The sequence below is a fragment of the Globicephala melas genome, chromosome 20 (genome assembly GCF_963455315.2).
Source record: "Globicephala melas chromosome 20, mGloMel1.2, whole genome shotgun sequence".
In the NCBI taxonomy this organism is placed as follows: Eukaryota; Metazoa; Chordata; class Mammalia; order Artiodactyla; family Delphinidae; genus Globicephala; species Globicephala melas.
Genome location: NC_083333.1, coordinates 42530115 through 42597473, shown reverse-complemented (window position 1 = coordinate 42597473; position 67359 = coordinate 42530115). Strand labels below are relative to the sequence as shown.

The following is a 67359-nucleotide window of genomic DNA, read 5'->3' as shown; positions in this document are numbered from 1 at the left end:
TCCTCTCCCTCCCTTAGAACATACTGTTTCCTCTGACCGTACACTTTTCCCCCACCTCCCTTCCCCTGTGCCTGGCCCACGTCTGCTTCTATTCGGAGCTCCACTGATTCATTCCTTCCTGGGATAAAGCCGTTCCCCACCCCTCCAGACTGACCAGGTCAGCTTCCACCATCATCCCCCATCAAGATCTGTGTATCTTTCCTTCAAAGCACTCTCATCCGCTTGTCACTGTCCATTTGTTAGTGCAGTTAACTGATTATTCACCTCTCCCCCTGAAACATACCACACTCTGTGTTTCAAGGGCCACATCAGATTTTGCCTTAGCTCTGTGACTAGCACATAACTGGCACTCAAATACATTTTTTAAACTCTTTTTTATTATGCATATTTCAACCTAAAGAGAAGTAGGGAATAGTATAAAATGAACTCCCATATACCCATTACCTAGATAAGTAATTATGTTAGTAATTAGTTTAAAGTTTTTTTAGTTGAAGTATAGTTAATTTACAATGTTGTGTTAGTTTCAAGTGTACAGCAAAGAGATTCAGATATATATATACACATGTATTCTTTTTTCAGATTCTTTTCCATTACCGGTTATTACAAGATACTGAGTATAGTTCCCTGTATTATGCAGTGGGTCCTTGTGGTTTACCTATTTTATATATGGTATTGTATATATGTTAACCCCAAACTCCTAATTTATCTCTCCCCCCTCCTCCCACTATCTCCTTTTGAAACAATAAGTTTGTTTTCTATGTCTGTGAGTCTATTTCTGTTTTGTAAATAAGTTCATTTCTATCATTTTTTTAGATTCCACATATAAGTGATATCATATGGTATTTGTCTTTCTCTGTCTGACTTACTTCACTTAGGATGATAATCTCTAGGTCCATCTATGCTGCTGCAAGTGGCATCATTTCATTCTTTTTTATGGCTGAGTAATATTCCATTGTGTGTGTGTGTGTGTGTGTGTGTGTGTATACACACACACACACATCTTCTTTATCCATTCATCTGTCGATGGACACTGACGTTGTTTCCATGTCTTGTCTATTGTAAATAGGGCTGCTGTGAACATCGGGGTACATGTATCTTTTTGAATTTGTTTTTTCCAGATATATGCCCAGGAGTAGGATTGCAGAATCATATGGTAACTCTATTTTTAGTTTTTTAGGGAAACTCCATAGTGGTCTCCATAGTGGCTGCTGTAATTATTAACATTTTACTATATTTATCATTTTTGCTGAAATATTTTAAAGTGGTTTCAAGTTTGCATGACAGTTTAATCCTTAAATACTTCAGGAAGTTTTCTTAGTACCATATTATAATCACCCCTTACAAAATTATAATAATTCCATATATCATCTAATACCCAGCCCATATTCAATTTTCCTTAATTGTCCCCCCAAAATGCTTTTTGGTTTGTTCCAACCAGAATCTAAATAAGGTCCACACGTTGCATTTGGTTATGTCTCTTCCGTCTCATTTAAATCTAGAATAATCTTTTTTCCCCTTATGCCATTGAGTTGTTGAATTGCTAAAGCATTTTAGGTAAATTATAGACATCATGTCCCACCTTCTAGATTTCTCTGATTGCTTCCTCGTGGTGGTGTTTACCCTGTATTTCCTGTAAACTGGAAATTAGATGTACAGGCTCCATTGGATTCAGGTTGACTACACTGGCAAAAACACTTCCTGGGCCATGATGCTTCCTCCCTCGGCCACTACATCAGGGTGTCCCCAGTGCCTGAGCTCCTCTCTTGCTGATGGAATGCTGCTGATTGGTAGATCCCACTGGGGACAGCCGATCCCTTTATGGAGAAGTTGCATTTTCTTCCTTTAGAGCCAGAAAGTAATCTATGGGACAATATTTTGGAATGATTGCGTTTTTAATCAATGAAATAGGTCAGTGTGGCTGAACAGTGGTGAATACAGGAACCAGAATGCAAAGGGCCAAAGGCCTTGATAAGAAATTTGGACTCTATCCTGTAGGACAGGCAATTATGGACCACTTTCAAGAAAAGGAAATCACATGATCAGACTTGGCAACAGGGAGGGGTGAGGAGGCATAAAGGGAATAGGGAACTAGCACTTCCTGAATGCTCAGCTTGAACTGACACTATGCTAGGTGCTTGGCATACTTGACACAAGTGAAACCTTCCCTGTTTTTAAAAGAAAAAGGTTATTTTACAGATGAGGAAAATGGAGGCTCTGACTCATTCAGTCACTCACCCAAGTTCGCAGCAAAGAACTAGTAAAGACCTAAAGGAAGGCAGTGACCATGAGCGTGGACAGGGCTTGAAGGAGAATCATCGGTACTTATAACTAGCTGGGTGTGGGGAGGAGAGGAACTGGGAGCCCTGGCTGAAGCTGAGACTTCCTGCAGGTTGTGGGTGGGATGCCAGAGGGTATGGAGCAGGTTGGAGGGGAAGTTAAGGAGCTCAGACTCCCAGCTGCCCAGAGGTCTCCAAGCCGCTCTCTTGAGAAATGGTGTTTATAACAGGACAATGTCTATATTTGGCTTCCAGCATGACTCGATAATTAGCTTAAGATAGCCCTCATTGGCGTTTCATTCAAAGTAAGGACGCTCTTCCATTCCTTCTGACACGGTCTGTTTTCCGTGAGTGTTACAGGGTGAGTGTGAACGCGGAGCTCTTCTCTCTCTCTCTCTCTCTCTGTCTCTGTCTCTCAGTCCAAATGGGCCAGAGACTGATGTCAGGGTGTGTGGGGGCTGTCTGCTCTCTCAGCTACAGTTTATCTGTCTCTGGTGCTGGGGAGTGTGGGCTCCCCCCTGGATAGGGAGCTGCTTTAGGGTGGGGTCCTGGGACCTGCACATTCAATGCCCAGCAGGAGTGTGGTCCAGAGGTTGGTTCCAGGAACCATGTGGAGGGTGCAGTGACAAGGAAGATGGTTCTCAGAGGTCAGTTGGGAGGAGGCTGCCAAGGTTGGCTACAAGGATGCTCAGGGCAGAAAAATGGCTGTGTTTAGGGGAAACAGGGAAACTCTTCCATTTAAGAGGTGTAGACAAGGTAGATTTTATGGGACTTAGTGGCTGACTCAGAGAAGGAGGAAGAGAAAGAACTGAGAAGGACCCTCGGGGTTTTGTCTCAGGAGAGAAGGTGGAGGCTTTTGACTAAGGGGGGACCTACAAGAGGAGGGGCGGGTCCAGGGATGGTGAGACGTCGACTGAACCAGGAACCAAATCAAAGTGGGTGTGGTCTGAGGAGACCTGAGAAAGGCCGGCTGGGACTGGAGAGCCGTCACAGACCCACGGGGCCAAAGGAGAAACTACAGGCATGAATAAGCATTTCCAGGGAAAGTCATGTGGAACCAGAAGAGGACCCCCTGCCCCTGTCCCTGCCTCGGGAAAGGACCCCAACAAAAGCGGCTGAGAAACATGAGAGAGCGAGACATGCAGGGCGGTCATGGGGACCACATGCCACGGAGAGGTTTCACAGGACAGTGATGGAGGAGCTAACGGCCTTTGTGATTCTCAGATGAACCAGTCAAGGGTCTGGGAAACCGACTTCGGCTTCTTAGCAAAAACGAAGTGGGAGGGATCACCTAGAGATGGAGCCCGAGAAGCAAAAAGCAGATCTGGCTCTCAGCAGGAACGGACACAGGACATGTCACCTACTGGGCACCAGGAGCAAAGCCACCAAGAGGGGACCACCCACTGCCCGCGCCAGCAGCCTCTGTTCTGGTCACTTGCTGCTCAGAGCAGAGCGTGAAGGCCTTAGACTGGCGAGGCTGTATCACATGCCCACATCTCAGTTCCCAGGGCACCAAGACGGAGGCTCAGAATTCCTTCCTTCAGTTCCTCCAGTAAATATTTACTGAGTGCCTGGTATGTGCCAGGCCCAGCTCTAGGCCCCTGAATACAGCAACAAAATCCACAAAGATCTTTGTCTTCACAGCACTGACATTAGAGGGGAAAGACTGACAACAACAACAGACATAAATATGTGAATAATGTAGAAGGTTAAGGACAAAGAAAAAGTATAAGGAAGATTGGGAGTGGTGGGGGAGGGTGCGGATCGCAGTGTACATAAGGTGGCCACGGAAAGCCTAACTGAGGAGGCAGGACATGCCTGGCGTGCACAGGAACCAGCAAGGAAGCGATGCGGCCTCAGCACGTGAGCCAGAGGAAGAGTGGAGATGAGGCCAGAGGCATGGGGGCAACAGACCGGTTAGGACCTTGTCGGCCCCTGTAAGGACTTCGGCTTCCCTCTGAGCACAGTGGGAACTCCTGGAGGACTTGAAGCCCAGGAGTGACCTGGTACAGTTTAAGGGGATCACTCTGGCCACTGTGTAGGGAACAGATGGCAGGGGCGAGGATGGAGGCAGGGAGACTGCTTAGGAAGCTATCACGAGAATCCCGGGGAGAGAATCATGGTGGCGTGGTGGGAAGTCATGGCATTCTGCATGTACTGTGAAGGTAGAGCATCAGGACCTGCTGACAGAGTGGATGTGGGAGAGGAACCAGAACCGATCCCAGGCTTTGGGCCTGAACAACTAGAAAGATCGAGTTGCCATCAATCGAGATGGAGAAGGCTGTGGGTGAAGCAGCTGGCATGGGTGGGATCGCTGGAGAGGTCTAGGGTGGATCACCCAGTGGGGCGTTCCCCTGAAATAGACAGGGGGACACTGGGCAGCCACAGCCTCCAGGAAACATCCGCGACAGGTGGTTGCTGGTGACCTTTGGCAGAGCAACGTCAGCAGGGGCGAGGGGAAGCCAGAGCGTAAATGTGAGATGTGTACGTGGAGACCGAGCTTTCGGTCCAGCCTCCTGATTTACAAAGCAGAGCACGGATGGGAGACAGAGGGATGGAGAGACAAGGCCAAGGGAGTGGCCTTTCGGATGGAGGTGGCCTGGGCCCATTTGGAGGCTGAGGGGAAAGAGGCAGCTGAAGGAGAGCTTGTAGATCAGGATAAAGAATCTCCACAAGGGACTTCCCTGGTGGTGCAGTGGATAAGACTTAGCTCTCCCAATGCAGGGGGCCTGGGTTCGATCCCTGGTCAGGAAACTAGATCTCACATGCATGCCACAACTAAGAGTTCGCATGCCACAACTAAGGAGCTGGTGAGCCCCAACCAAAGAGCCCGCCTGCCGCAACTAAGACCCGGTGCAACCAAAAAAAAAAAAAAAAAAGAATCTCTACAAGAAGGAGAGCAGAGGTTCAAGCTCAAGGGGCTAAGGGTCTGGACCAGGGTCAGGAAACAGGGAAGATTCCAGAGACGTCAAAAGAAGAGGTGGCGGGCCAACAGCAGATGAGAGAGAAGGCGGCGACAGGCATGACTCCAGGATTTTGAATCCCAACTCCCGCCATCCTAAAGGCCTTCCGTGTCTATCTCTGAGTCCAGGCTTCCTCATCTTCACACCACTACAGCCCCCAGACCTCACACTGCCCCTGCTATGACCAAGGTCTGCTGCATCCCCAAATCCTCAGCGCCCTGAGCATAGCCTCATATCTGAACACAAACACACGCGGCTGCTTTCCCCAATTCTGCCACATTTGGGGGACACTGCCCACTTGCTGGCCCCCTCCCCGCCTAGCCCTTCCATCCCCCAGCCCCAAGGGGCTCCTCTCCTGCTTTCCACCTGAGCCCCCATCTCAGCAATGGCTTTGCTTCCTGTTTCAGAAAGCAAATACAGTGGTGATCGAGAGAAGCTGAACACAGAAGAGAACACAGTCTAAGGTTCCACTTTTATGAAGTTCTAGAATCCGCAAAATGAATCTATCAAGATCTATTAGTGATAGAAATCGGATCAGTGTCGCCTGGGGCTGGGGGAATGACTGCCATGGGATATGAAGGCACTTTCTAGGGACATGGAAATGTTCTATATTTTTATTGGGGTGGTGGTTACACGGCTCTATACATTTGTCAAAGGTCATCACTTGCACACTTAAGATGTGTGCATTTGACTACATGTAAATTATACCATAAAAAGCTGATTAAAAAAACAGAAAACTAAAAAAAATTTTTTAAGGAAAAAAATACATGCTATCAAGCAGAAAAATCCTACACACACACACTCATCTGTCCCCATCCTTCACTTCCTCCCTTCTCTGGGGGAAGCAGTGTGCCCCCTCTCGTCCACCTGAGCGCTTGTGCTGGAGACTGTCCAGTAAGTGGCAGGCCACCCCTCCCTGACCTTGCATCCTCCTCCCCTGCTGTCCTGTCTCTCTCTCACTCCCAGCCCAGCCCCTAGGAAGGATGTCTACGCTCACACTCTCTCTCTCCCTCCTCACCCAATCTGCTGACACCTCCTCCACCATGCTGGACCCGTTGCCCCTCTCTGAGATACATGCCCTGTGGGCCACTCCCTCCCTCCTTCCTCTCTCCTCCCTGGTTCCTATGACACCACTTTTTCTGGAGGTCCTCCTCCATCTCTGGACATTCCTTCTCATGCTCCTTCCCTGATTCCCCCCATCTACCCCCTCCTAAATACAGGCGTTCCCTGAACCTCTGGCCTTGGCTTTCTGCTCTCTGTACCTGCGCAGATTCCCAGCGTGATCTCACCCATGCCAGGGCTTCAGTTACCATCTATTGCTGACAACGCTCAAAGATATCTCTGAATATTTTTTCAGAGTATCAAGGATATGGCAGAAGAGGTAGGCAGAATATTACATATGCTTCAACAGCATTTTACAATTTTTAAAGTGATAAACGTATCCAACCCTCTTCTGGGATGGTCCACTAGACCTCAAATTCAGCAAGCTCAACCTGAACTTATCAACTCTCTCCCAATTCTGCTCCTCCTCCCTTCTTCAGGAGTCCAGTTGTTTGAGACAGAAACCTGGGAGTCACCCTCCCACTCCATGATCACCAACTGTCAATTACCCGCTTCTCTCAATTTTACTCCCTACACATTCCCTCTCGCCATCCCCACCAACACTCCAGCCCAGGACCTCTTCCTCACTCTCAGACACGTTCAAGCACTCATCCATTCACTCATTTGTTCATTCAACAAGTATTAACTGAGCACCTACTATGTGCCAGACACCGATCCAGGTGCTTGAGTTACATCAGTAAACGTAACAGGTAAAAATCACTGCCCTATAGAAGACCTAAGTAGACATTTCTCCAAAAAAGATGTACAGATGTGCCAACAGGCACATGAAAAAATGCTAATTATTAGAGAAACGCAAATCAAAATCACAATGAGGTATCACCTCACACAGGTCAGAATGGCTATCATCAAAAAGTCTACAAATAATTTATAGAGGGAGAGGGTGTGGAGAAAAGGGAACCCTCCTACACTGTTAGTGGGAATGTAAATTGGTGTAGCCACTATGGAGAACAGTATGATGGTTCCTTAAAAATCTAAAAATAGAGCTACTATATGATCCAGCTATCCCACTCCTGGGCATATATCCAGAAAAGACGAAAACTCTAATTCAAAAAGATACATGCACCCCAAAGTTCACAGCAGCACTATTTACAATAGCTAAGACATGGAAACAACCCAAGTGCCCATCAACAGATGACTGGTTTAAGGAGATGTGGCATAGATAGATAGATATAGATATAGATATTACTCAGCCATAAAAAAAGAAATATTGCCATTTGCAGCGACATGGATGGACCTAGAGAATACCACACTTAATGAAGTAAGTCAGAGAAAGACAAATATTATATGATATCACTTACATGTGGAATATAAAATAGGACACAAATGAACTTATTTACGAAACAGAAACAGACTCACAGACATAGAAAACAAACTTATGGTTACCAAGTGGGAAAGGACCCGGGAGGGATAAATTAGGAGCATGATACAAACAGATATAAACTACTATGCATAAAATAGATAAGCAACAGGGATTTACTGTATAACACAGGGAACTATATTCATTATCATGTAACAAACTATAGTGGAAAATAATCTGAAAAAATATATATCACTTTGCTGTACACCTGAAACTAACACAATACTGGAAATCAGCTCACTTTAATAGAAGAAAATCACTGCCCCATGGAACTGATATTCTAGAGCTCGCAATAATTTCAGAAGTCACTCTGTTTTCCACCTTTACCCCTCTGACCACCAATTCTGTTGTGGCTACCGAACTTTGCAATATGTACATCTGCTCAGCATCTTCCATAGGACCTCATGTTCCTGAGGTCAAGTCTGGGCCACAGGTAACGTGTCTTGATCCCTTCCCTCCCACTCCCTTTCCTGCTCCTCCTTCATGGAACACTTGTACCCCTTGAACACAGCAGGGCTCTCACGCTAGCAGGTATATTCGCTCGTCCTTGGCCTGTGATACTCTCCCTCGCCTGGCTATCCAGCAAACTCCTGGTCACCTTCAAGTCACAGCTCAGACCCTGCCTCCTCCAAGGAGCCTTGCCTGATTTCCCCAGGCAGACGCTGGGGCTTCTTCTCCACGGCTCCCTCTGTAAATGGTCCACCCTCCATCATAACACATATCACACTGCATGGTGCAGTTTGCCTGCCCCCACCAGCCAGCTTTTCCTCTCCACCCTGGACGCCTTGCAGGGCTGCAACCCGCTTTGATCCCTTCTGCATCATCAGTGCCTGGCCCACTATCTGGCGCATAGTAGGGGTCAACAAATGGTGGTGGATTAAATAAATGACAGTGAATTCGTAGTAGTGTGACTACTACTAGGGAGATAGGGAGAGGCTTGGTGAGAAGGGGAGAGTGAGTTCTGAGCTAGCCCCAGAGCAGCCCCCTTACTGATCATCTGGACCGCGACCCCGTGGTTAAAAGCAGGGTTCAGATCCCACTTCTGCACCTTCTGCTTGTGGTGCTCTTTGTGCTCTGAGCTTATTTCCTTCCCTGTAAAATGAGAACAGGAGTCAGTCAAATCTATCTCAGGGTTGTTGCAAGGAGGATGGCAGATGCTTAGCACAGTACCTGGCACATCAGCTCTCATCAGAAGTGAGCTGCTGCTGTTATCATTGCAATCGTCATCATCATCACCACCATCACCATAGGTGTCCATCCTTGCCTCCTGACCCACCCATCCCCCTAGTGCTGTTCTCTACTATTTCCTGCCTTCTCACCCCCCAGTCCATGTTTGACCCACTGTGGTCACCTTCCACTCCCACTACTGCCTGGAACTTTCCAGGCGGAAAGTCACCAAGGAGGGACCTCCTCCTCATAGAACACTTTCCTCCCTTGACCTCTCAGTGGCATCACTTCTTCCTTCTTAAATGTCCCTCTCTGACTTCCATGACATGAACTCCCTGCTTTTCAGGACACCCTTCTGGCCTGCTCACTCTGGTTCTCTCCAGCCCAGACTGCTGATCCAGACCCAATCAACTGCCTGCCGAGCATCACCACCCCATGTGTCACAGACACCCGATGTCGATGGCGATGGCACGTCCAAAGCGGCTCCTTGCCAGCTTCACCACCCCACCCCCACTCCTGAGTTCTACTGTGAGTGCAGAGATGAGCTCCAACCAGCAAATCCTCCAGGCTGCACCTCTGGGAGGCATCCTCCCGGTCTTGCCTTACAAAACAGTCCCTGTCGTGGTCTTAACATCCCACTTCTTTACATCCTCATACCCTGCCCTTCTCTCATTCCCTCTGCTTCTGCCAGAATCAAACCCTCATCTCTCAGCTGGGCCCTAACAAGTCTCCTACCACTTGCTATTCAAGTGTGCTCTTTGGAGCAGCAACACAGCCTCACCTGGGAGTTTCTTAAAATGCTGGGTCTCAGACCGTCACCCCAGACCTACTGAATCACACCCTGCATTTTAACAAGACTCTCAGGGGATTCACATGCACTTTAAAGGTTGAGAATTGCTGTCCTACTAATCTAGAATCCCCCCACCCTAACCAATCCCAGACTTGACAACCAGTGTGCAAATAAGGCGATGCACCGCTTACTTAAAAGCCCTTACTGGCTCCCCACTGCCCTCAGGATTAAATTCAAACTTCTTAGCAAAATATCGTAGGTCCCCTTAATCTGGTTTTTGGTCATCCCTCTCACCCTCCCTCCTGTTCTCCTACTACACATACCATCATGGGGTGTCCACAGTGTACAACATCGATACACACTTTGCTGGTTCCTACCTCTGTGCCTTTGAACAAGCTGTCCCCCCTGCCTGGAAAGCTCTACTGCCCCTTATCTGCCTGCAAACCCTCCTTCACTCATCTGGTCCCAGCTCAGGCTATCCCTGATCCCGTAAACATGGTTACTTCCTTCCTGCCAGTGTCAGCACTCTTCTTAGCACTGTCACAGCCCTTACGATCTTGAAGTCATTTCTCTATAGATCTGTCATTCCCACCATCCCAGGGACTATCTGTGTATCTCCTATGGCCTACCCATGATGATTCAATGAAGTGTTTGCTGAAAGATGGAATAATACAGCTTTTTGCAATTCTGTCCTGATGGCAACTATAACAGGAGGGATGATTAGACTTCAGGAGGAACTAGTGGAAAAGAAGAACACAGCAGGGCGAATGTGCTATTCATCTGTCATCCCTCAGCCTGGAAATTTCCCCAAGAGCAAAACCATCAACCACAGAATGTTAACTCCAAGGGGATTTTCAAGATCCAGTCACCCAACCAAATGCCAGAGAGGGCAACTGCTTTGCCCAAGGTCACACAGCTGGTTAGGGGCAGGGCTGGGACTTGATTCCAAGTAGCTCTGGAAAAAGTTTGGGCAGATGGCTACCTCACCCCATGGACCTCTTCCCTTCCTACCCATTTTAACTCCCTAAAGGAAGTCCCTTATGTCCTAACATGGTCAAAGGGACCATGTGGGCTCAGTCACAGCTCTTAAAACACCTGCTGGGAGCTTGGCTGGCTGGAGTTGCCAAATGGAGGAGGGGATCCAATTATCTCCATTCTCCAGATTGGCAAACAGAGGCAGTGAGACTCTGTGTTACACTGCTAGCTAATTTGACACTAAGCACTGTGCTCTTCCTGTAGAAGGACCTGAAAAGCCAAAAATCCCACCGGGGCAGAGTCACTATTTACAATAATCATGACGACGGGCCTCCTAATGCTTGGGGGAATCCCCTCACTCCCACCAGTTCCTCTTTAAATCGAGCCTCTATCCCTCTTGCACAGGATGTCTGACTTAGGAAAGAACCTGTTCACCCACCCTCGCACTCCAACCAAGCCTACTGTAGAGACCACTGCAGAGTCATAACCTTTGACGGGGAAACCACCCCTCCCGCTGTACCAGGTACCTGACAGTGTCACTGCTCACATCAACCCTGAAGGTGGTACCACGTCCACATTCTGAGATGGGGAAATTGAGGGTCCCTGATAAGGCATTACTAATCCATGGTCAAAGCCAGTAAATGAGTAGGCTGGGTATCAAACCTAGGTCTTTCTGACTCTACTGCCCGCGCTTTCCATTTGGCCATGCCAGACTCTCCCAGCCGGCAGGTAAACCACCTGAAGCCTCTTACTGGCTGGGCTACCTCGGGAAAGTAACTTAATCTCTCTGAACTCCCCCAAGGTCAGAATCTTTGCTTTCGGGGGAGAAAGTGATATGCAAACGAGACGCAAATAAAATGCAAACCCGCGGGCGCCGGCGTAGTCCTTTACCGGAGCCCGGGGCTTTCTAATGCGGAGGGCGCGCCCCCGGGGCCGGCGAAGCGCCCGGCCAGCTAGCAGAAGCGAAACCTCAACACTCTTCAGCCTCCCCCGCTCAGTTCCGGGAACCAGTGAGCAAGGTTTCGTGGAAATGCGATCGGCGGCAGCCGCCTCGGATCCCGGGACCACCCAGACCACAGCCCACAGTCCCGGGCCGGGAGGTGCGGGGGCCGGCGCGGTCGGGCCCGAGCAGCAGCGCGATGCGCGCTTCCGCCCCGCTCCGCTCCGGCGGCGGCCGCGGCGGCCCCACAATCCCCTTCTGGCTCCGGGGACGGGCGGGGCGGGGCGGGGCGGGCCGAGCGGGCGGAAATAATTTTCTGTTTGGTCCTCTCTGCCCCAGTCCCTTAGCCGCGGGACGCGCAAGGCGGGCGAGCGTGCCGGAGGCGGGAAGCGGGAGCGGGAAGGCGCTGCCCTGGCACGCTTAGAGGGGCGGAGAGGGGACGAGCAGGGGTTGAGCGCCTACTGTGTGCCCTAGTGCTTTACAAAAGGGTTTTCGTTAGATCTTCACTGCAGCCCTTGCTGGAGGGGGTTAACGCCCCATTTAAGAGGGACAAGCTGAGCCTCTGAGAGGTGAAGTCACCCGCCGAAAACTGCACAGCCAGGATCAGCCTGACACCCCAGATCAGTGCTCCGTTACACCAAGGAGAGCGCGATGAACTTGAACCACTTATTGGCCGAGTCCTGCTCTTGCTTGTTTTTCGTGGATCGGCACATAGTAGGTGCTCAGGAAGGTGTTGGAAGATGGAGAAGGAGCTTGACAGCTCAGCCCTGGGAGTACCCCTGCGAATCCAGCCCAGCCTGCGGGGCACCGGGTTTCCCCAGACCTCGGAAGGGAACACTTGCGATGGGCGGACATCCCAGTTCGACGCAGGCATTCAGCGAACACGTGGTGGCGGAGCCCCAGCCCTAGCGGAGGACAGACTGGGTTCAAATCCCCGCTCTGCCGGTTTCAGACAGTGTAGGTTTGGGCAAGTCACTTCACTTGCCCGGACCTGAGTTGCTCCATCAATAAAATGGAGGATATTAACATACACCCCAAAGGGTTGTGGGTGGCTTAAACGAAACAATGTTCCTAGTACACTTAACTAAACGCACAGGTATAGCTACCCGTCCATCCCAGAAGCTTTGGGCGGTACACCTGTACGCGGTGAGAACCCGAACAAAAGTTCCTCTGCCCTTGTCCGCAAGTCGCCCACTCCTGGACGGAGGGACGGACGGGTCTTCGAGTGACCCTCGTCCAGCGAAACCCGAAACTACGGTCGGTCACCTCGGCCAAGGTCGGTCGCGAAAGCAAATATTCCAAAACTGGCGCATGGCTAGGGCTGACATGTTTGCGTTTAATTTCCTTGATGTTTTACTCTTGTCAGTAAAGATTATTCGTTAGAAACTCCTAAGTGAGACTTCTCGTCTGTGTCTTGTTTAACTTTTCGTATGAGCGAAGTTCACAAAGCAGACCAAGTTGCCGGCGCGTGGCAGTCCTTACGGGGATCCTGGCCCTCGGACCGGCCCCCAGCAATACCCTGCTTCTCGGCCCCCTACCCCAGGCACGGAAGCGGCAGAGACAGGCCTCCCCCACCCCCGGCCCAGCCAGTTTATACAGAGCCTCTACGACCTGGCGGCCCTCCGGATTCTTGTGTCCCTACAGGAGCAAGGGGAGTTGGGGACTGCAGCCTAGAACTTAGCTTCCCCGACCTCCCCAAACTCCAGTCTCGTCGGGATTAAGGGAGTAAATCCCTGATGCCACAGACCAGGTCAAGGACAAGTTCTCCCCCGCCCTACTCCCCCCTCCTGGGTGGGAATTCACCCCCCTTCGCGGATGAAAGGTACTAAATAGACGCGAAGGGAGGGGTGGTGGCGGGCCCCGGCCCCTTGATGTTCCGGTTGAACAGGTGCTGGTGAAAAGGAGGCGGACCCGGCGGAAGAGTCGGCCAGGGGGGCCTGCGCCGAAGTGGGGGTAGCCTCTTCCACGCCTCAGTCCTCCGGCCGGTTTTCCCCCCTCCTCTCGGTCAGCCCCTCCCCCGCAGGAAGCGTTCCCGGCCCCGACGCCTTTGAAGTGTCGCTGAAGCCCCCAGGGCTGCTTCTCCCCTCCGCCACCCCGTCTTACTCTGCGGGAGTGTGACCTTTGGTCCCTGCGGGTGTCCACCCCCCTTTAGGAAGTAGGGGGGTCAGGTTTCGTCCCCCTTGCCCACACCGGCCTTGGGGATGAAGCCTTCGGGTTGACGACGCCCCCTCACTTCTTCCCCAGACCCAATTTCAGGGACTTTAATACTTTGGGGTGCTGTGTGTGAGTCTATGTTTTGTGTTTGTGTACATGTATCGAGCTCAAGTGTAAATGTGTTGTTCGTGAGCACTTCCGCAGTAGTGGCTCTCTAACTCGCGTGGGTCTCTAAGCGCGCCTGAATGGCTGGACCTGGGGTGTGCCCCTCTGGGAGGGTAGGGTAGTGTGGCTGGATGAAGCTAAGAGTGAGTCTGTGTGTCTGTGGGTGCCTCGGCGTGCTTCTGAGGAGTCTGAGTCCCTGTGCGTGCGTGCGTGCCTGTGAGCTGGACCGGAAGCTCCCCGAGGGCAGGAACACCCGTTTGTTCACTGCTCTATCTCAACGACTGCACATAGTAAGCATTCAATAAATATTTGTTGAATGAACAAATGTCTGCGTGTAACACTGTCTACCCTCCAGACAGGCCTCCGAGGGACGAGCCCTCGAGCGGCCACCCAAAAAGACCCCCGCACACCGAGGGGTGAGCAGCCCACGTCGCTCCGTTGCTTCTAGCTCCCCTTCCCCTGATCTCCACCTCCAAGTTTCCTTGGGGTTGAAGAACAGTCGCAGACGAAGACCTGGGCGGAAGGGGCTGGCGAATCGGAGACCCGGGGCCGAGACCGAAGGGCAAGCAGATGGAGGGCTCAGGAGCGCCAACCGAGAGCCATAGAAAGAAAAAGGAAGAGGGAGAATGAGCGCGGAGCGAGCGAGAGAAAAGCTCCCTACCAAGCCAGGCTTTGTTCCCTGAACCTAAGACTTTACCCGGCGGCGGGCGGCGGGCGGGCCGGGAGCGAGCGAGCGGAGGCGCGCGGCCATGGCTGCCGCGGCCGGGCAGGGGGGCCGGGGAGGCGGCGCGTGAGCGGGCGGCGCGGGGCGGGCGGGCGCCCGCGATGTGCCACTCGGCACCTCCCCCGCCGGGCCCGGGCTGCGCGGCGGCCGGGCGGCCCTGGTAGCTGGGCGTGCGGCGCGGAGGGGGCGAGCCCGGCGCGCGGGTCTCATTGTTGGGGGGGGGCCCGTCGGGGCATGAGGGCGAGAGCACGGCGGGGGGGGCGGCCAGACAGAGCGAGCGAGGAGGAGGAGGAGGAGGACGCCGAGGAGGAGGAAGGAGGAGGCAAAGAAAAGAAGCGGCGGCGGCGGAGGAGGAGGAGGAGGGAGCGAGGAGGCGCGCGGCCCCCCGCTCCCTCCCTCCCCCCCTGACCCCCGACCCCCGCCGGCCGGCCCCCCGCCCCAGCCCCGGAGGGAGCTCATGGGAGTATGAAGGAGATGGTAGGAGGCTGCTGCGTATGTTCGGACGAGAGGGGCTGGGCCGAGAATCCGCTGGTCTACTGTGATGGGCACGCGTGCAGCGTGGCTGTCCACCAAGGTATGGGGGTGGCCCGCGGGGGGGGCGGAGGGACCCAGGGGGCGGCGTGGGCAGGGAGCCCCCGGCCGCGCCCTCTGGAGACCTCCCGGGGCTCGGGCGCCCCTCCCCCACCCCACCTGAAGAGAAGGGAGGAGTCGGGGGGCTGCCCCCGCCCGGTCCTGGAGGACCGGGTCAGGCATTGTTTTCTTGCCTATTGTTCCAGTCCCGCGCCCCCCACCCCAAGTTGAGGGAGTTTGGGGACAGTCTAGGGGCCAATGAGTGCACTCAACGCGCCCCACACCGTCAGCGTCGGGGCTGCTTGGAGAATGTTTACCTGCGAGGTGTACCCTCCCGCCCGGTTATTTTGGTCCCGGCTCTCGGAGGGAGAGGTCAAGGGGGGGGGGTCATCCTCCCCTCCAGCTTCCGGATACTGGGAGGAGCGGAATTGGGAAGGGAGGAGAAGGGTCCCAGGGGAGAGGGGACTCCTAAAATCCTCCGGGAAAGAGTTGCGGATAGGAGAGAGGTTGCGCAGGGGGCCGGGAATAGAGAAGAGGGAGGTTTGGAGTTTCCCCCAGCAGCACATGGTTCGGGAGTTAACTCCTTGAGGAATCTTACCGAGGGCGCAGACTGGCATCTCCCGCCTGTCTGGCACAGCCAGCTGCCCCCCCCGCTTCCTGGGACAGCCCTTAATCCTGTCGCTGTCGGGTCTTCCCGCCACTCTCCTATTGGTTACCTGCACTGCACCTGCTCTCGGCCTTGACTTTTGAGCTGTACCTATTATAGTTAGTGGCAGAAGATGAGCTCCCTAGACCCCCGACTTCCCCGCCTCTAACATTACTGGCCCTTTAAGAAATGCCCCCCCCCAATAACAACAAAACGCGTTTGTCTATCGTAAATGTTGTTCCGCTGATTTTCTCTTCCTGATGATGAGGACTGGTCCTGGCAGGAGCTGGGAAACAGAAAGCTGGGTACAGAAAGGGCATGAGGGGAGGATCTTCTAGAAGTTTAAGGTCAAGGACTCAGACTTCCCACCTCTGCTTGGAGGACTTGGTTGTGTGGTTGAAAGCTGGCTGCGTGCTGTTGGGCATTCCTTGTGGTCCTGCTGTCTAGTGAGTGCCCCCCAGGCTGGGAACAGCCCCCTGGCCTAGTTCCTTAGAGTCACCCCCTTCCCCCAGTTATTCTGGGAACAGCCCCTGGTGACAGATTTGTTTGGTGATTCTCCTCCCTCATCCCCAGCTTGCTATGGCATCGTCCAGGTGCCAACAGGACCCTGGTTCTGCAGGAAATGTGAATCTCAGGAGCGAGCAGCCAGGGTGGTGAGTTTGAGACTCCTCTCTCCCCTCTGTACACCTGAGCATCCCCCCCCACTCCCCACCGAGCTAGGGGACTCTGAGGCTGAGGCTGGGGTGGGACTGTCACACAGGATTTCCTGTTTCCTGCACACCTATCACCAACCCCATCTGTCCCTCAGCTTATCCCTCACTCTGCGTCACCTCAGGCACCGGGCCTTTTATTTTTGTTTGCTTGTTTGTTTGAGCTTTTTATTATGGGAAGTTTCCAACCTGTACAAAAGTAGAGGGAATGCTCTAATGAACCTCACGTTGATGTGGATCACCCGTCTTCAACAATGATCACTCGTGGTCAATCCTGTTTTCTCTGTACCCCCACCAGTTCCTCCTTAGACATCTTATCATTGCATCCTGGGGCCCTCTGAATGTGTTCAGGGAGGGCCCAGCTCAGCAGATCCCCCACCCGCTTTGGGAAAGCCCACCTCCCAAACCCCTGTGCCCCCTTTTATTGGCAGAGGTGTGAGCTGTGCCCACACAAAGATGGGGCATTGAAGAGGACTGACAATGGAGGTGAGGGGGGTGCTGAGCCCCAGGGCTCATTTACTGAGGTCAGCAAGGCCCCTTGAGCAGGGTCTGGGAAGGCAGGAGTGGTCTGTGGGTGGGGGTGGAATGCAGAGGCTGGTTTCCTTTCCCTTCCCTGGCTGGCAGTGGAGTCTGATGGGAAGGCCATGGAGGAGGGGACCATCTGCAGTATGGGGTTGTGAGAGGTGGGGGTCTTGGGCTCGCCATCGCAGCTGAGGCCAGCCCCACACTGCCCCAGGCTGGGCCCACGTGGTGTGTGCCCTCTACATCCCTGAGGTGCAGTTTGCCAACGTGCTCACCATGGAGCCCATCGTGCTGCAGTACGTGCCTCATGATCGCTTCAACAAGGTCAGCGGCCCCTACCGTGCCCCATACCAGTCCCTTCCCTAGCCAACCATTCTTGGGTCCCTCCAGCCCTTCCTTCATCCAGTGTAATTTGATTCTGTCCAACCTACACTTTCGGGGAACTCAGGAGGAGGGTAGGCACCTTCCACTGATAGATTCACGCTCGTGCTCTGGAACTCAAGTGAAATAGTAGGCTCCCTTGCAGAAGTACTGCCTGAAGGTAGACCTTAGCGAGCAGTTCACTTATTCATTCACTGAGCACATTTTACTGAGTGCCTACTATGTGCCAAAACTGGGGCAAGATGCTAGACACACAGTGTTTAGATTGATCAAGACAGGTGTGCTCCCTGCCCCACGGAACTCACACTTCTGGGTGGGAAGACTATAGATATCAATAAACAGGCAAATAAAGTAAATGCAACTTGTGTTAAGTGCTGTAAAGAAAACAAACAAGGTACTGAAATAAAGGATACCTTGCGGGGGGGCGGGGGGGGCTTACTTTAGATAAAGTAGTCAAGGAAAGAGACATTTTGGTTGAGACCTGGGGGATGAGAAGGAGCCATCCTTGATGAGGGGGGAGAGTTCCAGGTACCGGGCAGAAGGAATAGCATGTGCAAAGGCCCAGAGGTGGGGATGAGCTCACCGGTGAGGAAGGCAGACACAGTCCCTGGCCTTATCGGGCTCACCGTCCAAGGACTGCACTGTCCAGTATAGTAGCCACTGGCCACATGTGGTTATGTAAATTAATTAAAATCAAATAGAATTTAAAATTCAGGTCCTCAGTCACACTAGCCACATTTCCAGTGCTCAGTAACCTTACGTGGTCTGTGACTGCTGCATCAGACAGTGCGGTAGAGAACAGTTCCATCACCACCAACAGTGCTGTTGGATAGCCCTGACTTAGGATCACGTGGAGAGGATGGAATTGAGGGGGGAGACCAAAGGATCCCTCAGGTGGGAGGGAGGAGGGCACGATTGTACTGTATCCTGCAGACATGTTACATCTGTGAGGAGCAGGGCCGGGAAAGCAAGGCAGCCTCAGGAGCTTGCATGACCTGTAACCGCCACGGATGTCGACAAGCTTTCCATGTCACCTGGTGAGAGCCCCGCCTGCCCTGCACCCACCCTGAAGGGTCCTCTAGCCAGCTGTACCAACCCCCTCCGAGCTTTGCCATGGGGGGCTGCTAAAGAGGTTCATGCTAGCTGCTGTGTCTTTGGAGATGAGGGCAGTGCTTTCCTTGGGTGGTCTTGGCTTCACCCCCGCAGGGATCTAGGAGGGTGCAGGGGAGGTGGCCGGTCTGGTTCGTGGCCACCCTTCTCAGGCTGACCTTTCTCGGTTAGTGCCCAAATGGCAGGCCTGCTGTGTGAGGAGGAAGTGCTGGAGGTCGACAATGTCAAGTACTGTGGTTATTGCAAATACCACTTCAGCAAAATGGTGAGTTTCATCTGGGCATGAATGGGTCAGTCAGCCATGGTTTAGAGGGTATGGGCTCCAGGCCAGGCCAGTGCCTGGGGCTGGGAGGACAGACGTGGAAGGAACTATGTCCCTGCCCTTGAGGAGCTCGCCACTGGATGAGGAATAATTGAAGCACAGTTGAGGGGTGTGAATCAGAGCCGAACCAGGCTCCATCCAGAGGACGGAGCTCAGGCCCTGCCTGTCAGAGTCTGGGAGGCTTCAAGGAAGAGGCAGCATTTAAGCTGAGCCAACATTTGTGGGGCTCGCTGTGTCCCAGCCTCTGTACTAATCTCTTTATGTGTGTTTTTTTGTGTGATCGTCCCCCAAACCCTAAGAACTAGGTGTACTGCATTTCCCCGTTTCTATGGATGAGTAAGCTCAGACCCACTAAGATTCTGTTATTTATCTCCCAGCTGGTGTGTGGGATTCAGAACAGACAGTCTGAAGCTCCTCAGCAGCCTGCTAAGCAGAGACAGAGAGAAAGGAATCCCAGGCAGAGGGACTGGCGTGGGTAAAGTCCCGAGATGAGAAAGCATTCATAAGCGGCAGAACAGGGTGTGGGGGAGGGACAAGGCAGGAGATGAGGCGAAAAAGCCCAAGGAGGGCCAGAGCTGGACTTGCTTCTGCCCCAGGTTCAGGGGCCCAAGGAGAGGTGGGAGAAGGGGTGCTAACCCATGTTTGTGGAGAGACGTGCATTTCCAGAAGCTGTGGGGTGTCCTGGAGAGGTATGCCGTGGCCTGACTGGGAAGGCAGCTTGGACCTCACCCCCAGGCTACAGGCTTATAAGGCTGCTTGAAAGCAAGAGGGTAACACGATCAGATTTGTGTTTTAGGAAGATTACCTGGCAGCCACTGTGAAGCCAGATTTGAAGGGCCAGGGCGCGGCTGGGAGACAGCTGTGAGAAAGGGGGGATGGAGGGATGAAGCTGGGTTCTAGAACCATTTCTAGATAGACTTGCCTACATGTCAGGGTAGCTGAGAAGGAGGAGTTGAGGGTGGCACATAGGATTCAGGCTCTCAATGCTGGGTGGATGAGGCTTGAGCACCTGAGGGCGCTGTGAACAGGTGGTGCGGTACGCTTCTGTAGGGCTAGCATATGTCCTGGTCTGCCCCAGAGAGTCCCAGTTTGTGCCTTTTGCCCTGGTGTAATTATTAATAGCTCCCCCTTTCATTTTCAGAAGTGTCCTACTTTGGATCATAAGTCATAGGGTCATCTAGGTGCAGGGTTTGATATCAACTTAAGACAACGTAGGGAGCTCGGTTTGGTTCATAGGAGGTGCCAAGTGGGGATGTTCAGATTTGGTGGCTGTGAGGCCCCCAGGCAGGGTGGTAGTGGCAGCCCCAGGTGTATAAGGCTGGGGCTGAATCCCCGGGTGCCCATCAGGTAGGGGGCTCAAGTGTGAAGAGAACCATGAGGTGGGGAGTTCAGAGCTCAGCAGAGTAGAAGCAGTGCCCACCGCTGGGGAGGGATGGGGTCAGACGAGGCCTGAAATTAGTGCTTGCATTTGACGGTTGGGAGGTAGTGGGTGGCCTTACAGGGAACAGCTATAAGTCTAGGACAGGTGAAGCCATCAGCCCAGGCAGTGGGGAGTCCAAGGCTCTGGCCGGGGGGAATGGCAGCACAAGTGTTGTCTGGGTTTTTCTTATGGATGTTTACTCCCCCCCCCCCCCCCCCCCCCCCGCCTCCGCTTCTTAAGGGCAGCAGGTCCTTTGGGACAAAAGGAACCACTGTGTTTGGTGGAGGGCCAGGAACAAAGGAGAAGGGGTGATGGCTGGAGCAAAGTGTCTGGAGGAGAGGATGGGGTATGGAGTACAGGGGAGCAGGGGCTCCCATGAGGGCTGTCCTGTATGTCCTCCACCCCACGGAAGGAGGTGGTAGTGGGCCGTGGCCCAGGGCCTGAGAGGGGCCGAGAGGGCACCGTGAGAAGAGGTGGGCGGAGAGTGAGAGGCTGCCTCCATCCGTGCGTTGCTGGGCCGAGACGCCCCACCTCTCTGGGCCTCAGTTGCTGCTGAATCTTGTGCACTGGACAAGCCAGCGGGGAAACCAGGATTCCAGTCTAGGGAATGCACTTCCATTGAGCAGAGTATCATTAAGGACACAGGGTCCTCTTAGTGACGGGCAGTGTGGGGGTGGGGGGTCCCTGATCTTCAGGAACCTTTTCCTAGGCTAGTGGGAGGAGGTTATGGCAGTTCCTCTCGGTTCTCTCCCCAGAAAACATCCCGGCACGCGAGCGGGGGAGGCAGCGGAGGAGGGGGAGGCACAGGGGCAGGCGGTAGCGGCTTTATCGCTGGCCGGAGGAGCAGGTCGGCCTCGCCGTCCACGCAGCAGGAGAAGCACCCTTCCCACCACGAGAGGGGCCAGAAGAAGGTAAAAGTCTTCTCCCTCCACCCCTCCTGCCCACTCACAAACACCTGTTTCTTTCAAGAAGCCACCCAGGTCTCCGGAAGGCCATAGGGCCTACCCCCTTCCTTCCTCTGAGGCCACTGAGGGCAGAGAGGGGACTGAGGAAGTGACATGTGAGGGTCACGGAGGGTGAGGTGAAGGCTTGGCTTCTCTGGGGCTCTTTGTATCTGTGTGGTTCCTCCGTGTCCTCCCCATGACATGACAGTGTCCCCAACATTTGCACACACGCCACAGTCTAGCCATGTGTCGGTCCAGTTTGTAAGTGCACACGCCTGCGTCCCCGCCACACGTCACGGTGTGCCCGGCCCCCGTCCCTCCGCACAGCTCGGTGTCCCGGGTGTGTGCTCACATGAGCGGTGCTCTGTGTCGCTGGCATGATAATGGGACGGGCTATTTTTAGCAGGCAGTGAGGAGGAGGGGGAAGGGCTGTCGGCTCTCAGAGGAACCTGCCTGGGCCACTCCTGTCCCGCCAAAGTCCCCCAGTCCCTCCATAGGGGGAGATGGTGCCCACAAAGCCTTGTCCTTGAAAGGACCCCACTCCCCACACGCATGTGCTGTGTTTATCCTGACCTAGACTGTTCCCCAACATCAGTTCCAGTCCCTTCTTCCTCCCCAGAGTCGAAAGGACAAAGAACGCCTTAAACAGAAGCACAAGAAGCGGCCTGAGTCACCCCCCAGCATCCTCACCCCACCTGTGGTCCCCACTGCTGACAAGGTACTGCTGCCTACACCCAGGAGGGATGGCCACCGCAGCGGGAGGGAGGCACGGGGCGAGGGGTCAGGGTGAGCACCCCTGGGAACCTCCTCAGCTTCATGTTAATATGCCTCTGCTCCCCACCCCGCCCCGCTCTACTCCTCTTCTAGCCCAGGAGGGGCCTCTGCTCCTCAGCCCAACCAGGAGAGGTAGGGGTGGGGTGGGGGGCACCACCCTGCCTGCTGGCTGCCAGATGTTCACATCTGCCTCTGTCCAGACAGAGGGCCTCGGCACTGGGCTCCTGTCTGCAGGTACGGTACTCACGGTGCTTCTCTGATTTTCTGGGGCCCATTTCCCCAAAGAGAGGCAGAGAGGACCCCTTCACTCTCATCCCTCCTCCGCATCAGGAGGCTGCCCAGAGCCTGTCGCCTAACCAAAAGCCCGCTCCATGCAGGCCGGAGGGACTGAAAGTGTGGCCCCTGATGGCTTGCGGGGCAGGCCTGTGGACCACACCCTGAAACCCTCACCAAGCCCACCTTCCCGGTAGGGGCATGGCATGTCAGGCCTGACTCCAGAAACTGGCAACATCTGGATAAGCAACCAGCAGGCCCTATCCGAGGCCAGGGAATGGCTAATCCAAGCCAGAGCAGCCCTCCCTGCCCCTCCTTCCAGCCCGTCCTCCCCATGGAAGGAGAACAGGGGCCTGGAGACGCTGCCTCCTCCTGTCACCATTACTGCCCCATTCACCTCCACTGGCCTCAGGAGGTTGGCAGAGCTCTGGGCATCTTAGCAGGAGGCTCAGGTATCAGGTTTCCAGGGTGATGTTGCTGTGGCAACTGTCCCAGTAACCCTCTCCCCTCCCTGCTGCCCAGGGCTCACCTGGAAAAGCTTGATGTCTGCGCCCTCTGGTCTTTCCCTGGGGTTTGCAGGCAGGGGGAAAGAGAGGGCCAGAGATCTAGGAGTTATCCCAGTGGCTGGGCATCCCTTTGGATGTGTTGGAGCATTCTGCCCATCCCCCTCCACCCACCCCAGCATTTCAGCCACCCCTCCCCCTGGGCCCTCTCCTCCCTTGCTCTCATAACCACATCTGGCTCCCTTCAGAACTCCAGCTGTTGAAAAGAACAAAGAAAAAGACAAGAGACCAGGGCTCCGCCCAGGAAGGGGCAGCACGGGGTGGCTCTCATTCTCCCATCCATCCTCCCTCTGGCATTTGTTCATTTACTGAATACCTGGTCTCCACCAGGAGGAAAAGCCATCCCTGGTAGTAATACAAAGCCCTAACTCACTCACCACATGCCAGGCTCCCTTCTGGAACAGGGGGATGGAGGGGATGCCTGGGGGATTTGCTCATTTAATCCTCAAAATAATCCAATGAAGTAGGTATTTTATTAACCCCATTTAATAAATGAAGAAACTGAGGCACAGAGAAGTTAAGTCATTTGCCTAAAAGCACACAGCTAGGGAGTGGTGGAGTCAAGATTTGAACCCGGGCAGTCGGGCTTGAAGGCCTGTTCTCTTAACCACCACAGGACACTGTCTCTGCAGTGTATCACTAGCAGCCATGCCATCAGAATCATCCTCATTATTGACCCCATACTATGTGTCTGGCATTGTGGTCCTCATAATTCTCCAAATAGGCATAATTAGCCCCATAAGGACACTGAAGCTCGGTGAGGTTGAGAGACCACACAACATAACACGGTGGTAACCGGCAGAACCCACCAGGCTAACAGACCCCAGAGACCCTGCTCTTCCAGCCACTGCTGCCACCCTCAGACGTGGGGGACCGTATCTTTCAGTACAGTGTGGCACCTGATGGCTGACGTGGGTGGGTACACGATACCCGGAAATAAGAGGACAGAAAGATTTGTTCCACCCCAGGTAGCTATAGGGTGACTTCACGGAAGAGGGGGCTCTCGAGCTGGATTTGGAAGGAGAAGATGTTTCCCGGGAAGAGGAAGGCTAGGCTCTCCGGGCAGAGGGCTGGGCATGGAAGCTCAGGTTGTCTAGGAAGGGCATGGAGTGGCCGGGGAGCAGGCTGTCGGCCAGGTGGCTGCTTCTGGGGGTGAGCATGGAGGGAGTGGTGGGGACTGGAGGGCCCAGGAATGAGGCCATTCTCCTTGAAGTTCCTCTTCCCTGCGTACACCAGTTCCCAACACAAGTCCAGCCCTTTAGGCCTAAGTATTTCTTTTTTTTTTTTCTTTTTTTGCGGTACGCGGGCCTCTCACTGTTGTGGCCTCTCCCGTTGCGGAGCACAGGCTCCGGACGCGTAGGCTCAGCGGCCATGGCTCACGGGCCCAGCCGCTCCACGGCATGTGGGATCCTCCCGGACCGGGGCACGAACCCGTGTCCCCTGCATCGGCAGGTGGACTCTCAACCACTGCGCCACCAGGGAAGCCCCTAAGTATTTCTTAAATGAGTGACTAAGAAGATACGTGCATCAGTACAGACTCTGAGACTGTTTTCATCTCTCGCCTGCCCGAGGTGAAGGACAGACAGTTTCTTGGGTTCAGAGCTCCCAACTCTTCACACCCAGAAGTTACAGAGCTGCCCCCCATCTCCCCGGTCTAGGAGCTCCTGCCACTATCCCCTTGCCCGAAAATCCTTCCTGAAGCTAACTCTGGGCTCCCCCAGTAGAGCCCTAGGTCCTGTGTCCTGCTCCGCTCCCAAGTCAGGGTGAGCCCAGACCCTGGGGGCCGGCCTCGAGCCTTCCTCTCCTCCTTCCCTCAGGTCTCCTCCTCAGCTTCCTCCTCCTCCCACCACGAGGCCAGCACTCAGGAGACTTCTGAAAGCAGCAGGGACTCAAAGGGGAAAAAGTCTTCCAGCCATGGCCTGAGTCACAAGGGGAAGAAGCTGAGCAGTGGGAAAGGTGTGAGCAGCTTTACCTCCGCCTCCTCCTCTTCTTCCTCCTCCTCTTCCTCCTCCTCTGGGGGGCCCTTCCAGCCTGCAGGTGAGTGTGGGCGTCCCGGAGGAGGCTGGGAGCGGGACAGTCTTTGGCCCTGAGCTTTTCTACCAAGGGCCTTTTTATGTTGGTTTGCGTCTCATTTGCTTCCTAAAGTGGTTGGGGTCGGGGGGATCCCCACCAAGTGACTCCCATCCACACCCTCCCCTCAGCCCTCTCCTCTCGAGGTGGAACTCCCCTCCGGTCTCCCTCAGGGCCCACCTCTCCAACCCCCATAACCATATTCATTATCCCCTGCACTTACGCTGTCAGGTACCACGTTTAAAGCACCAACTCTAATCTCCTGTAATCTCTGTAGTCATCGAGTGAGCTCACTAGGGTGGGAGTTATTCTCCTCCTACTTTATCACAGGTGGGAAAGCTGGAGGGCGGGGACACTCGTCCCAGGACACAGACACAGTGGCCGAGCTGGGACAGGAAACTCAGCTTCCCCATCCCCTGACCAGAGTTCTCTCTGCTAGTGCACACTGAGTGGGAGGGAGGCAGGGGATCTGGGGTCCAGCTGTAATTCCGTTTCCCCCTCTGCAGTTTCGTCCCTGCAGAGCTCCCCTGACTTCTCTGCATTCCCCAAGTTGGAGCAGCCAGAGGAGGACAAGTACTCCAAGCCCGCAGCGCGCCCCCCTTCAGCTCCTCCCTCTCCCTCAGCCCCCGAGCCCCCCAAGGCTGACCTCTTTGAGCAGAAGGTGGTCTTCTCTGGCTTTGGGCCCATCATGCGCTTCTCCACCACCACCTCCAGCTCGGGCCGGGCCCGGGCCCCGTCCCCTGGGGACTATAAGTCACCCCACGTCTCGGGGTCCGGGACCTCAGCAGGCACCCACAAGCGGATGCCCACACTGAGCGCCGCCCCTGTGCCTGTTGAGGAGGCCCCTGAGACAGGCCTGAAGGAGAAGAAGCACAAAGCCAGCAAGAGGAGCCGACACGGGCCAGGCCGTCCCAAGGGCAGCCGCAACAAGGAGGGCACCGGGGGCCCGGCCCTTCCCTCCCTGCCCGGTGCCCAGCTGGCTGGCTTTACCGCCACTGCTGCCTCACCCTTCTCCGGAGGTTCCCTTGTCAGCTCTGGCCTGGGTGGTCTGGCCTCCCGTACCTTTGGGCCTTCCGGGAGCCTGCCCAGCCTGAGCCTGGAGTCCCCACTGCTGGGGGCAGGTTAGTGACCCTTGGGGATGGAGGGTATCTCAGGGCCCAGCCAGTCTAGTGAGGGGACAGAGGCACAAACATGCAGTTAGAAGGAAATGCGATAGAAACTGCTCCAGAAGACAAAGGATGCAGGTGACAGTCACCTCTGAGACACTCCCCCATACCCATTTTCTGCATGGTTGTAGCGGGAGAGATTGCCAACAGGACTTAACCAAGTTTGGGTTGGGGGATTAGAAAAACTGGGAATTCTCCAGGTTTAGCAGGGCAGTGGAATAAGCAGGCATGGCAAGCAGATGTCACCCAAGCAAGAAGTGACATCTTTGCAGCAAGAGGGTGAGACTGGTGTGTGGCCAGATCCAGGGGAGTGTTCTCCTTGGGGAGAGGCTGCTCTAGCCACCTGACTAAGGTGGGGCGTGGGGGAGGGGTGACTCTAAGCTTCCCTCTGTGTCTGTCTTGTGCCTGTAGGCATCTACACCAGTAATAAGGACCCCATCTCCCACGGTGGTGGAATGCTGCGGGCTGTCTGCAGCACCCCCCTCTCCTCCAGCCTTCTGGGGCCCCCAGGGACCTCGGCCTTGCCCCGCCTCAGCCGCTCCCCATTCACCAGCACCCTCCCTTCCTCCTCTGCTTCTATCTCCACCACTCAGGTGAGGCCTTACTCCTGGGCTCCGCCATCCCTGGGCAGGTGGGGGACAGCCTGCTGAGGACCCCAGCTTCCCATGGGAATTTGAGAGATTGGGCTTGCTCACCACCAGAACTTCTCCCTCTCTCTGGTCCTCTCTCCTCCCCAGCACGCCTGGTCCCCTCCACCCCGGTGCACACAGTTGTGCTCTAGATCCAAGAATAACCACCAGGCTGGACTCTACCTCCTTTCCCTCAGGTGTTTTCTCTGGCTGGCTCCACCTTTAGTCTCCCTTCTACCCACATCTTTGGAACCCCCATGGGTGCCGTTAACCCCCTCCTCACCCAAGCCGAGAGCAGCCACACAGGTATGTGAGTCTCTGACCCCATTCCCCTTTCTTCCCAAAGGCCTGAGGGGCCCCTGTCACCTGCTTGTCACCCCAGAAAGGATGGGAGGGCTTTCTGGCTGCCTGCACCCTCTGGCCATTGCCCACCCTGCAAAAAAAAATTCCACACACGACAAACCTACACTTTCACATTAAAACCCCCGTGAGGAGGCGGGACAGGACAGGGCAGAATAAATACTGCTCCATCTCACAAAACAAAAAGGCAGAGAGATGAATGACTTGCTCAAGGCAGTTGGGGTAGGGAAAGGCAGCGCAGCAGCTGAAATTCTGGTACCCTGGCTCCAAGCCTCGTTCTCCTACCGGTGTAGCCTAGCTCCCCACTGGCCTCTTAGTGAGTTCTTGGGATCAGAGTTTACAGAGATCCCACCAGCTGGACAGCAGCCTCTCTGGGTATTTAGGAGTTAAGGGGGCGGATCACAAGTGCCCCTCCCTCTCCCTGGAGAGTCAACCCAGCCCCAGAGAGCTGATTGGTGCAGCGGTACCACCTGGCCGGCTGGAGGGCGGGGCTTACCAGTTCAGGTAAGCCTTAAGGGGGCCAATCTGATTCCAGAATTAAGAACCCTACAGAGTAGGTGACTGTATTTTGCCAAAACGCAAAGTGGAATTCAGTGGCCCAACAGAGGGTTTTGACGTCTAATGTTTTAGTTTATTAATATAAAGGTCATATAAAACTGATTATAATAGCTACAGTAATTAAGGCCTTGCTGCATGCCAGCTAAGCCGTTCAGATTAACGCTTCACATTTACTACCTCATTTTAATCCTCGTAACAATCACTTCAGAGAGGTTAGTTTCAAGCCCACGGTCACACAGCAAGTAAGTATCATATCCAAGTTCAACTCAGGACTGTGTAGGCCCCAAGTTTCTATGACTCTGAAGTTGTAAGTTTTCCAGGAAAAAAATTAGGAGGTGGATCTGAAAGTAGCCAGGCTGCAGGAGCCTTTCTGCCTAGAGAAGGAGGAAGGGACGAGATCTCATGGCTTTGCCTCCCACGGCGCTGGGTTTCCAAGCCAGGGCTCCCAGCGCCTTAAGAACTAGAACTGGCTATCTGGGGTTGGGAGATCCTGGGGAAAGGGGTCTGCGGTACGGTCCCAGATCCCGCACCCACTTCCCAGGCGGGGACTGTGAGGCCGACGGCACCTCTTCCTCGCTGATCCCTGCCCTCCTTCTCCTTCCAAGAGCCAGACCTGGAGGACTGCAGCTTCCGATGTCGGGGGACTTCCCCCCAGGAGAGTCTGTCTTCCATGTGAGGGAGAGAGTGGCGGCTTGGGGGAGGGGCTGGGAGCGGGGTGGAGGGACTGTCAGGGAGGAGAGAGCGGAGAGGCGGGCGCGGGGAAGAGGTTGGGATCCAGAGGGGATGACTGAAACCCCTAAGGCGGGGGGAGGAGGGCAGGGAGACAGGAGTGGGGGAGTGAGGTAAGCCTGAGCTCGGTTTTCCCTTCTGACCCCAGGTCCCCAATCAGCAGTCTCCCAGCACTCTTCGACCAGACAGCACCCTGCGGGGGCGGCCAGTTGGACCCAGCGGCCCCCGGAACGACCAACATGGAGCAGCTGCTGGAGAAGCAGGGCGATGGCGAGGCCGGAGTCAACAGTGAGAAGGGGTGACGTCGGGCTGGGTGACCTGTCCTAGGACACCCCCAGACTCGGTCACCTTTCTCTCCCAGGTCCCCAAACGTCTTTACGGTTCCGCCTGCGGCCCCGCCCCTGCCTTAACTCTGGCCAACCGCTGGCCTTGCCTTTAACCCTCGCTGGGTCCTGCTCCTGGGCCCGCCCCCTCTTCGCAGGGCTTTTGGCGCTCACGACCTCCTGGCCCTTATTTTACTAAGCCCCAACTTCCGCCCGCCCCTTCCCTCCCAAGCACTTGGACTCCACCCCAAGCCTCAGGCCCCACCCGTGGTCCTCACACCTCTAGCTCCCCAGGACTCACCTGAGTCCCTCGCTAGCCGGCGCCTTCTCTGCTAGGTCTCAGTCCTATTTCCTCTGTCAGGCCCCGCCCCTCCAGGCCCCGCCCCCGGTCACCTGGCCCCGCCCCCAGCCTTTCCAGGCCCGCGGGGCTCAGGCGCTCTCGCCTTCTGTCTGCAGTCGTGGAGATGCTGAAGGCGCTGCATGCACTGCAGAAGGAAAACCAGAGGCTTCAGGAGCAGATCCTGAGCCTTACGGCTAAGAAAGAGCGACTGCAGATTCTCAACGTGCAACTCTCTGTGCCCTTCGCCGCCCTGCCTGCCGCCCTGCCTGCCACCAACGGCCCTGTCCCTGGGCCCTATGGCCTGCCTCCCCAAGGTAAGGGGAATCCCACCCAGCCCGGGGATGGGGGCTTCTGCTGTGCGGTCGGAACTGGCCCTGACTCCAGCCCCTGACCTCCTTCCGTGATCTCCCTCCCTCAGCCGGCAGCAGCGATTCCTTGAGCACCAGCAAGAGCCCTCCGGGGAAGAACAGTCTGGGCCTGGACAACTCGCTGTCCACGTCTTCCGAGGTGGGCGCCACGGGGAGGGGCACCAGGGACGGGCAGGAGTGGGGAGGTGCAAGGGCCTTCTAGTTGCATCTCTACCTTGCGGCTATTGGAGGCTGGACAATGGAGTGATTGGCTGAGTAATTGGTTGACTGACCCATTCATTCTTTCATTAAATAAGTAATCATTATGAGGTGCCTACTTAGCTCCAGGCATTGGCTAAGCAATGAGTGAGCAAATCGGACAGTCTTGCTCCTGGAGACAGGCTCAATCCAAGAAAATCAATAATTACAAATCAGGAAAATTACTAAGATGGAAATAATTTGAGGGCTATGAGAAAGAATGGAGGGTGGGGTTCTTCTCTGAATATAAGGTGGTTAGGGAAGGCCTCTTTGAGAAGTGTTTGTGAAGAGTTTATTATAGTTTGTTGTAGCTGCACACAAAATAATCCCCGTGTAATTGCTGGCGGTTGGGGGAGCCGTTGCTATTGTTATATTGTGGTTGTTTCTGGAAATCAAACAAAGTGGGTTCTTGTTCTCCCTGCTACTTTCTAAATGTGTGACTTGGGCAACAATAGTCATAATAGTAACCGACATTAATTGCATACTTGCCCTTTGTCACGTCTTGTGCTGAGACTTTTAAAGGGTGTGTGTGTTTTGTCTTCACAATAGTTTTATGGAATAGGTTCTCCTCTTACCCCCGTGTTATGAGTGAGGAAACTAAAACAGAGAAGCCACTCAAGCCATTAAATTGTGGACATGGGATTTGAGCCTGAATCTTTCACTCCAGCTGCCTGCAGAGTTGTTTAGCCTGTTTAAGAACCAGTGGTTTCACCCATAAAAAGGCAGTAAAGAGTTAGTACAGGTCAGGCACTGAACCCTGGGTCTGGTTCACCAGGTGGTCACTACCGTCATCACTGTTCAGTGTTAAACAAGCATCGTGAGGGATGCTGGGCCCCTAGGAAGTGACTTGTGAAGACTGTTTGGATTCTTATCCTTTATCCCGGGCCTTGCTTCTTCCTGGGTGGCTCTGCCTGGGGGAAGGGGGGGGTGGCTGTGCTCTGTGAGAATGCTGGTGGGTGCCGGGCCGGGGGGCCAGAAAGGTCATGCTGGCCCCCTGCCCCTCTGACCCCTCCCTTCCCCCTCCCTCCCCAGGACCCACACTCAGGCTGCCCAAGCCGCAGCAGCTCGTCGCTGTCCTTCCACAGCACGCCCCCACCGCTGCCCCTGCTCCAGCAGAGCCCTGCTACTCTGCCCCTGGCCCTGCCTGGGGGCCCTGCCCCGCTCCCGCCCCAGCCACAGAATGGGCTAGGCCGGGCACCCGGGGCAGCGGGGCTGGGGGCTATGCCCCTGGCTGAGGGGCTGCTGGGGGGGCTGGCGGGCAGCGGGGCCCTGCCCCTCAATGGGCTCCTGGGGGGGTTGAATGGGGCTGCCGCCCCCAACCCCGCGGGCTTGAGCCAGGCTGGCGGGGCCCCTGCGCTGCAGCTGCCAGGTTGTCTCAACAGGTGAGGGAGAGCTCAGTCTGGGGAAGGGAAGGGGGAGGCTGGCTCTGGGAGGGAATCCCCCCAAACACCCACAGTTCCTCAGAAGGAAAGCTGTCCTCTGATCTTACAGGGTCTAGAATCTAGTCACCCCAGGTTCTCCTTAGATGTTAGATGTGAGTGCCCTCCAGATGGTAGCTCTCCGTGGACAAAGTCGTCTGTTTATGCCTTGTACCCTAGCTAGCCTAGGTTTTCCTTCTGGGAAAGTTCTTCCCTCTGATGTGCCTCCCTCCCACTGTCCTCTCTGAGCTCAGTCCGTTTCGCTCTAGTCCTCTAATATCTCACATCCCTGCCTCTCCCCACCTGGGTCTGAGGGAGTCTGGGAAGTTAGGGGAGCAGGCGAGGAGGGTTCCGCTGTCCCTTCCCATGGTCTGTGATTTGTCCCCCTGCCTCAGCCTCACCGAGCAGCAGCGACACCTCCTGCAGCAGCAAGAGCAGCAGCTCCAGCAGCTCCAGCAGCTCCTGGCGTCCCCACAGCTGACCCCGGTAATGCCCCTCCCTTCCTGGGCCACCTCCCCTCCCCCAGCTCTGCTGGAAGGGCCCTCTCAGAGGGTCTGGGCCAGCCCAGGGAGGGCAGCCCCAGGCTGGGTGGAGGTTGCCCCTAAGGGTCATGTGGGGTCAGAGGGCATAAGTGTTCCTCTCGGGGGGGCCCCTGGGCACTGGGGAAGGGATGCTGTAGTGGCCCCAGATCACATCCTAGCGAGAGGTTCTGGAGGGTGGTGAGTCCTCAGTTACTGAGCATTTCCAATTCCAGCCCCAAGGCTCTTCAGTGGGGAACTTCGGGGTCTGCGTAGAGCGCTGGCCAAGCGGGTGACAGACACCGCTTCAACCAGAGCAGCCCCTTTTGGGTCTTTCTTGTGTGTTGAGTTCTGCTAAAAATTCCTTTGGAGGAAAGGAATTCTTCCTTTTAAAAAGGAGGGAGTTGAAAAAATAGAAAAATATTCATTTTCATATAAAGAAATATGAGAAAGATACATAAGAAACCAATTCAATTGGTTATCTACAGAGGCCAGATGGCAGCAGGGGTAAAAGCAAGATTTCTGAAGATAAGCCTTAATAAATCACTTTGGGTTTTGGAACACTGAAAATGCTTTGCCTATTCAAAGCAAAAATAAATGACTCTTAAGGGAAAAAACAAATGAAAAAGAGGGGAGTTGAAAACTATTGACCTCATTCAGTGTTTCTCAACTTGGGGTCATACCATCCCTGGGGACATTTGTGGTTGTCATAGCAACTGAGGAATTGATTTAGTGAGGGGGGGGTGGGGCCAGGGATGTTAAACCCCCTGCACTTGGCCCCGGCTGTGCCAAGTGCTGACGGTGTGCAACCACTTTCTGGTCTGGGTGGGGAGACTGAGGCCCAGAGGAGGGAGTTAGACAGAACCTTGAGTGTCTCCCAGGTCTTTTGCCTCATGGTCCTAGTGTGATAGGATGGTGCCCAGGCCAGTGAGAGCAAGATGACCCTGGGGACCACTGGCCAGTAAGCAATCTGGGCCCCTTGCAGGAACACCAGACTGTTGTCTACCAGATGATCCAGCAGATCCAGCAGAAGCGGGAGCTGCAGCGGCTGCAGATGGCCGGGGGCTCCCAGTTGCCCATGGCCAGCCTGCTGGCCGGGAGCTCCACCCCGCTGCTGTCCGCGGGCACTCCTGGCCTGCTGCCCACAGCATCTGCCCCACCTCTGCTGCCCGCCGGAGCCCTGGTGGCTCCCTCGCTCGGCAACAACACAAGTCTCATGGCCGCAGCAGCTGCGGCCGCAGCAGTAGCAGCAGCAGGCGGACCTCCAGTCCTCACTGCCCAGACCAACCCCTTCCTCAGCCTGTCGGGGGCGGATGGCAGTGGCAGTGGCCCCAAAGGAGGGGTAAGTAAGGGGTCCGGCTTGGGGGAGGGGCCGGGAGTGGGGCAGAGGGACCGTCCTGTCTCCCTTCTGGATGGGCAGCGAGGGAGCATTAGAAGGTACATCATCAGATGCATCATCAGAAGGAGGAAGGAAGCGACCCCTAGGGCAGCAGAGTGCCCTGCTCTAGACCCCAGGGCCTCTGCCAGCACATGGGTGCCCTCCTGCAGATCTAAGAAAGATACACTTTGCACATGGGCTAATAGCGAAAGGACCAATTAGAAAACGGCGTTCCTCTGGGGAGACCCATTAGGAAAGGCTGTTTCCTCTCTGATTGGACCATTTAGAAGAAGATGATGCTCTGGGTGGGCCATTTCAAGAAAGGCCCTCCCTTCTCCTTCTGAGGGCAAAGGGCCTCAGCTGGCACGTGCCTGCTTAGCTGGGTGCCCTATGCAGGGCAACGCCCCCAAACACACACACACACAAGGTGACCCTGGTGTGCAGCCGCCAAAGCCCAGACGCTTACTGCACCCAACGTCAGCTTTCTTGACCCAGGAAGCTATTCTCAACTGGGTGTTAGGACCCAGACACCTCCCAAAGCCCCAGTCTTCCTTCCTCTTTTTCCAGACTGCTGACAAAGGAGCCTCAGCCAACCAGGAAAAAGGCTAAAGCCACCCAGGCTCCTGCTGACCCCCAAGTGGAGGGGCAGATCCTGGTCTGAGGGGTCCCAGCCTGGAGCAGGCACCTGCACCCAGACACTGGAGAGCCCCGGCCCAGAGCATGTGCTGAGGCCCGGGGAGTGTGGGGCGCTCCTGGTGCCGAGGACTGAGACCGAGAGGGGAGCCCCTTCCATCTGGCCCCCCTCCCCCTCTGCACTGGCCCCTTTGTGAGGGGCTCAGAAGGAGGACAGGCTCCAAGCCCGCCTAGGAGCCCCCACTCTCAGCGAATGTTTTGAGGTTCCCCAGAGAGCAAAGTGGGCCATGGCATAAGTGGGGGGTTGGTTGAACCCGCCACGTAAAATGGATTAGCACTTGAGTGGGATAAGTGGGGGGCTAGGCCCTGGGCCTGCCCCTGCGCAGAAGTCTTTTATGGAAGAAGGGGTGGCCCTACTTGACCTGCAGTTTCTTCCCAACTTGGGCAGATGGCAAGAGGGCTTCCTTGGACTGTTTCTCGCTGGGCCCCTTCCCCTGCCCCCGACAAGGGTCACAAGCTGAGCTTGTAAAAGCCCACAGACTGGGGGGCCGAAGAGGGGGTAGGATGGCATCAAATTTGGCCAAGCCTCCCTACCTCTGGGGGGTGGGCCCCAGTGATGGGCTGGGGGAAGGCAGGGGGTGGGTGGCCCAGCCCCCTCGATCCCCTGCCCCTTGTTTGCACTATTGGATTTAGGAGTGCCGAGGGTGGGGAGATGGAGCTGCCTGACTCAGAGAGCGTGTATGCGTGTGCGTGTGTCTGTCCGTCTGTCTGTCTGTCTGTCTACCGCTGGAGCCCGGGCAGCTGAGGGCAGGGATAGGAGCAGTGCTCTGACGAGGCCGTATCAGAGGGGCGCTCCCAGCTCTTGTTCGCACCCTCTCACCTCACCAACTTTGGTCTCTCTCTGCGGCCTGAATGGTTAACAAAAACCAGAACCGTACTCCAATACTGGAGAGTAACTGGGGGCTGGGGGCTTTGAATCAGGGTAATATCCTGCCTTTCCTCCCCCAGACTCTACATGGTCTCAGTGCCCCCTCAGCGCTCCCCTTCCCCCACTGATGCTTGGTCCTGCTTCCCTGGCAAAGGGGAGCCCCAGGGATTGGGGGATGAGGCAAGGGGGGTGAAGTGCCACTTCTTTTAGTGAAACCTTCCTCCCAGGATTAGCCAGCCTGGCTTCCCGCACCCACCCCCACCCACCGGAGGAGACTGACGCTTACGCTGACCCGCAACGGTCCCTTCACCCACCAGCTATTTCCCCAGGGTGTAGCGGGCAACTCTCACCTTACAGAGTCCCCACCGGCCCGGAGCCTTTGGTGGCCAAGGTTGAGGGCCGGTGGGACAGCCAGGAGAGGGGCGAGGTTGAAGCCTGTGTCTGTGTCGGGTGCACTGGGGTCGGAGCCAGGAGGAGCGTGGCCAGCTTCCCTGATGACCACGTCTAGTCAGTCCCTTTGCATGTGTGGATTTGTGTGTGTGTGTGTTTCTGTTTGGGTTTTTGTTGTTGTTGGTTTTGTTTTTTAAATAAAGAAAAGAAGATGTGTATATTTTTGGCAATGACAGAAACGTAGTGCAGATATATTTTTGCCTGTGCTGCTCAACTGGTTTTTTTCTGATACTGAAAATAATATTAATATTCCTGTTGATAAGACTTTGTAAGATGTTAGGGAGCTGATAATGGAGGGGGTGGGTGGGATCCTTCAGAGGCAATTTCTTAGGCACTTGCAAGGGCTTGGGGGGGAGGGGGGAGGCAGTTGTGATGACCTCAGAAATACTCACTTTTTATTAACGCTAAATATCAGTTAGAAAGAAATGATAGAATTCAGCATTTTATTCATCTTCATCTATTAAGCTGTCTAACTCCCTGCCCCCAAACCACTGAAAAGAAAAATAACCTTCAGAGATTCTTAGAAGAGTTGCTCATTCACACCCACACCGTTGCCCAAGGCCGGCCCACTTACAGCCAAAGTCAGCTTCTGTTCTGGACAGTGAGGGAAGTCAATCCACCCCAAGGCCGCTGTGGCAGAGAGTGAGAGGTCCAAATGACTTAGTGCACTGGAACCAAGACCTCCCCTTCCCTCCAGCACCCGAGAGTCTGGGGTTCTCATCTCCAAGAGTCTCTGTTTTCTGACTTTCCCCAGGCTGGGGTGCAGTGGCAGGTAGGCAGGTTAGATTTGAAGAAGGGACCCAGGCTGGGTATGGATTGGTGCTGTGCCTCAATTCGGGGCAGGGGGACAGGAGAGCGGTGGTGCATTTCCTCTTTCGAGGGAGCTTTATAATAGGAAAGGTGTGGAGCGCTTCAGGACGGAGTGGGGTCCCAGTGCAAGGGGTATGGCTACCGAGACACCACCCCCCCCGCGCCCCTGCTCCCAGCCTCAGTCCCTTTTCCTAGGATGAATTTGGATGGGGAGTAGAAAGGGATGCAGATTTATACATGGCTCTGTCTAGGGGAGGGAAGGATGTGGTTTGCAGGGCGGAAGTGGAGTTTGAAAATGCAGAGTGGCGCTTAGTACCATCATCCCCCTCAGCGCAGAGGTGTGATTGCAGTATGCATGCAGAGCCGCTGTCTGGCCTTGAGGTCACAACTAGTGCACGAATGTCAGAGCTGGAAGGGACCTGTCTTTAGGTGTCTTTTGAGCCAGCTCCTTGCTTCACAGGTGATAGCTCCAAGCCTAGCGGGGCAGGGGCTCAGGGGCAGAGCCAGGACCAGCCCTCAGGACCTTGGCCTCCCGGTCCTCGGCTCTCCTGTCCCACTGCGCTGCCTCCTTGTGGCTGTCCGTCTGTCCCTGTGTGTGTGACGCGTGGTGTGAGTGCAGGGCTGTGCCGGGGTGGGGGGTATCTGTGAAGCACTGACTGTCTTAGCTCAGAGCTGATGGATCCTCTCCAGAGACAATGACACTTTAAAGGTTGCCTTTTCTTCTCTAAGTTTTTCCGATTTGTTTATGAGTTTTTCCCCTCAGACTCCTAGGTCTTTTGCTGCCTTCAGGCGCCCTTCCCTTGAGGCCGATGAGAGCACCCCTGCCCACTCCTGTCCTGACTTCTAGGGAAGTACTCCTAGGAAGGGAGCCAGAGCCTGGGAAAGAGAAAGAGCCAGCTCTGAGAAAGGGTGACCTTCTCCACACTGCCCTTTCCCAAACTGGAAATGCAGACAAGTTTTCAAAGGCACAGGCTCCCCCTGCCAGCTTCCAGCATCTTCCTTGGTATGTGGTGGGCCGGAGTTAAGGGTAGGCAGCCTGCTTCCAGTTCTCCTTTATCCCAATTTATTTCCTGGGGAGAGGTGCCTGGAGGGATTAAGGTCACTTCAGTTGGGAATTTGCAGGAAAGCGGGGCATAGTACCCTGGCTCCCTCCGGTCACATCAAACCAGATTAAAAGTGTGTCTGGCTCCCAACCACTTTGACTTGATCTACTGAAAAGTTGGGGACTGAGGGCGTGCCTTCATTGCCCTTTGGTCACGTCCTTCAGCCCAACTTGGGACTTAGGTGGTGGGACTGGAGACCCAAACCCTGGCTCCTCGCCTGTCCCCCCCTTTCCGCCCCAGCCTGTCTCAATGTAGTAGACCCTTCCTAGGGGAGCAGGGAGGGGAAGCTACAGTTTGCAAACCCAGGGGCTCCTTTTTAATTCTTTCTAAAGCCTCCTTTATATCCTCAACCCAAAAGGCAATGCCCCTACCCCGTCACCTCCAAGCCTGGAATTGTGCATAACTCGGATCTTGTATCTTTGTATAACGGATGTTATTTGTACGAAGGGCAGTTCGTAAACAGCACTTGTTCTTTTAATAAAAGAATGTTTTACAAAAAAAAAAAAAAATCCAAAGAGACCCTGCTTTGTCTGGCTTTACTGAAGGGAAAGGGAGAGGGAGTGCCATCCGTGGGAGCCTTGGGAAGGGATCGGGGGTCGGGGGATGGTCAATGAACATTTCTTTAAGCACCTGGAATAGTAGTTCACAGACCAAAATGCACAACGTACCCGAAATACCCTGCATATTGAAAACGCAGATACCTGTGCCCCACCCATAAGAATGTAATGTGTAGGCCTGGGCCAGGCGCGAATCCGATAAAACAAGCTCCCGAGGCGACGAGATGTGTCCGCACCGCGCTTCTAGAAGCACTGCCCTAAGGCTCCGCAAGAGAAAACGGTTCCGGTCAGGGTCCCCGCTCGCAAGTGGGGGGCCCGGGAGGCGCAGGCAAGGAAATGAGCGGCGATGCTCCGCGCGGGTCATTCGCAGACACGCGGGAACCAAAGGGGGCGCCGGAGAGCCCTCCACACCCCGGGGCCCCCTAGGCGGCTGCGGGGTCGGCTCCTCGGCCCGACTTCCGGCGGCTGGGGCTGGTCGGCTTGCGCAGGCCCGCGGGCCGCACCGCGCGAGCCCCGCAGCGTCTTCCGGGCCGAGGCGGGGCCGGGCCGCTGGGAGGCGGGGAAGCGGGAAGGTGACCGGGGCGCGAGGCGGAGCCGGCGCGCTGGCGGCAGCGTGGCCGACATGGGCGGCGCGGGGGCGCTCCTGAGGCCGGCGGCCCTGGTGAGCAGCCGCGGCCCCGCCGGCCGGCCCCCCGACTCCCCTCCCGAGCCCGCCCCGCCCGCCCCTCGGCTGAGCGTCCCTGAAGCCCCTACGTCGCCTGGTCCTTCGCAGCCCTCCCTGAGCGCCCGCTGGGTGCCAGCACCTCCCCCAGCAATTCCCGTTCCTCTCTTGGGACCCCTTATTCTTACCCTCGTATTTCTCCCACTCGCCTAAGCCCTGTCGTCTCTTCCCTCCCAGATGACTTCCCTCTGGAAGTCTTCCGCTTTCCGATGACTTTATATTTTTCTGTTTCCAAACCACCGTCTTGCGATGCCTGCTTGCCTTGCAGAAGCTGAACCAGAGACGGGACATCACCTCCTGGCTGGTAAGTACTACCCACCAATACCCCGTTTCCACTTCTCTCTGCCCTAGTCCCCCAGGCCCAGAGACCCCAAAGGTAGAGACCAGAGGAGGGAACCAGAATGGGTCAGCCCTGCTTTGTAGATTTCAGCCTGAGACTGCCTTGTCCATAGCTACCTTCCCGATGGCTCAGGGGAGATAGAGTGGCCAGAGGGCACAGGGCAGGGAGCAGGCTTCTGCCCTGAGAACAGCGGTGCCTGATAAACCCAGCCCTAGGTGCAGTTACCCCCGCCTAGGCTGGCAGGATCCTGAGCCTCCCGTCCCTTGCACCCAGGTGAGAGCCAGGGTTTGAAAGGAAGGCCTGGACCCCGAAACCTATGTGCTTGCATGGCCTTGAAATCTCTTCTCTGTCTGGAGCTCAGGGGCCTTATGGTGTCCTGGGGGGAGTGTCCTTGCAGGGTGGCATCAGATCAGCCTCCTGCAGAGGAAGCCTGTCACCAGCCAAGGCTCTTGGGAAACTGGACAAGGCCACAGGCGAGAAAGTGCTTCCAGGGCATGAGCTGACCCTCACTCCCTCATCTTCTCTGCCACAGGCCCAATGGTTCCCCCAAACCCCAGCCAAGTCCGTGGTGGCCCTGAAAACACCCATCAAGGTGGAGCTGGTGGCTGGGAAAACCTACAGGTGGTGTGTGTGTGGCCACAGCAAGAAGCAGGTGAGAGACCTGTGTCCCCCTTCCCGTTGATATATGACGGCTGTGGCTGGGGACGCTACATGTTGCCCAGGAACTCCCACCCAAGACGTTCCTCTTTTTCCCACACATACCTGAGGGACAACAAGGGAGACTGGTGGGGAGGGATACTCTCAGGCCAGCGCCACTCACAGCCCTGAGCTCACCGTTCTCTGCATCCCTCCTTCAGGATGCAGCCAGAGAGACAGAAACTCAGTCCCGGGGCCGGTTGGGTGGAGCCAGGGTTCTGTCCTCCTCTTCCGGTGCTCCCTCCTTCTCAGAGGCTCCGGGCTCTGCCCTGTCTCTCTCTCCCCTCTCTCCTTCTTCCTCCTAGGAAGCATCTGGGTCAAAGGTTCCCAGGCCTTGGACCCCAGCATTGGGCAGACTTTGCACAGCCTCTCTGGCCCTGTGTGCCCCTTCCTGGCATCTGTTCCTGAAAACCCTCCCTCAGTTTCTGTGACTTCCCTGGTTTCTTGCTGTCTTGTCAGCCTGGCGGCCTGCTCCCAACTCCTTCTCTCTTCTGCTCCAGGAGCCTTTCGTCCAGCAGGAACCTGCCCCATATTCTTAGCCTCCGGGGTCCCTTTCTTTCTTGAGCGGGCTCTGAACTGTGTTCCTCCAATCAGCATGGCGTGGTGTCAGCAGCCCAGGGACCCGAGTCCCGCTTTGCCACTGATTTGCTGTGGACTTTGAGCAGGTCCTCACGGGGGTGGCGCTGTGCAGCCCACGGGTGAGGCCTAGCACAGGAGGGTCCTCTGTGCCTCTCTGCCTCTTGCCCTCTGGGACAGGTTGCTTATTTTTATCTGCACACTTCTCTCATCCATTCTCCTATCCCACCCTGACTCCAAGGCCAAGAGGCCTTGGGTCCAGCTCTGCCATTAACTAACTAGCTAACCACCTCTCTGGGCCTGTTTCCATTACCCAGGAACACCTTCCAGGATGGAAGGGCATAGATGCTCACACCAGGCAGCCAGTTTGCTGTGGGATGTCCCCTTCCCCCCTTCCCAGTTATTTCCTGGAGCCAAACAAAATTGATACCCCAGTCTTAAAGCCCACCCAGAGAAGTTTTTACCCCAAGAATGTGGAGAAGGAAATGAATTTCGTGAACCAGTGGAGACTCAGAGCCATTAAAAAAAAAACAGAAAAAACACCTATCAGCGTAAACATGGCTGATACCTAAGGGCCCATTTCGCTTTGAAAATTGTTCTTGTGTCCTGGTCCTCTGGGAACCCCAGAAACTACTCCTGTAAAGACTCATACTTACTGAACACTTTCTACAGGCAAAGTGCATGATAACCATAAAGTATTTTATTTTCTTGGGATGACGCTACTCTTTTTACTGTCACGTTACAGATGAGACAGGTGTGGTAGCGAACACAGGCAGCATCACTTAGGAGTCTGGGCCCTGAGCCCCGTGTGCTGCTTCTCCCAGCCCTGCCCGGCCTCAGCAGGTGGGGTTGGGTCTCTAACTTTCTTTCTTTCCCTCACCAGCCCTTCTGTGATGGCTCCCACTTCTTCAAACGCACTGGCCTATCCCCACTCAAGTTCAAGGCCCGGGAGACCCGCATGGTGGCGCTCTGTACCTGCAAGGCCACCCAGAAGCCCCCGTACTGCGATGGCACCCACAGGAGTGAGCGGGTGCAGAAGGCAGAAGTGGGCTCCCCACTCTGAGGGGGCGGCTGCTGACCGGCCCAAGAAGGGGTCACCCCAGGGACCCCAGTACCCGTAGCTGGCTCGTGAAGGACTTGCTCCCGTAACCCGAGGTCTCCAGTCTGGGGTGGCTTCAACTGGCCCCTGCCCCAATGCCTGCTGGCAAAGATGGCATTAAATAGGCGTGCCGGCCCAGAGTGGCGTTCTTGTGGTCACTGGTGTGAGGGACGTGACCGGTCCCCCTTCAGGATCTTAACATGGGCTGGGGACACCTGACTGGCCACGGGGAGGGGGCAGTTGAGGTTCACTCCATATAGGGTCCCCCAAGGCAGGCTGAGCCCAGAGACAAGAGGAGGAGGCCAGGGCACCCAGCCACCCTTTCCCTGTCCCGTCTGTCCCAAAGAACTACAGGCTCTGGAGAGTACGCAGCATTTATTACAAAGCCAGGAGATACAGATGTCCCAGGAGGAGGATACAGCCATGGCACCTCAGACACAGGACGAGGCGTGAACACAGACAAACCCACTGGGGGACACCTGACCCCAAACACATAGGCTGTGATAGTCTTGCCTCCTCCCCTCGTCCCGATCTGACCTATGTCCATTGGAGGAAAAACTGGTGGGCAGGGGTCTGTTGGGGTCTGCCCCTCAGGGGGAAGACCACTTGACTTCTTGGGATGGAGCTGAGGTCAGATCTCACAGGTTCTGTCTTCTTGTGCTTTTAGATGCCTGTTGTTCTTTCCTGACTTGGCCTCAGCTGCGGGTGGGGAGGGCACTGGAGGACTGTTTGCCTTTGGCAAAATCTGGGGTCTGTGCTTATCTGAGGTCAACACCCCCCCTTCCACCTCTCCACTACAGGCCCCGAGGTGAGACTTCCCCATCCGCCTTGCTAGTGCGGGCTCCTGGGTGGGGGGCGTGGAGGAAGGGGGTGAAGCGGTTTACAATGCTGACACCACAGTGGAAGTTCAAGGGCTGAGGTCTTCTGTGGCCTCAGTCTTCTTTTCCACAAGATAAATGATGCAAAGGCCACACACACAGGGGAAAAAAAAAAAGGCAGAACTATCTATTACACAAAGTTTCTACTGCAAGAGGAGGAGGTAAGGGAGATGCCCTCTCCACTGCCCACTTGCTCCTCAGAACCAGGGGATAGGCTGCGTTTGTGAAAGGCACTGTCTTAGCAATTCTCTGGACATTCAACAATGGTGGGGGGGAGGGTACTGGTCAGGGTCAGGGCAGGACAGCAGCCAAGTTGGGGAGAGAAGCAGGGTGGACCTCATACACAGCCAGTTCGAGTCGTGCCTAAAGCTTTGGGGGTTGGTGGGGGCCCCTCCGACACCGCATATGCCTTGGGAAACAGAAGGAGGATGGGGCAGGGCTTCACCGAGCCTCAAGTGGCCCCACCAATCCACCTCTAGGCACCCCCAAAAAGAGCAGAGCAAATTACACAAGACCGCCTAAAATTGAGCACCCCATCCCCCACGCATACACACACACAGCAAGTTTGTTTCCTGTGGCATTTAAATTAATCTGGTTGGTCCATAGAAAATAAGTATGTATATTTGGTTTTTCCTATGTACATATATATATAGATTTATTTATAAAACCCATCCCCGACCCCTAAGGTGGGGGGAGCTGGGGAAAGTAGAAGAGGTGGAAAAGGGGGCCCAGAAAAAGTGGAGGGGTGGAGAGGCATAGCTGGAAAAGGAGGGAGAGGGTCCCTTTCCTCAAGTTAAGGGGGGCACGGGAGCTCCGTTGACAGTCATCTTGCGCCCCCTGCTGGTGGAAGGCGGTGTCTGCAGGCAGTTCGAGGTGCCCCCGTTGGCAGCTGTGGTGGCCCCACTGGCTGTGGCGGGGGGCGTGGGGGAGGTCGGGTGGGGGGCCGAGGGGCCATGGGAGCTGGGAGAGCCATGGGAGGGGGTAGCTGGGCTGGGCAGGGAGGAGGAGGTGGCCGGCAGGGTGGCAGGGCTGGGAGCCTTGTCGCTGACTGACTCACACTCAGACGCCCCGCTGGTATTGGTGCCCTCGGAGGGGGTGGGCGCTGTGGGCAAGGTGAGCCGCTTGCAGGCTGGCTGGACGCGATACTTGAGGGGGAGAGGGCCATTCTGCAGGGAGAGGGGAGGGGAGGGTGTCAGGAGAAAGAGGCTAATGGGGCAGCCACCCACCTTCACCCCACGGCACCCAAACAGGGAGAAGGGAAGGTCCGGGCCTTGGAGAGGAGAAAGACTGGAGAGAGAGGAGGAGACACGCGACGTGGGACTGACCAAGCAAGGCCGGAGAGACAGGGGCACACAGAGACCCAGAGAGGAAGAGAGCGCACGTGAGACCAGAGACAGAAAAAGGAGAGAGGGAGGCCAAAGAGCAGAAGGCAAAGTTCACTCCTCCACACCCAGCTGGGGCACGTGGGCTGCCCAGGGGTCCTTTTCTCCTTCTGAGTGCGGAAAGTCATCAGTGAGAGAGCGTCCGGAGGCGTACCTGGTGTGTGGCAGGCCACCCTGGACATGTCCAGCTCATGAGACAAGGGATAAACTGTGATTAGAGCAGGGTGGCCCACGTGATGGCCCCGTGTCCCCTTTCGGCCCTGTCCCCTTGCTGGTACCACCCCACCCACTCACCCGCCGCCAGGGGTAGATGTAGGCGATGTCCATGAGGGTATAGTATTCCTTCAGCGGCTCGTCCTCATAGAGAACCTCAACCTGGAGGAGGAACGGGAGGACGCAGCTCAAGCCTCCAGCTGTTTGGCAAAGAGGCTCCAAGCAGGTGGTCCCTCATTACTCTGGGGTTTCATGATGGATTCGACTTCCCTATCAGAGTTGTTCCAACATCACTCCTGACCAGCAGGTGGGAAGGGAAGATACCCACATCATCAACAGCCCCAGCCCCAGCAATCCACACGGTGGTCTGGGTCCCCTTCTATCTCTGGCATGTTCTCCAGAGGAGCTAACAGGCAAAGAAAAGGCCCAGGTGAGAAGGAACTTGTGGAGCAACGACTCTCACCCAGGCTGCACCGTGGAATCACACCAGTGCTTGGACCTCACTCCCAGAGATGGTTTTAACTGGTATGACATGAATCGAGTTTTAATCTCGATAGGCAACCCCTCACGTAATTCTGACATGTAGCAAAGTTTGGGATCCACTGTCCTAGAGCCTCAACAGTCCATGGACCAACAGCACCGGAAGCACCTGGGAGCTTGCCAGAAATGCAAAATCTACTCAATCAGAATCTGCATTTTGGGACTTCCCTGGCGGTCCAGTGGTTAGGACTCCGCATGCCTCTAGGCACAGCCAAAAGAAAAAAAGAACCTGCACCTGCATTTCAACAAGCTCTCTAGGGGATCACATACATGTTCAAGTTTGAGAAGCGATGTCCTCGAGCTCCTTGGCAATTTGAGACTAGCATTCCCACAGCCAGCTGGCCCAGGTAAGGCCCTGCATTTTTACACACACGCCTCTGCCATAGTTCTAAACGTGCAAGCATGTACACACACACACACACCCCATCTTGGTCTCCTGCACCTCTGCACACTGGCTTCAGCAGACGCAGACTGCCCCACCCCAATCTAGTTTTCAGTTACCCTTCTACACGGGCTCAGTTACACAACCGTGCAGGCCCTCGGTGACACCCAGCCAGCCCTGAACCATGGCTGAGACGCACAGATTGTCAGATACATCCACACACGGACGCGTTTTTCAAAAGGGACCAGGGACCCACCTTGTACTTGCTGGGTACGTCCATCTTGTTGCGGAGAAACTTGGCGAGATGCATGACCGTCATGGCTGCTGGGCACCGCAGGAAGCGCACCCCTGTCTGGTGGGGGAGAGGCACCCAAGGGCTGGGGTCCACCCCGGCACTCTCTCCCAGCCCACACCCCGCTCCTGGGCAGGCCCCAGCACTCACTTTCTCCTTGTCACCATCCCCATTTTCCAGGGGGCCCTTCTTCTCTTCCCGGTCCCTGCAGAAGGAGAAGGAATGAAGCAAGGGAGACCCTGGTGTAGGCAGGATCTAACTGCACACATCCGGAAGGCCCTCCTGGAAGCACCCTTTCCTCCCAGGGGAATGGGGATGGCATGGGAGAAGGGACCCAGCCTAGGACCCCAAAAGGACCAGGCACGGGCCAGACTTGCCTGACGCCTTCATAGAACTCGATGGAGAGGCTGACGATCTCATCGTCGCTCAGAGCCCCCTTCTCCTGTTCCAGAACCTCACCACGGTCCTCGTTGGAGCCATTGGGAACTGCGGAAGGAGAGAGCTCTGAGGCGTTGGCCTAGGAGGGGGGGACAGGAGCCCCACCAAGGACCCAGGGATCTCAGAGCTCAGTGCGGTGAGCCCAGCCACCCCTGGGCTGGGGAGGCCGTGTGCGGTGCCCACCGGCCCTCCATGCATCTGGCCCTTATACCTGGGGCAGCACCCACGCACACACACGTGAACACACTCACCTTCTGTCAGGGGGTAGGCTGCGTAGAAATCCCGCCTCCGTTTCATCTCATCTAGAAGAGAGGGAGCAGGCTGAGGCGGGGGGCAACACGCTTGGGCAGTGGCGGGTGGGGGGTGGCAGGACAACGAAGGGTGTAGGTACCTTTAAAAAGCCCAGGGACCAATTTGTAGACGATGTCTTGAAGGGTTTTGTCAGATCTGGAAAGAAGCACACAGGGGCCTGCTGGCAACCACGTCACACCGACTCTCCAGCCTGGGGCCCCTTCTTCCCACCTCCCTTCCTGAGACCCAGGGCCCAGGCATGGGGGTCCCTAGAGGCCTTGCCTCTACCTCTCTAGAACTTCTCAGCTGGATACACCCCTGAGGGAAGGAAGGGGATTCGGTCCATGCCTGGCGCTTCTCCTCCACCTGCCAGCCTGGCTTCAGGAAGCAAGGAGGGCTGGGGGACAGAGGGCAGCTGCCCCAGAGGACGGGCGGGGACAGGAGGACGTGCTGGGCCCACCTGATGCTCAGCAGCGGCCGGGTTTTGTGGACCTGTACGTCGCACATGGGGCAGTACTTGTTGGTCTCCAGGTAGCGCACAATGCAGGTTTTGCAGACTTGGCAGAAGGGTGTGGAGAGAGGAGGAAGAGTCAGAGTCCCCTTCATCCCCCAGGACCAGCCCCCATGCCCCCTGCTCGGGCTCAGGTATCCCCTCTTCTCCACCTTGTTCCCGCACAGATGGCAACTGTGCCCCTTATCATCCATCCTTGGGGGAGGACAGATTGTGTGTGTGTGTGTGTGTGTGTGTGTGTGTGTGTGTGTGTGTGTGTGTGTGTGTGTGTGTGTGTGTGTGTGTGTGTGTGTGTGTGTGTGTGTGTGTGTGTGTGTGTGTGTGTGTGTGTGTGTGTGTGTGTGTGTGTGTGTGTGTGTGTGTGTGTGTGTGTGTGTGTAAAGGTGAGTCCCAAGTCCCAAGCCCCGCCAACCTATTAGACACCCTATCGCAGGGTCCTCGACCCCCAGCCACCAGCCCGTGGTGCACACCAGGGCACCTGCACCTTCCGGGAGCGCAATTTCAGGCACAGAGATGCAAGGAGAGAACTGAGATTTCAGGTAAAAGTTCCCCAAATGAACTTCTGAGCTGAACCCTCCAGTATCCCCTCCAAGGCAGCCTCTCAGGGACCTGGGACCCTCACCAGACACATGGACGTATTTGCTCTTCAGGGCAGAGGCCACCCACCCGAGGAGCAGCCCCTCGACTCAACTCACAGGAATGCAAGCACTCCACGATGGTAGTGGCATCGATGAAGTACCCCCCGCAGAGGGCACACATGAGGTGAGGGTTCAGCTCCGTGATTTTAATCCGTGTGGTCCGATGCATGATGCCGGGGTGGGGGGCAGGGGACTGGGGAGCGTCACCCTGGGAAACAAACATGGAATCAGGAACCCACAGAGCCAAGAGCCCCTCCCACACTCTACTCCACCTGCCCCACAAGCGACACCGCTCCTGGGCCCAAGGCCCTTCCTTTCCCTTTAAGGCCGGACAAGGTGCACATGTGGGGATGGTTCTTTCTGACCCCCTGTGAGTGTTCACTGGGTGCCAGGGGCTCTGGAGATCTCACGACCTTGAGCAACAAGGTCAGGTTCTATCTCAGGACAGCAGAAAGACTGAGGTTAGACCACAGGAAGTACTACTCAACTCTCCAGAGGATGTGGGGAGGCATGAAAATGGAAGAGAATGGAGTTTTAAAAAATCTCCCTGATCCCAAGCCATATTCACTCAAGTGAACTCACTAAGAACTATGAGGAAACTTAGACTCCTGACTGGGTCTTTCTAATCCATCCTACTGTCCTTCCATCCCATCACTCCTTCTCCAGGATGCGTTCCCTGGAAACACTGGGGGCACATCCGCCCTAAGGCTGAAGGGGGCACCCCATAACTCATCCTTGCACTGCTGCATCCAGCCCCAGCCCCGGAGCAGCTCCCTGGAAATGCACCATATGTTGACCATGCAGGTTCTAGGCCTGGTGCTCAAGCAGGAAGTACTGAGGATGGTCCTTATGTGCCCAAAGTTGGGAACACACGGCTCCAACCCGCCCCCTGGCCCAGCCCTGGACTCTGCAGGTTAACTGCAAAGTCTGGGCAAAAAGACTGCTACTGCCCCTTCCACAGGAAGGCCACCACGGGCCCCGACAAAGAGCCTGCTGCACGCTGCCCCTCCCAGGCGCACAGGAATCTCCCCACGTGGGCACTGCTACCCACCCGCCGTATCCTGTCTGCAACCCAGCCACAAGCTGCCCGGTGACAGACCACAGGTTCTCAGAGATGCCTGCCAAAGCTATGCAGAAAGTTCTCCCCACAGCCCACCGAGTGCCCAGCCAGGCCCGGGCGGGGTCCGGGGAGGAAAGGCACAGCCCAGGTCTGGACTGGCTGACGTGCTTACTTCTTGGTGTAGAAATCCAGCCTGTGCCCAGGAGCAATGGTACCTCCCTCCTCTTTCCCAGAGTAGAAGCCCAAGGGGCAGGGCTGGGGAGGGCGGCCAAGTCCCGACAGCTCTTTTACAACATACATCCTTCTCTCCTTTCCAGAAAGATTTCTAAAGCCAACACGCTGGGTTTTCTAGGACCCAAAATTCACAGCTGGGAATCAGCAGTTTCTATAGAGACCCCAGAATGAGTTTGGCCAGGACCCAAACAGCCAACAGAGGCTGGCCAGAGACCGAAAGAGATGGAGAGACACAAAGGCCACATGTGAGAGAGACACCAAGTTGCAGGGCAGACGGAGAGGAACAAGCAAGCCCAGAGCCAGTGGAGACGCGGCGGCCAAGACCTGCAGACATGGCCCGAGGAAGGAAAGGGGTTCCCGCCTCCCCTCAGCCAGCTCTCCCTGCACGGGTCCCCTCTTCATAATTATGTAGAAGCCTTGCTGGCTACTACACTGTTTGGTCGTTCCCATAGTAACCCCTGGCAAGATGCCCAAATATTATTACAACCATCCGGAGGAGGGAACAAACTCCAAGTGGCTGACTCGCTGAGCGTGTGTAATCTCCATCGGATGCGTACATGCTGCTGGACCCCCAACGGTACCTCATGTGACTACTTGCCCCATGTGTGCGCCTTGTCCAGATGAATCTCAGGGTGTGTGCACAGCCAGAAACAAAACATTTGGGGGTCTGATAATGTATGGGGGTCCTGGTTGCTATTGGCAAATCTCATGCCTTCTTTTCTGTCTCTCACACACACACACACACACACACGCACACGCTCGCTTCACACTGCCTTAGCCACCTCATTCACATACTCACTGTGTTTTCAAAACAGACACTTGCTTTTAAGAACTCTCATGCAGTTCCTTCCAGGCCAACTGTGGCCTCAACGTGCGAGAGCTCCTAAGCAAATGGCCGTGACCCTCACCCTCTCACTTCTGCAAGCACTCAGACCAAGACTACCCCTCAAGCTCTGTTCTGGATGCACGGGTGAAGGCGAGAGCTGTGGTGCTTACTGGATGAAATGCTCCTCCTTCTCCCTTTAAGAAATGAGCCCCCTTGCCACACTCCCTGCTCCCCCTGCCCCATCGCCAGGGGCCTCAGACCTCTGGGGCTGGGGGTGGGGAGAAGCACTGATTGGTTCCTCACCTGATTGCCATGGTTACCTGCAGGGCCCTGCCAGCAGGTACCAAGAACAACTGTAAACAGGAGCTCTGTTCCCTCACCCACTCACCATCTCTCTCCCCCCATGAGGCCCCAGGGCCCCACACCTCACACTCAGCTCCTCCCCAGCTGCAACTGGCTGGACCTCCAGCTCCCATCACCTTAGGGAAGAGCCTGAGGGTGAAGGAGAGGGAGAGACAAGTCCCAAGAAGCAGAAAAAGGGAGACCAAGGGCCATTTGGAAGTGGCCCTGTGGAGCTCTGGAGGCTTTCACAGGTCAGTACTGACCACATCCCCACAGTGGACCTGAGCACTGTTTCCCACCCACAATACCTCCCCCAACCGGGGGGCAAGTCCTTCAATATCTTCTGTCCCCAAACCACTGTCTTTGCAAAGGCATCATGGTGGAACAGCCCTTGCTCCTGGCCCCTGGTGGCCCGGGTTTCAGCTATAGTGGCAGGAAAGGAGCTTGATCAGCACCCAACCACAACTCCTCCTTGCCACCCAAGCCTGGCTTGTGTCTTTCCCCATTCTCAAAGCCCCCTACTTATAGAGATCACCCCCCATCTCTCCATTCTTACCAGTCTTTTTCTGGAAGCTCCCCCGTAATTTAGACTTCTCTCAGCGTTAGTTTTTTTTCTTTTTCCACTGCAGAAATAGCCAATCTCTGATAACCCAGAGGTTCCTTTCTGCTCCTTCAGATGCCCAGCTACAGAATTCTTTGCTCTGCTTTCCCTCCACATGAAATTCACCCAACTCCCTCACTAGAAAATCTCCAAGTCTTGGGAAGAGTCACTGAAGGTCACATCCAGACATCTAGAATGGCAGAGGTGGAAGGAATCTTATTAGAAAGCATCTTGTCGAGTCCTTTCATTTTACAGATGAAGAAACTCAGAAAGAAGTGACTCGTCTCAGGTCATGCAGTCACTCAGTGGCAGTTCTAGGACTAGACGCAGCCTGACTCCCGTTCCAGTGCTCTTTCCACACTGGGACCCAGGCCGGGCTTCCTACTCATCTAAGGAACCAGTAAGCCTGGCCTGACTCCATCCAGGCAGGCGGAAGGTAGCAGGACTCCAGGTTCCACAGAAGACCATTCAGTGAGCCATATGGGCCAAAACATCACCAACAGCACACATTCTCGCCTTGAAGTAGAAAGAGGGGGCAGAGGCAAATGGCCTCACCCGACTTTCCTGATACAGATATGGAAGCAGGCTCTGTGGAAGCTCAGTGAGCCAGACTGTGCTGGGTCCCAGGAGTTCGGGTTCAGTTGTGCAAGCCTGTGTATTTGTGTGTGTGTAGGGAGAGTAGGGGGTGGAGGTCTGTCTGGGACGCTGTCAAACTCTCAATGTTCCCTGATCCTTGACCTTGGGTGGAGGATCTGCGCCTCCCACCAGCAGCATCAAAAAAGTCCTCTAGTCTCCTGAAGACAGGCTCACCCTACCTTCCCTCCCTTTCCCACCTCTCAGCTTCCTAAGATCAAACAAAGACAAAAATCCAAAATATACACAGATACACACACACATATGCACACACAGCCAGACACACCCCCTCCGTTTCTCTCTCACATTCACAACACACAAGGCCAGACACTTGGCCAGACACACACACAGACACACCCCATCACACATACAGCCAGACCAGAGCCAGGCCCACGCTTGCCAGATGTACAAGCCGCCCCCACCCACCCCAGGAGCACAGAGTCTGACATCCCTGCCTGAAACCAGAGCTGCAAACACACACCACCCTTCTGCGCATCCCCGGTCTACCGAGGGTAAATTATAACATAAGTCTTCCAGCAGCAAAGGCAGTGCAGCTCCCAGCCTTGCTCTGGGGGCCACAGGCTGGAGGAGTGGGGTGGGCATCCAACCTGCACGAAGATGTCACCTCTTCCTGTTCAGGCTCTCTCCATTCCCATGGCAACAGCTCCATCAAACAAGATCTCCCAGGGAAGACCAGAAGCAGGAGAGAGCACCCCCCACAAAGACTTCAACTTGAACCCCACCCAGCTACACTCTGGATCCCAAGTCCCAAGACTCACCTCAGGCCTGTTTCCTGCCTCATTCCAAAGACAGCTCTCAGACCTCAACCCCCAACTCCAAACCAGGAAACCCCGGGGAAAACCTCCCCACCGAAAAGCTATAACAGAGCTGCCTTTATGCTCCTTCTCCAAGTACTAGCACCTTGGAACAGAGTGGAGAGGGGGAGGAAGAGAAATTATAGAGTTTCAGGAACAGATGCAAACTGCAAGAGGCCCAGAGGAGGCTTAAGAACGGAGTGGGAGACAAGCAGGAGACCCGCCCCCCGCCCCCAGCGACAGGGAGCCCTGGAGACTGAGGCAGCACGGCGGGGGTTGGGGGGGCTCTCTGAGAGACAAAGACCAGGGGCAAGCGCGGGGCAACGCTTCCACAATATTTACAGGCAAATTCACCATCCCCAGGCCTCCTCCTTCCCCACCTCAAGCCATCCGGAGCAATTCTGGGCAGACGGGGGCTGTGGGGGAGGGAGAGAGGCATGCCTGGGCCCCCCGTGGAGACAGGAGGGGCAGGGGTGTCTGCTCGCCGAGGGGTCCCATCCTCTCAGAAATAGAAGCAGGAGGACCTAGGAAAGGAGGGGGCAGCCGGGCTCCCCAGTGGAAGACCGGCCAGTCCGCCAGCCCCCTCCTGCATCTGCGGGCGATAGGAAATATCGCGATAAATCTTCCCCATCTCCATTCTACTCCCTCCACCCCGGCATCCCCAGGAACCTGGGTCAGAAGATCAGAGACCCCAGTCACCGGGTGGCCGCTCCTACCTTCCCTAGAGCCAAACTTTCGGCGGGGCCCGAGGAGGGGTGTTCCGGAGAAAGAGGCTCCGCCGAGGTGGCTCGGGGAGGGGAGGGGGCGGGGCGCCCAGTCCCGGGATGGCGGGGTGAAAGGGACCGACTGGGGGGGGTGCCCGAGACGACCGGTCCCGGCAGGGAAGAGCGCCCTCCCCCGGCCCCGCAGCAATCGAAAAGCTCGTCCCCTTCCTCCCCGCCTCAAGTCCTCGCGCGTCCACGACGCCCCAGTGCCCAACGAAGAAACCGAGAGCGACCCCTCCCCAAACCGAAAGGAGTAGTGGGAGAGGTCCAGGAGCTGAGCTGGCTCGTGGGGAGGGCTAGTGGGGCAGAGATCCGCCCCAGCGCGGAGCCCCAAAGCCCTTGTGGCTGCCTCGGACCCTCCCCCTCGCTACCTCGGGAGCAGGGTCTAGGGGGGCTGAGGCACAAAGAGGTGGTGGTCGAGGGAGACGCCAAATCGTTAAAAGGGGAATGCACTTCGGCCATCTTGGAAGGGAGGAAAAGGAGAGAAAAAAGGGAGAAAGAAAGGCGGACGGGGCGAGCTAGGACAGGGGCCGGCGGGGGTGGGGCGGAGACGCGAGAAGGCCCGGCTCAGAACCTACCCCCACAGGGGTTTGTAAAGAAGGAGGTACCGGCTCCCAGTCCCAGTCCCCAGATGGTTACGGGGTAGGAGAAGGAGGGAGAGGGGAGTCCGCGTCCGCTTACCTGGGTTCGGGGTCCGGTGGGTCTCGGGGAGGGGGGGATGGGAGGGAGGGAGGGAAGGGAGGGGAGGGGGGCCGCAGCCGTGTCGCTCGCTCGGGCGGCGAGAGGGGAGAAACCTACGGTAAGAAAGGAGTTTGTGAAAGCGGTTTGGGGTGGGAGGGAGAGAGGGGAGGGGAGGGGAGGGGACGGAGGGGGGAAGGGAGGGACCAGAGTTCGGAGGCGGGGGGGAGACAAAATGGCTTTTTTCCTCCAGACAAGAGTAGGTCCCGCCCACCACTCACCCACGTGACCTCATTCCTTCAGGGTGTTTGCGGAGAGGGGAAGAGGAGGAGGGGGAGAGGCTAACAAGGCTGCGCCCCCAACCTGGTGCCGGGCCCCCCAAAACTAGACCACGACCTCACCCTTCCTCAACTAACCCCTGCCCCCAAAATATGTGTGCGCCCCCCCTACCCCCTGACCCTGCGATCCTCGCCCCTAGCTGGAGCGCCTGGAAAATGGTGAGATGAGGACTGGGCTGAAATGTGGCTCGCTCTGCAGCCCTCCACCCCTCGGCCGCGACCAAAGGGCAATGTGCTCAGGCGGGGGACGCGACGCTTCTGGCCACGAGTCTGGGTTATTTTCATTCACTTAAGTGACACTCCCTTGAAATTAATAACTGCATGGGTGAGAGCGAGCGTCTCCTCCCCACTCCCCTTGCCCTCTCGGCGGCCCGATCGGCGGCTCTGAAACGCTGAGCCCGAGACCCGGCCCGGGCGCTTCGGGGGAGCAAACCGCCGGGAGGACGGAGGCAGAGGCCTGGAGGACGTCTCGCGGCGAGGGCTCGGTTTGCTGTGGTGGAGGCTGGCGCCTCCGGTGTGCTCGGTCAAGATCGGAACGCAACCTGGACCGGGAGGCAAGCTGAAGACGTCAGCTCAGGCTCCGGGCCCGGGACACAGTAACCCGGCCTAACGCGAGAGGCCCGAATGCACTCGAAAACAAGGCGCCGGGGCTCGGAAGTGGGCCCGCGCTTTTTTCCTGCCGGGCACTTATTCCCGCATTTTTCGCCCGCGCGCCGATTGCGCCCCGACCTCTGCAAGGTTGGTGCGCCTCGCTCGCCCAGGCGGCGGGAGTCCGGCGAGCGCAAAGGCGGCTGATGCCCTCCTACTCCGATCGTTGCTCCGGGCTCCGGTACCCTGTGGCTCCCGCCGGAGGAGAAGACTAGGAGGGAGATTGGAAAACCTTGGAGCAGCAGCTGAGGCCGGCGCCGGGGAAGCCGATCGATACTACGTTATGGAGACTAGCGTGGGTCCGCCTCATTAGATTAGGACGGTCGATTCGCGTATTCGTTATTCAGTATAGATTAGGGATGATCATTATGTCAGTCACTCCAAAGAGTTCGATTAGCCGGCCAGAAGCGCCATTAAGCGCACTGGCGGTGGGTGGCTCAAGTTAGGAAATTAGGAAACGAATCTTCAGCAAGCATCCGACGGCCTTCCTCTTCCTCCTTCCCTCCTCTTTCGCAGCCCAGGCAGACCCGAAGCTGAGGCCACCGTGCTGAATGCTTTCACCCTTTGGCTGGCGACCAGAAGACCTGCGGACACTGGCCGCCAAGTGACCCCAGCTTCAGTCTTTGGCGCACACCCACCGAGTGGGGGCGGGGAGGAAGAGGAAGGGCTGGAGAGATTTCCGCCCAGAGGGGGTGGTCTGAGAACCCGCGGGAGCTGGGCCGGGGAGGATTCGGTCACCTGCTCTCCTTTCCTTCCGTGTGCGGGGAGACCGGGAGTTCGCCGCCCTTCACAGAAAGGGGGCTCTTGGCGTGGACACGCCCACTGTCCCTGGGGCAAGTGTGTTGCTGGCATCCTGGACTCTGCTTGGGAAGGCTAGCGCATCCTCTACAGTCCCCCAGTCACCCTGCGGGGAGGGGAGTGCAGCAGCAAGGACTCCTGGTCTGCCACTCCTTTCGGGCTAGAAGATCCCGGGCAAGAGAAACCTGTAGGGGTTTCGCGAAGGTCTCGGTCTCACCCATGATCCACAGAGGGCACCCAAGGGCTGTCTTGGATGAAGGTGGGAGGATATCAGCTACTGGGAAGAAGGCTGACGTCCCTCTGAGTCCCCACTGCAGCCCTTTAATCCTGGAGTGCTGCCCAAGGGGACGACCGTGCTCACTGGGAATCCGTTCATTTGTTCCTCAGTTATTAAGCGCCAATCACGAGCAAAAACACAAGACAGAAGACCCCACTACCCACTAAAGCTTCATTTTAATCACTTCCATCACTTTCCAGTCCCCATATCCCTGGCCTTTCTGGCTTTATCAGGAGAACCTCTGACCAAACCTTTCTCACTTCTGAAGTTCCCAGGTTTCCCGACAAAGAAGTACCTGTCCTGTGCCATTGTCAAAGACTACACTAAGCGCAGGGAATATAAAGCTGATGAGCCGGGCTTTTGCCCCACAGGGTGTTCACAGGCCGGCGGGGGCAAGCGGGAGGGTTACGCAGCCTGTCCCGTTAGCTTTCATGGGCACTGTGTATCCTTCCGTTTGCCACTTACCGCCCCCCACCCCCGCCCCTGTAAGCTCGAGGTAAGGGTGGGTGAGCACTGGGGAAGGCTTTCAGAGAGGCTTCCTCTGAGCCCAGTCTTGAGGAGGCACCAAATGTGGAAGGGAACTGCTTGAGAGAGTCCTTAGCTTAGCTCCACTTAAAAACGGAGGCTCCCACTCCCAGCCCAGGGAGGCACCTCTGGCGGACGTGAGATGCCAAAGCTTCCCCTCCATTGGGTTAGTTGTAGTATTTCAGGAGGTCACCTAGCTGACAAACTCTTCATCAGAAGAGTCACTGTGTGTGTCATAGACTAGAAGTTTCCAGAGGGCAGGAACTCAGGAATCTAGGTAATTATTTCCAGCACATATACGAAGAGATACTGCGAGGATAAGATCTCCTGGAAGAGGATGACAATGGCAGGAGAGGGCAGCTCCTCTAGTGATATTATGACTATCTTTAACTGTGTTCTTTACTCTTCTCTCTCCCCAAAACAATGTCCTTTGTCAGATTCTGCTTCTACTTCCCCATCCTCTTCCCCACGTCTCTGTATTTCTAGAAAAAAACCTGTTTTTTTGTTGTTGATTTATTTTTCCTCATGCTTCTCATATTAACTGCTTCTCTTTTCCCTCTCTCCATTTTTTCCGGGTCTTCCTTCCACTCACCCGCCTATTTCTCTGTCGTGTCCCCTCTTTCTGTCTCTCTCCGTATATCACAGCTGTGTTCTTCCTTTCTCACCTTTCTGTTCATCCCTCAATTTGTCGCTGCCTTTGTCTCTCGCACTACTTTATTCCTTTCCAAATGTAATATTTCGATATTGTAACATTGATTGAAGCAGACAATGTAAAACTGTTCAACCTCCACTGCAAATTCATTTTTAATCCTACGAAAAATGCAACGTTAAACGTATTGCATGGTGAGACAAAAACCTGTCTTTGCCTTTCCTGCAATCCAGCTTGGGGGCGGGGTGGGAGGTAGGCGGAGGAGGGAAGTGCTGGAGACATTATCCCGTCATTAACGGAACAACAACGAATTTTCAGTCACAACGACCCTTTGATTAGCTATAGAAAAAGTGTTGTCCGCTATTTCAATACAAAATTTGGCTTTACAGCGGTTGGGAGAATAATTCATTTAGGTTTTCCTTTTCAGGGTGGAAAAAAAAGTGGATAGCGTCCCTGGGTGGGCTCGAACCACCAACCTTTCGGTTAACAGCCGAACGCGCTAACCGATTGCGCCACAGAGACGGTGGTAACTACCCGTTTCGCAGTGAGCCGAGTCAATGGGAGTGAGCCTGCGACAGCGCAGAACTCGGAAATTCCATAACCGGACTAAAGAAGTCAAACCCAAAGAAGGGTCCGGATCTGGGGAGGGGAACAGGCGGGACGTGCTCGCCTCCCCTCCATTGGCTCGGGGGTGGCGGAAATCGTCGCCTGCCTCCTCTGGATCTTAAAGTTGGGGAAGCCCGTGATGTCCCTCTTTAGGGTGATCTGATATTGGGGATACGTGAAGTCGACCTGCTGAGAGTCCCCCAAAGCAGAACCACCCTCGGCTTCCAAACGTCCCCTTTGCAGCCCAATCCCTGCAGCCGCTGAATACCCGCGACACCCTCCCTGTGCCCCTCCCTCCTCGCAAGAGTAAATACGCACTTTACGGGCACCTCTTAAATACTAGGCACATGCCCAGTGCATGTCCAGAGCCTAGCATGGTGCCTGGCATACAACAGATGTAAGGATTTCTGGAATGAATAAATGAAACAAACTTCATGAGTAATATGCCCGACCCACACAGCGTGCTCTTAACCAACCCCGTGGCCCTTCACTGGAGCCAAAGGCCCTTATCTCGGGTTTCACTAGCCCACGTGGGCGCAGACTCCGGCCGGCGTCTCCTGCGCCCAGAGACTGAGTCCACCGCTATACCAGCTTGCACCGCGACGCCGGGCTCTTCCGCACCGAGAGTGACTTTTCACTTTGCGCTTTCCTCACCTTGGTTTTGGCTTCTCAACCAAACTCCTGTCTGATGACTGACAAAGATATAGAGCCAATAGGAAGCCAAATTGTCCCGGAAGGGTCGGCCTCCCAGCCAATAGAGACAAAGCAGCGAGAGTGGTTGCGCAGTGAGGCCCGTAGCAGGTTTGCTGGAATTGTGGCTATTGGAGGTCCTAATACGCGGCAATCATGGTGAGGTGGGGAGCAAGGAAAAGGGACACGGGGTAGGGATTGAGGAATGGGGAGGGGTGTCATGGGGAGTTTGGGAGGCGTAGAGGCCTGGTGGTCGATTGAAGGAAGCGGCTCCAGTTTGAAGGGGGAGCGGACCGCGGTGAGGACCGAGGCAGGGAATGGGGCTCCTCGCAGCCTCCCAGCGTTAATCTCAGAGCTGGAGTTCAGGGCATCCAGGCGCCTCCAGAGTGGAGGACGGTGCGTACAGGAGCCTCCGAATCAGGAGCTGCGCCGGGCCGCGTTTGGCCCCGCGCGCTGAGCCCTTCCGCTCTGTTTCAGTCTATTATGTCCTATAACGGAGGGGCCGTCATGGCCATGAAGGGGAAGAACTGTGTGGCCATCGCTGCCGACAGGCGCTTCGGGATCCAGGCCCAGATGGTGACCACGGACTTCCAGAAGATCTTTCCCATGGGCGACCGGCTGTACATCGGCCTGGCCGGGCTCGCCACCGACGTCCAGACAGTGTAAGTGTCGGGGGTTCCCACCTACACCCAGGCTTCTTCTTGGACCATTCTTGCCTAGCGGCTCGAGTGGCGTGGGTGTTAGTCATCTACTAAACAACATCAGTGAATCTGAGACTTTGCCGAACACCGTAAGCGATAGAGTGGTATCCTAACCAACTTAGCAGCATTTACTTTGTGCCAGACACGGTGGAAAGCACCTTACATCCACGGACTTTAATCCTCTTAACCACGTTACCATGTTGTCCCATTTTGCAGATGAGGAAACTGAGGGTCACAGAGAGTGTATTGCCCAAGATGTAAGCTAATGAATGACCCCCAGGATCCCAATCTCTGAGGCCAAAGCCCATGCTCAGCCCCTAAAGAACTTCAGGTCTAGTTGGGAGAAAAGGCAGGCATACAGAAAGATAACTAACCCATAATAAGATAACTAACCCTTATTAACTGCTAGAGCAGTTACCTAGTTGACAGTGGTTCTGTGAGAGAAGGGAGAGTCTGGGAGATGAAATAGTGCCTCTTGTGATGGTCCGGGTGTGAAGGTTGTGGTTCTGATGGGGTGGTGAGGTGGGAAAGGAAAAGAAGGCATTTCTGAGAGTTGTTGCTGACCAACCTTAGTGGCTACTTGGATATTGTGAGGCCAAAGAGTTAACCATTGAAGTCGGGGTTTGTGTCTTTTTTATTTGTTACTAGTATCTATTCTAGTACTTGGCATGTAGGCAATCCAGAAGTGTTTTAAAGGTGATTTCTGTTTTGAGCATGTTGACTGAAATACGGGAATTGGGAAGACTGGTTTTAGGGGAAAGGTGACGACTTTGATTTTGATACCAATTTTAAAGGGAGAAGGCAAGCCAAGTAGAAACATCTTCTGAGCAGTTGGGGTCTTGAGATTATATCTCAGGGCTGGATAGGCATTGGTGATTTGTTAAATCTATGGGAACAGATTCTGGAGAGACAGAATACACAGAGGGAAAAAGTAAGCTGCAGCTCCAGAGCTGAACTGTATATTCAGCAGTCAGTTGGGGAAGAAGAGAGGCCAGTGGAAAAGAGGGTCAACGTTTCAAGAGGGAAGATGTGGTCACAGGTGGCCTAAGGAGCAGCAGTTCCTGGACTTTGTTCTTAGAAGATTGATAGTTCACTAAGGTGGGTGGGAGCTTGTCAGAAAGTTTTCTCTCTCATTTCCCTTAAACCTCTCTAAAGTCTCAAGAACATATATTTTGGAAATTCTTCCTGAAATCTAACCCAACCAGCCCTTTTTTTCCATTGTTGGTGGAATCAGAGAATGACGGCTTAGCATTCCTGTCAGTATGAAGGCCCCCATCAGCCTTCCTCTCTCCAGTCACTGCTGTTCCCTTCACACTATTTCCTTTTCTTCAGGAGCCTCTTCTCACCGAGTTTGCATGTTTGTGGGCAGTAATTGCTACCTTTGCTGGGCCTCAGTTTCCTCACCTGTATGATGCTTAGGTTGTGTCTAAGGCTCTTTGTTCTGGTGTCCTGTTACTCATTGCTCTGCTTCCAGCATGTATGTCACTGGTCTGTTCCCTGCAGGGCCTATCCCTGGGCTCTGAGATGGGACTGGAGGAGGTGCGGCCTACTTTCTTAGGCGCCTTTCAGTCCATTAGCAGCAGCTGCTGCTTATTAACACCCATACATTATCTCACAAAATAAGGTGACTTATTTTGTCCCTATCTTAGGGATGGAAAACTTAAGTGGTAAGGTGAAGGCTTAGCCCAGGTCAGCTCTCTCAGTTCACTGCTCTTTCTACTGTAAGCCGCCATCATTATGTCTGCAGGCAGACTCCTACCCAGAGTGTACTGTATAAGCTATTCCTCAAAAAAGTGGGGGGAGAATCCACTTCTTAACTCCCCTTTTCTCACCCTAAAAAAAAGTATGAGAAAAAGGGTTAGCAGAGTGGCATGTTTATGGGTAGAAGTGTTGGACAAGACTGAGAAGCGGATGTGAGGCTGGACTTCTGGTAAGAAAATCAGAAGAAAATCTGGCAGATGGGGAGGAGTCTCGGCAGGGGCTGGGATTGTGTGTCTCCATGAGGCGGACACCAGGGGACATTCAGCAATGACATACTAACTCACTTTTCTCCTTTTACCACAGTGCCCAGCGCCTCAAGTTCCGGCTGAACCTGTATGAGCTGAAGGAAGGTCGGCAGATCAAGCCTTACACTCTCATGAGCATGGTGGCCAACCTCTTGTACGAGAAACGGTGAGTAGAAATGTAGCCTGGGACTCGGGGAATGCAGAGACCTTTGATTGGGCAAGTAGTATGGAGGGGGGCACCCAGGAAGGAGATTCCTCCTCCTTGACTCATTTCTTATTTGCTGGATAGTATCCTTATTTTCTGAGTCTTTTCTGTGGACCTAACAACCAAATAGGAAAGAAAGGGCTACTTCAGAAGAAGACAGGGAATGCAAGCAGCAAGTGAAGTTGCTCCCAGGAAACAAAATTAACGCTACCAAAGTGTGCCCTGGCGTCTCCCAGCCAGGAGCCACCCTTACCCAAGAGCTTATTCTGTTGTCATTAGATACTCTGGAATACACGGAACCTAGGAATTGTGTATGTTAACTTTTGACATTTGAGGACTTTATGATGAGAAAAGAAGGGGCTCCTAACTGTAGAATTCAGTGCAGAAGCTGGAATGAAATTGAAGGGAGAACCCTGTAGGTACTTTCCCCACCCACCTCTGGGCAGAACTGGGTGGCAAATGGGAATGTAAATTGATACAGCCACTATGGAGAACAGTATGGAGGTTCCTTAAAAAACTAAAAACAAAACTACCATATGAGCCAGCGAGCCCACTCCTGGGCATATACGTGGAGAAAACCATAATTCAAAAGATACATGCACCCCAGTGTTCACTACAGCGCTATTTACAATAGCCAGGACATGGAAGTAACCTAAATGTCCATCAACAGAGGAATGGATAAAGAAGATGTGGTACATATATAAAATGGAATATTACTCAGACATAGAAGGAACAAATCTGTGCCATTTGCAGAGACGTGGATGGACCTAGAGACTGTCACACAGAGTGAAGTAAGTCAGAAAGAGAAAAAGAAATATCGTATATTAAAGCATATATGTGGAATCTACAAAAATAGTACAGATGAACCTATTTGTAGGCAGAAATAGAGACACAGATGTAGAGAACAAACGTATGGACACCAAATGGGGAAAGGAGGGGTGGGATGAATTGGGAGATTAGGATTGACATATATATACTACTATGTATAAAACAGATAACTAATGAGAACCTACTGTATAGCACAGGGAACTCTACTTAATGCTCTGTGGTGACCTAAATGGGAAGGAAATCCGAAAAGGAGGGGATATATGTATACATATAGCTGATTCATTTCATTGTACAGCAGAAACTAACACAACATTGTAAAGCAACTATACTCCAATAAGAAAAGAAAAAAATGGCCATTAAAAAAAAAAAGACTGGGTGGCAAGAAGACAGGTTAAGCTTTTTTTCTTTCCTTTTTTTTTAACTTTTTATTTTGAAATAATTTTAGACTTTATAGAAAAGTTGCAAAAGTACTCTTCAGCTTTCAAAACTAAGTTTTTGCCATTTCCATACCTGGAGCAATATTACTGTCTTTTTACTATTAAAAAATAAACAAAACAAATGGTTACCTTTTTTTTAGGTTTATGTTAATATCCTCAGCTATGAATTGTCTGCCATATGTAGTAACCATGTTTATCAAAATCCCAAATTGAGAAAGGCTTAACAAAAGATCTTTTTTTTTTTTTTTTTTTGTGGTACGCGGGCCTCTCACTGCTGCGGCCTCTCCCGTTGCGGAGCGCAGGCTCCGGACGCGCAGGCTCAGCAGCCACGGCTCACGGGCCCAGCCGCTCCGCGGCATGTGGGATCTTCCCGGATCGGGGCATGAACCCGTGTCCCCTGCATCGGTAGGCGGACTCTCAACCACTGCGCCACCAGGGAAGCCCCAAGAGATTTTAAAAAACTGGTTCATGGGGGTGGGGGGAGAGGTCTTTATTTTTCTTTCTTTTTTAATTTAGGTGTAATTGATTTACAATATTAGTTTCAGATATAGGGAGGAAGTCTTACAAAGTTGTACAGATTAACTCACATTTCGGTATATATTTAATGGCTCATGTTTACTCATAATAAAAATACAGGACATTGAAGCTGACCTGGAAAATTCTAGATTCTCAGCTACTGTAACCAGGGGCTTTCTCTACAAGCCCAACTGAAATCATTGATTTTCCAGCAGGATAGGCTAATGCAGTGATTTGCAAAATTGAGCCATGTACAGACCCTTTTTAAAGTAAATAACTTCTCATGGACCCCAGAGAATCCATCCAAGCACCTCTGTGAAACACTGACCTTTAGGTGGTACCGTGACATCGACACGACTGGAAGTACAAACGCAGGCCCTGAGCCATGTTGTATTTAGTTTTAAGGTTGTTACCCAGATAATACAGGACATTCTTATATTAACTTTGTTTTCAGTTTATTGAGAGGAAAATACAAAATTTAAGATTTGTTAGAGAAATTTGATACCTAGGGATCTGTTTGAGAAATGCCAGATCAAAGCACGCTACTCCAACCTCTTCCTCCACCTTACAATTATTATTTTTTTATTTAGAATTATTTTTTTACAGAGTTGTAACTTAAGATCATGCCCGTAGAAATTACTGAGAGCTGATATAAGACATGGAAAATGTCTGTTTACTTACTGTTTCTGTTGAGGATAGTGGCTATTACTTTTTGAGTATTTTCTATTTTCTATTTAAATATCCCTAAGATTGATTCTTCTTAAAGCTCAGTGTCTAGAACAAGTTTCTGATAAGCTATTATTTCCTAATGGCAAACAATGAAAATAACCCAGCTCACTGAGTATCCTTCTTTGCTTTGTCTGCTGGGAGACTCAGAACAAAACTTCGTGTTTTGTCTGAGTGTCTTGTATTCTTGATTTTGGGGTTGTTTTTTTCTTTAGTTGGTGCATAGGAAGGACTTTTTTTTTTTAAATTAATTGAAGTATAGTTGATTTACAATGTTGTGTTAGTTTCTGGTACAGCAAAGTGATTCAGTTATACATATATATACATATTGTTTTTCATATTCTTTTCTATTATGGTTTATTACAGGATATTGAATATAGTTCCCTGTGCTATATAGTAGGGCCTTGTGTATCTATCTTATATATAGTAGTGTGTATCTGCTAATCCTAAACTCTTAATTTATCCCTCCCCACTCCCTTTCCCCTTTGGTAACCATAAGTTTGTTTTCTATGTCTGTGAGTCTGTTTCTGTTTCATAAATAAGTTCATTTGTGTCATATTTTAGATTCCACATAAGTGATATCATATGGTATTTGTCTTTCTTTTTCTGCCTTACTTCACTTAGTATGGTAATCTCTAGGTCCATCCATGTTGCTGCAAATGGCATTATGTTTTAGCTGTTTGGTTTTATTTTTCAGTGTTTTTTCTACAAACTGCTTCAAATCCTTTTTTGAAAGGAGTAAAGGTATAGGTGTATAAATAGAAGATTGGATGGTGATAGGACCTGGATGAGATAGGACCTAGGGAGAGTAGGTTAAAAAAACAACAACAGAATTCCCAAAGAAAGGAAGAGGAAGAGAGGGTCGGGGTGAGGAGGATATGAAGGTAAGTGTCAGAGAAAAGAAGAAAAAGTCTTAGAGCATTGCTAGATGCCAGGAGAGGGGGAAAGGGGATTGTCCCAAACGGGCCCTCCACTTTCCTCCCTGGGTCTGGGCCGGGGCCTTGTCTGAACAGGCCTGAACAGGAAAGTGAATGTTCTTGAGCTCCACTTTCTCTCTCTGCTCCTGGCCCCCACAGGTTTGGGCCCTACTACACTGAGCCGGTCATTGCTGGATTGGACCCGAAGACCTTTAAGCCCTTCATTTGCTCTCTAGACCTTATCGGCTGCCCCATGGTGACTGAAGACTTTGTAGTCAGTGGTACCTGCACTGAACAAATGTACGGGATGTGCGAGTCCCTCTGGGAACCCAACATGGTGAGTTGGTGGCATGGAGCGGGGCTGGGTTCTCAGGTGCCCGCCCCTTGGCCATCAGGGGAAAATGTGTTTACCTGGCAGGTAATGGGAAGAATGGTGCAGGTAGGAAAGAAAGCCACAGCTGCTGAGCCTTGGAAGGGCATCCAGAAACTCCATCTGCCAGGGCCTTGGCTCCCAGGGAGAGCACCTTCCATGAAGAGACCTCAGTCAGATACAACAACAAATAATTCCCCACGTTGGGTTTACAGGGTTCTCATATCCATTCATTGAACACACATTTAACAAGGTATAGGGTTAGGGGCAGCTCAGGAGAATGGGCTGTGGAGTCAGGTTGTCTGGGTTGGAAACCCAGATCCACCTACCATCTCATTAGTTATGTTCAGGGTAAGTCACTTTACTTCTCTGTGCCTCCACTTCCTTAGCTGTAAAATGGGGATAATAACAGAATCTATTTTATGAGTGGTGGTGTGAGGAAATCACCTGGGAAGATTGGAACAGTACCTGACAGGGTCGGCTGTTGTGCCAGCTCTGCCAGGCTCCGGGGAAGCCAGATAGTCTGTCTTCGAGGGCTTATTGCAGCCTAATGAAATAAGACAGACCCACAGATACCTGCTGAAATGAAGTTTGCCAGGAACAGGAGGAAAGAAAGGGCCTGGCTGGCAGAAGGAGCAGCCTGTGCAAAGGTCAGAAGTACAGGAGGGGCCCAGTGTGTTCAGTGACTGGAGAGAGCTTGCTGTGGCCGCTGGCGTGTGGGCAGAATGTGGGGTGAGAGGAAGGAGGAGAGTGAAATCGGGATGAGACTCGGAAATGCCTTGGATGCCACGCCAAGCAGTTGGAACTTTTTTTTTTTTGAATTTTATTTTTTATATAGCAGGTTCTCATTAGTTATCCATTTTATACATATTAGTGTATGCATGTCAATCCCAATCTCCCAGTTCGTCCCACCACCACCCGCCCCCCCCACCCCGCTTTCCCCCCTTGGTGTCCATACGTGAGTTCTCTGCATCTGTGTCTTTATTTCTGCCCTGCAAACTGGTTTATCCGTACCATTTTTCTAGGTTCCACATATATGCGTTATTATACAATATTTGTTTTTCTCTTTCTGACTTCACTCTGTGTGACAGTCTCTAGATCCATCCACGTCTCTACAAATGATCCAGTTTCGTTCCTTTTTATGGCTGAGTAATATTCCATTGTATATATGTACCACATCTTCTTTATCCATTTGTCTGTCGATGGGCATTTAGGTTGCTTCCATGACCTACCTGGCTATTGTAAATAGTGCTGCAACGAACATTTTGGTACATGACTCTTTCTGAATTATGGTTTTCTCAGGGTAGATGCCCAGTAGTGGGATTGCTGGGTCGTATGGTAGTTCTATTTTTAGTTTTTTAAGGAACCTCCATACTGTTCTCCATAGTGGCTGTATTAATTTACATTCCCACCAACAGTGCAAGAGGATTCCCTTTTCTCCACACCCTCTCCAGCATTTGTTTTTTGTAGATTTTCTGATGATGCCTGTTCTAACTGGTGAGAGGTGATACCTCATTGGAACTTTTTCTTCTGACATGGTGTCAAAGGCAGTAAGAGACCTGAGGCACCAGAGGCCTGCAGGTCGGTGTGGCACTGAGGTCCTGAGCAAAGAGAGTGGCAGTGGGGGAGCGGGGCAGCCAGAGTCTAGAGTACTTGGTCACTTAAAACAGAAGTGAGCGAGGTGGAGATGCTGAGGACACTTGAGTTTTCTAGCTAAGCCAACCAAGATAGAGGATGTGGTGGATGCAACAGGTTTGGGGGGAAATGGGTTCATGGTTGGACAGGTTGAGTTGTGCAATACTTCTGAGCCACCCAGGAGGAGAGTCCATGAGATAGCTGGTAAAGCACACAGGAGCCATGGGGATTCTTCCCCCATTTGACAGAAGAGGAATTGAGGCTTAGCGAAGGGACATTGACTTGCTCAAGGTCACAATGCTGGTTAGCGGAGGAAGTGCAGGGCTTGAACTATATCTTACGTAACCTTGCTGCCTTCTGAGAAGGAGGTGAGGGGGCTTCTCGCATCCAGGGAACCATCCCTCACTCCAGACACGGGAGGGGCCAGAGCTGGGCACCTTGAGCCTAGAGAAGAGAGAGTTAATGGGCCAGACGAAGTGAGGGTCCAAGGCTCTGGGGATTGAAAGGTTTCTGCTCTGTCGGCAGGACCCAGAACACCTGTTTGAAACCATCTCACAAGCCATGCTGAATGCTGTGGACAGGGATGCGGTGTCAGGCATGGGAGTCATTGTTCACATCATGTAAGTGTGCACTGGGAGAAGTCTAGAAGCTCTGCAGACACGTGCCTCTCCCCTCCTGCACAAACACCCCATCTTCCCAGCCCCCTAGTCAGGTGTGAAATAAGAAGGGTGCTTGCAGCAGGCCCGGGATAGCAGAAATCCATGCTTCCTAAGGGTGGCAGCTAAGGTGGGAGCCTACCCAGATTCCCCTGGCCTCCGTCTGGTGAGGCTCTGTGTCCCCGAGTCTCCTCCCCTTGCTCACAATAGACATTTCTTTCCTTCCTGAGCACTGTCCCCAAAGTCTCAGGGACCTTTGTGGGGATGAGCCCCAGCAGAGCTACTGCAGATTGATCAGAATAAATCCTGGGTGGCTCCTGTCCTCTCCCAGCTCACACCAGCATGGAACCCACAACTGTGTGGTGTGCTGAGCCCTGGGAGTGTTTTCCAACCCCCCAGCCGGATGCCTAACTGCCACCCTCTTTCCCTCTTGCTTATTTGGGGCTGTCACCAGGAACCTGGTATCCTCCCAACAGCTTTCCTTGGGAACCTCCCAGAACAAGCATTTGGACCCTTTTGTTATGGGGTAACCTGCTTAATTACCGTGAAAAACAGGTTGGGGCTAATACAGACAATTTACCACCCCAAGGATCTTTTCCCTTCACTGGAGTGAAACACCTCACACCTCCTTCCTAAGTTACTTGTTCTCTAGGCCTGGGGAGCTCCTTCCCTGCTTTGGAGCGCTTCACACTCCAGCCCTGAATCATCCCAACTCTTGACGGCTCCACCTATGGAAGTTTCTCCATTCTCCCCTTCCTCACCACAGGCCAGGAAAACAAGCTAACATTAGTGTAACGTGGGCAAAACAGTTAACCCCAGAGTTAGGACAGCTGTTCTAGTTTGTTCTGCAGTCTAGAATGGGTGTAGACGTTCTGTGATTTTCTCCCTCTGCAGTGAGAAGGACAAAATCACCACGAGGACACTGAAGGCCCGGATGGACTAACTCTGTTCTTCCCAGAGCCCACTTTTTTTCTTTTTTTTAAATAAAAGATTTTCTTTCACTCCTGCTTCTTTGAGTGTTTTACCACAGATCTCTGTCCCCAGTTGGGCAGTTACAAATAGCTACTCGGGGTATAGCTCAGCCCTCAGGTTTTCTTGACTTGCAGCGTGCTCCACCGGTCCACCAGTGGGGATAGTATCTACAAATCACTTGTTGGGTACCTGCTGTGTGCTAGGCCCTGCACAAAGTGCTTTACACATTCTAAAATTTAATCATCATATTGACTCAAGGTAATATACATTAATTATCCTTGTTTAACGAGTTAAATAACTTGCCCAGGGCCACTTTGTGATAGGGCAAAGATGTCAACCCATGTTCCATTTGACTCCAAAGCCTAGCATCCTTTTTACTCAACTCTCGGAAAACGCTTAAATCTTCTTTGTTTCAGGTAGAAATTTGGCCAAGTGTCCATAAGTAATATCCTTGCACATCAGTGTT

At 54.1% G+C, this 67359-nt stretch overlaps 4 protein-coding genes and 1 non-coding gene across 9 annotated transcripts; 3 read left to right on the top strand and 2 right to left on the bottom strand.

Moving 5' to 3' along the window:
- The first annotated feature begins 14842 nt into the window (after positions 1 to 14842).
- Positions 14843 to 37400, top strand: MLLT6 (MLLT6, PHD finger containing). 2 transcript variants are annotated; one of them, XM_030840195.3, is made up of 20 exons: positions 14843 to 15207; positions 16423 to 16502; positions 16991 to 17045; positions 17296 to 17405; positions 18396 to 18499; positions 18744 to 18837; positions 21070 to 21225; positions 21878 to 21976; positions 24686 to 24905; positions 25445 to 26059; positions 26516 to 26697; positions 26931 to 27039; positions 28257 to 28323; positions 28529 to 28668; positions 29160 to 29357; positions 29462 to 29550; positions 30681 to 31030; positions 31462 to 31552; positions 32570 to 32926; positions 33530 to 37400. In XM_030840195.3, the coding sequence occupies exons 1-20, from the start codon at positions 15099 to 15101 to the stop codon at positions 33569 to 33571; spliced, it is 3267 nt and encodes a 1088-aa protein (XP_030696055.1). In that variant the 5' UTR covers positions 14843 to 15098; the 3' UTR covers positions 33572 to 37400. The 2 variants fall into 2 exon arrangements, with proteins under 2 accessions (XP_030696055.1, XP_030696058.1); XM_030840198.3 differs by lacking the exon at positions 30681 to 31030 and having other exon boundaries at positions 14844 to 15207.
- A 384-nt stretch (positions 37401 to 37784) lies between these two features.
- On the top strand, positions 37785 to 41039 carry CISD3 (CDGSH iron sulfur domain 3). 2 transcript variants are annotated; one of them, XM_030840208.3, is made up of 4 exons: positions 37900 to 38104; positions 38433 to 38468; positions 39037 to 39156; positions 40660 to 41039. In XM_030840208.3, the coding sequence occupies exons 1-4, from the start codon at positions 38066 to 38068 to the stop codon at positions 40837 to 40839; spliced, it is 375 nt and encodes a 124-aa protein (XP_030696068.1). In that variant the 5' UTR covers positions 37900 to 38065; the 3' UTR covers positions 40840 to 41039. The 2 variants fall into 2 exon arrangements, 1 of the variants encoding a protein (XP_030696068.1); XR_009560470.1 differs by lacking the exon at positions 40660 to 41039 and having other exon boundaries at positions 37785 to 38104; positions 38342 to 38468; positions 39037 to 39150.
- A 194-nt stretch (positions 41040 to 41233) lies between these two features.
- PCGF2 (polycomb group ring finger 2) lies at positions 41234 to 52526 on the bottom strand. 3 transcript variants are annotated; one of them, XM_030840206.3, is made up of 10 exons: positions 52397 to 52526; positions 46498 to 46648; positions 45752 to 45848; positions 45392 to 45447; positions 45252 to 45302; positions 44940 to 45048; positions 44713 to 44767; positions 44527 to 44622; positions 43430 to 43510; positions 41234 to 42919 (listed from the first exon to the last, which is right to left on the bottom strand). In XM_030840206.3, the coding sequence occupies exons 2-10, from the start codon at positions 46607 to 46609 to the stop codon at positions 42542 to 42544; spliced, it is 1035 nt and encodes a 344-aa protein (XP_030696066.1). In that variant the 5' UTR covers positions 46610 to 46648; positions 52397 to 52526; the 3' UTR covers positions 41234 to 42541. The 3 variants fall into 3 exon arrangements, with proteins under 3 accessions (XP_030696066.1, XP_030696064.1, XP_030696065.1); XM_030840204.3 differs by lacking the exon at positions 52397 to 52526 and adding an exon at positions 49459 to 52327; XM_030840205.2 differs by lacking the exon at positions 52397 to 52526 and having other exon boundaries at positions 46498 to 49591.
- A 3550-nt stretch (positions 52527 to 56076) lies between these two features.
- Positions 56077 to 56150, bottom strand: TRNAN-GUU (transfer RNA asparagine (anticodon GUU)). Its single transcript has one exon. It is a non-coding gene; the product is annotated as a tRNA-Asn (tRNA).
- Positions 56151 to 56981: 831 nt separating this feature from the next.
- PSMB3 (proteasome 20S subunit beta 3) lies at positions 56982 to 66922 on the top strand. The gene is made up of 6 exons (XM_030840210.2): positions 56982 to 57083; positions 57402 to 57586; positions 59690 to 59797; positions 63420 to 63597; positions 65791 to 65885; positions 66816 to 66922. The coding sequence occupies exons 1-6, from the start codon at positions 57081 to 57083 to the stop codon at positions 66862 to 66864; spliced, it is 618 nt and encodes a 205-aa protein (XP_030696070.1). The 5' UTR covers positions 56982 to 57080; the 3' UTR covers positions 66865 to 66922.
- The last annotated feature ends 437 nt before the right edge of the window (positions 66923 to 67359 follow it).

What these genes read in the sequence shown, in the direction of transcription:
- CISD3 (XM_030840208.3), top strand. Translation starts at nt 38,066, where the DNA reads ATGGGCGGCGCGGGGGCGCTCCTGAGGCCGGCGGCCCTG. An exon ending in TCCTGAGGCCGGCGGCCCTG is followed by an intron (nt 38,105 to 38,432) that starts GTGAGCAGCCGC and finishes CTTGCCTTGCAG; the next exon opens with AAGCTGAACCAGAGACGGGA. An exon ending in GGGACATCACCTCCTGGCTG is followed by an intron (nt 38,469 to 39,036) that starts GTAAGTACTACC and finishes TCTCTGCCACAG; the next exon opens with GCCCAATGGTTCCCCCAAAC.
- MLLT6 (XM_030840195.3), top strand. Translation starts at nt 15,099, where the DNA reads ATGAAGGAGATGGTAGGAGGCTGCTGCGTATGTTCGGACGAGAGGGGC. An exon ending in GGGGCCCTTCCAGCCTGCAG is followed by an intron (nt 24,906 to 25,444) that starts GTGAGTGTGGGC and finishes CCCCCTCTGCAG; the next exon opens with TTTCGTCCCTGCAGAGCTCC. An exon ending in AGCCGAGAGCAGCCACACAG is followed by an intron (nt 27,040 to 28,256) that starts GTATGTGAGTCT and finishes TCTCCTTCCAAG; the next exon opens with AGCCAGACCTGGAGGACTGC.
- PSMB3 (XM_030840210.2), top strand. An exon ending in AACCTCTTGTACGAGAAACG is followed by an intron (nt 59,798 to 63,419) that starts GTGAGTAGAAAT and finishes TGGCCCCCACAG; the next exon opens with GTTTGGGCCCTACTACACTG. An exon ending in CCCTCTGGGAACCCAACATG is followed by an intron (nt 63,598 to 65,790) that starts GTGAGTTGGTGG and finishes CTCTGTCGGCAG; the next exon opens with GACCCAGAACACCTGTTTGA.
- PCGF2 (XM_030840204.3), bottom strand. Translation starts at nt 49,620, where the DNA reads ATGTGGAGGGAAAGCAGAGCAAAGAATTCTGTAGCTGGGCATCTGAAG. An exon ending in CGGCCGCTGCTGAGCATCAG is followed by an intron (nt 45,448 to 45,751) that starts GTGGGCCCAGCA and finishes GCTTCTTTCCAG; the next exon opens with ATCTGACAAAACCCTTCAAG. An exon ending in GAGTTCTATGAAGGCGTCAG is followed by an intron (nt 44,768 to 44,939) that starts GCAAGTCTGGCC and finishes CTCCTTCTGCAG; the next exon opens with GGACCGGGAAGAGAAGAAGG.